General features: G+C 41.6%; 1 protein-coding gene and 1 non-coding gene across 2 annotated transcripts; one reads left to right on the top strand and one right to left on the bottom strand.

The window, feature by feature from the left end:
- The first annotated feature begins 3,114 nt into the window (after positions 1–3,114).
- LOC136121723 (U6 spliceosomal RNA) lies at positions 3,115–3,222 on the top strand. Its single transcript, XR_010655746.1, has one exon. It is a non-coding gene; the product is annotated as a U6 spliceosomal RNA (small nuclear RNA).
- A 19,116-nt stretch (positions 3,223–22,338) lies between these two features.
- Positions 22,339–42,483, bottom strand: SUB1 (SUB1 regulator of transcription). The gene is made up of 5 exons (XM_065874656.1): positions 42,446–42,483; positions 39,890–39,962; positions 37,653–37,775; positions 27,583–27,691; positions 22,339–25,397 (listed from the first exon to the last, which is right to left on the bottom strand). The coding sequence occupies exons 2-5, from the start codon at positions 39,959–39,961 to the stop codon at positions 25,318–25,320; spliced, it is 384 nt and encodes a 127-aa protein (XP_065730728.1). The 5' UTR covers position 39,962; positions 42,446–42,483; the 3' UTR covers positions 22,339–25,317.
- Between the last annotated feature and the right edge of the window lie 29,606 nt (positions 42,484–72,089).

Below are 72,089 nucleotides of genomic sequence, written 5' to 3'. Positions count from 1 at the left end.
CTCACTAGAACTTATCTGCCCAACACAAAGGCCACATTTCAAGTGTTCAGTGGCCACATGTGGCCAGCTGCTGTGATGGACGCACAGAGAACGTTACCCGCACCACAGGAAACTGTTGGGCAGCGCTGCACTAGACTGAAAGCGCCATCAAAGCAGGGTCCTTATTTTCTTTGTCACTGAGACTTCTCTAGCATCTAGAAGACTGCCTACCATATAGTAAACTCGATAAAGAATAAGTGGGACTTCCCTGGTGTTGCAGTGGTTAAGAATCTACCTACCAATGCAGGGGACATGGGTTGATCCCTGGTCCAGGAAGATCCCACATGCCGCGGAGCAACTGAGCCCGCGAGCCACAACTACTGAGCCTGCATGCCACAACTACTGAAGCCCGTGCACCTAGAGCTCGTGCTCCGCAACAAGAGAAGCCACTGAAATGAGAAGCCCGCGCACACAGCAACAAAGAGTAGCCCCCGCTCGCTGTAACTAGAGAAAGCCCGTGCACAGCAACAAAGACCCAACACAACCAAAAATAAATAAATAAAAATAAAATTTTTTAAAAAATTAAAAAAAAAATAATTTTTAAATAAAGGATAAGTAATGACTGGTTTGAATGAATGAATGATTCATCAGTGGGCAACAGTGGAAAAGGAAATAAGGGAATGCTTAAAATAGCCTGAACTGGACAGAAAATAGGAGCAAGAAAACAACATATTTGTTTAGGTTCTTCTCAACATTCTCTACTCCAATATTTCATAAATTAATTATGATAGTCTCCATAGAGAACATTTTAATTACTAGATCTTAATTTCTTTCCCAACATTTTCCTGTTGCAGAACATGTTCAATATTATAATCTGACACCAAATAGCATACCATTGTGAAAATGTATAGAATGCAATGAATTTTATGGGTTTACTATTAAGTTCATTTTCATATCCAACCTCTTAATTCAGTGGAGAGTACTACCGACAAAGTAGAAATTTAGTTTGAGGGAATTCCTGGGCAGTCCAGTGGTTAGGACTCGGCGCTTTCACTGCTGTGGCTTGGATTCAGTCCCTGGTCGAGGAACTAAGATCCTGCAAACCACATGGCACAACCAAAAAAAAAAGAAAGAAAATTTAGTTTGATAAAGATCCTCTGACTCCTGAAGAATTTTTAAATAATCATTTGTTTCATCAAACTTACAATGTAAGAATTGTATTTACTATATAACATTTTCTCTTTTAATAATACTGAGTTCTACAACAGGACTATAAGATAAAAATCAAATATTAAATAAGTAGGTGACATTTCATTGTTTGCCCAGTTTGTTCTTGTTGTTTGTTTTCATTTGGTTTGGTTTTTTGTTGAGTGTTGACAGTTTGAAAATTTTTACCCGAGGTCTGATTGTAACTTTGCTACCACCTTCTGGCAAAATAATGAACATCTTATGATCTTTGATTAGAATGAGTGTCCGTAGTTTTGTTTACTGTACGTTGTATATTTATTTCACCCACATCTATCATAACAACAACAACAGACCAAAAAAAAAGCTGTTAGAAGGCAAAGATAGAAGAGGAATGCAAGATCACAGACTCTCTCTTCTCCAATACCTAAAGAAATGAATTTTTTAAAATGTCTTTAGCACACAATGTTCAACAGTGGCAATAAAAGAACAAAATGGTGGCCAAGAAAACAAGCAGAAAATCTGGGAGGAATCATTTTAAGTGAGAATGTGGTGCCCCCCTGAGGACAATGACCTTGCAGCCGTCCTCACTGATGCTGGGGTTTTCCCTCACTTGCCAGGTAGCTTGGGGGCAAGAGGCTGGGGAGAGGTCCTCCTTCCTCCTTCCAAAGTATGCCCCTTGTCACACCACATTTCCTTCCTCGCCCCTTGAAAAACTAACCTGGCAGTATCTAGCAGACACCACTTTAACCAAGCTGTCAAATTTGGTACCAGTAATGGGACAAATAAACATCATGTACCTCCTGATAAAATGTACCGAGAAAGCTACATCCCTACTGTGGTATTCTTGCCAAAAATGCAGAACTTGAACTTATCATCAGCATACATCGGACAACCCAAATTGAGTGACATTCTGCACAAAATAACTGGCCATTACGTTTCAAAATTTCAAGGTCAAGAAGGATTGTTTCAAATTAGAGGAGACCAAGAAGGCATGACAAAAAATGTAATGTGTGATCCTGGATTGGATCCTGGACCAAAAATAAGGATACTGGTGGGACAATGGTGCAATTTGAATAATGTCTGTAAGATTACATAATTGTATCAATGTTAGTTTCCTGATTTTTATAATCATACGGTTGTATCAGATATTAACGCTGTAAGAATCTGAGTGGAGTGCTTACAGAAATCCTTAGTGTTGTTTTTGTACCTTTTTAAAGTCTGAAATTATTTCAGAAAGAATTAAAAGGTTTTTAAGCTACAGATTGCAGTCTGCAAGGCCCTCACCAAGCCTCCATGTTACTGTCAGTTACAGACTTCTTGGTCACTATCAAAGATGACTTCATCCACTCGATATCCTAGTCTCTCCTTTCCCTGACTATCTAGAGCAACTTTTCTGCGTCTCCTCAGCCACCTCTGAAATCTTGAATTCAAGTACCCAAATTACAGCTTATTTACCCAAAGTCCCAGCCTAAAAATTCTTTTTTTTTTTCCTAGAAAACCAAACGATTAATTCCAACAAGTACTGCTCCCAATTAGACCAACTGAAAGCGGCTCTTGACGAAAAGCGTCCAGAATTAGTCAACAGAAAATGCATAATCTCCCATCAAGATAAGACCACATGTTTCTTTGATGACCAGGCAAAAACTGTTACAGCTTGGCTGGGAAGTTCTGATTCACCTGCTGTATTCACCAGACATTGCACCTTCCGATTACCACTTATTTTGGTCTTCATAAAATTCTCTTAGTGGAAAAAACTTCAATTCCCTGGAAGACTGTAAAAGGCACCTGGGACAGTTCTTACCTGGCAAGATAAAAAGTTTTGGAAAGATGGAATTATGAAGTTGCCTGGAAAATGGCCGAAGGTAGTGAACAAAAGGGTATGTCGTTGTTCAAAAAAGTTCTTCGGAAAATGAAAAACGTGGCTTTTACTTTAAAAACTGAAGGCATGTGCTCACTTCAGCAGTACATATACTAAAATCGGAACGATACAGAGATTGTGCAGCGTGGCCCCTGCACAAGGATGACACACAAATTCGTGAAGCATTCCATATTTTTAGAGGGAGGAGATATGGGGATATATGTATATGTATAGCTGATTCACTCTGTTAATAAAGCAGAAACTAACACACCATTGTAAACCAGTTATACTCCAATAAAGATGTTTAAAAAAAAAACCCAAAAAACTGAAGGCACTTTTTGGCCCACCCAATACGATTCTAAAAAATGTAAGCACTTCTTTTTATAACTGTAATTTTTACAATAATGTTCATTTATAATCAGGTTTTTTTCAATTTATGGTTTTACATTACCACCTAAACTAGTGAAGCAATTTATGTTATTAGCTTGTACCATTTTAAAGGATTTACTATTTTAAAGGATTTAATAATGTTTACAGTCATGATAGTAGACAAAATTTTGGCAGTCTGGTTACTCTCCAATCAAATAATCATTTATTTTTACTTTTTTTTAGTTTGAAATAATTTCAAACTTTCAGAAGAGTTGCAAGAATAGTGCAAAGAATTCCCATAAACCCTTTAACCTAGATTCACCAATTTTTAATATTTCACCAGTTTACTTTATAAATTTGTGTGTATACATATATAAAGTCAGATGTTCTTAGTATGTTTATTGACAGAGCAAAAATTGTGAATGACGTAAAAGCTAATGCTTTGACATCAAGAATATTACCTTTAGTATGTTGTAATATAGAAGCTGATCATAAACAACTATATCTGTTTGCTGAAGTATGGTGGTTACTGAAATAGGAATGTTTGAACTCAGGAACAAACTCTTAATTTTAAAAGTTGGTTTCTACTTTTTAAAGATACAATTTTTTTAAATTAATTACTTTATTTTTATTTTTGGCCGCACTGGGTCTTCGTTGCTAAACGCGGCTTTCTCTAGTTGCAGTGAGCCAGGGCTACTCTTTGTTGCAGTGCACGGGCTTCTCATTGTGGTGGCTTCTCATGTTGCAGAGCACGGGCTCTAGGCGTTTGGGCTTCAGTAGCTGCGGCACGTGGGCTCAGTAGCTGTGGCTCGTGGGCTCTAGAGCACAGGCTCAGTAGTTGTGGCGCGTGGGCTTAGTTGCTCCACAGCATGTGGGATCTTTCTGGACCAGGGCCCGAACCTGTGTCCCCTGCATTGGCAGGCGGATTCTTAACGACTGCACCACCAGGGAAGCCCTTAATGATACAATTTGAACAGCCATGTTTACTTATTTGCCTGATAGCTTCAGTACTTTTAATGATTTTAATACTTTCACGCAACATGTTTTTCAATGGCAAATAAGATCTAAGGGTTATAATTTGGGAAAACAAAATTTATATAGACTGTAATAACATTACCATAATTTAACAACAATTATCAATCAATAGTTTAGATACAGTATAGAATGTTTTTAATTATGTTTTTCATCAAAAGATGGAAATGTAGCTTGAATTCATCTCTTTCGTGTCAATATACAATTTAACTGCAACAATACAGAATAAATTGTTAGAATTGACTACTTATGAAGAATTAAAGATCAATTTTGGAAATATAGCCTCACTTGCTTCATTATACATAAAAGTCAAAAATTAGTATCTTGAACCTGTTCCTGTGAACTGGTTTCTCTACTACATATGTTATTAAAACAAAACACAGAAACAGTTTATATATACATTACCCCCATCAGTAACACTGTCATCAATGCAATCTAGATTAGATAAATTTTAAGGAGAAACAAGTTCATTTAACACATTAAAAACCTATTCTTTCTACATAACAGATGTTGATACATATTTACATCAAATACTTGGTAGAAAACTTGAACATTGGTACATATGGTGTTTGTTCAAAACTGCATTTAGGCATTTAACATGGGGAAAGAGCTGTTTCACTCTGTTTAGTTTTGTTTACACTTGCAATGAACTATGTGTAGAGTTTTTATTTTCATTTCCCTGTGTTTTGTTTGTTCTGATTACATTTATTAAAATGTTGTGTTGAATTGAATAAAAAATTGCAATTTGCATTTTGTATTTTTTACATAACTTTCGTAACAATTTTTTGTTGTATTTTACAAAAGTATTGGTCCACAACCAGTTGGAAATGACGTCTTTCACCGCAGATAATTTGAGCATTACTGCTATCACCCTCGACATTCCCTAGATGGCCACTAGGTGGTGACCAAGGATCTCCTCCCTGACTGCTTGCGTGACCTTTGGAACGGCACCTCCAATGGAGAAGTAAAAAGGCACTTCATATGCTACAAACGTTTCCAGTGTAGCCTGGCACAATTGTCAGAACCCTCCTATTTGTCAAGCCCATAGAGAAGGCAATTCAGTCACCCTTGCATGGGACATTTGTAAATATTGAGATTGACTGATACAAAGGAAGATGTGGATGTTCATATAGATATGTTTCGCCAGTTGTTGATAGGCCTCCCGCATGCCCAGGAACATCTCTATACACTAAAGCTGTTAAAACAGCTGTCATCATGGCTCCCCGTGACACTTACTGCCACTCCCTCAGAAGCCACTCACAGAATATTCCTGTATTTAAAAATACAGGGCTGTAGGAATCCCCTGGTGGCCTAATGGTTAGGATGCTGGGCTTTATAAACTGCCAAAGCCTTTGGCTTTCAGTACATTCCTCCCCTGTAAAAAGACTTGTACCCATGTGGCAGACAAGGAGAATGAAAACCCATCTGCGGCCAAAAGTTGACATCACCTCATGTAATAAATTATCCAGGCTTCCAGGTCTGCCACTTGAGACTGGGATTCTGATGTCCGACTTGGGTGCCCGCCTTGGGGATTTACTCTGGCCATGCTTCAAGATGGCCAACATCTCCCATACCTTTCAAGCACTCAGAAACGTCCTCGTCTCCCTATCTAACTCTGACCACATCTGCTTGAGCCACTTGGCAACCAACCTTGGGGGCTGAACATGCTGGGAACCGCTTCTCCGTCAAGGGACGTGTGCAGTGGAGTGGCAGCCCCTGGCATTTATCCCTGCACAGCAGCAGGCAGTCACCCTAGTGATTGCCAGTAATCTCGTGTTCCCCCTGACAGCTGTGATTCTCTCTGGTACTGAGATGGACCAAAGAGAGTATGTAGCTTTGGAGTAGAGAGGAGTTCGCCTAATTCAATTAGGGGACTAGACTTTGAAAAACTCTTCTTTCTTGGATTGATTTCTGGTTGATGATTTTAGGAGATGTTTATGGTCATGTATATAACTGTTTTTAGATGCCACATAGCACGAGAGGAACAAACACTCTAAAAATCAGTGAACAAAGTTTTTTTGCTTTAAGACCAGAGATTTGAAGACACACTCAGAGGGCCAGGCAACAGAGATTCTTCCCCAAAACAGTTCTCTATGCTCACCAGTTCTCTAAACTGGTAATTTGCCAATTACCAGTTTCCCAATTTGAAAAGATATACTCAAATTAAGCTAATTCAAGGAGTATGTTTATTAAAATAGATTATTGACAAAAGTGTGGGTAAAAGTCAGGAAAACCAAAGGGTAACCATGCTATAACCCTGGACTACTAATAATGGAGGAACTGTCACCATTCCACAGCCGAAAGGTGAAGGACAGGAGCAGGTACTGGAGCCCAACACAAGATACTCACATAGGAGGAGCCTGGGGTGACCCAAACTCCACCTCAGTCTCCTTTCACCACGGACCAATCCCAACCAGAAAAGAGAGGGCACAGGCCACTGATGTAATCTATACATAGCAGCCTCCCAGGACATAGAACAGGTACAATGGATCTGGAGAGATAGAACATATCTATATATACATATATGTGTGTGTGCTGTGTGTATGTATGTATACACTTCACAGTATAGATAGATGATTGGTAGATAGATAGATACGAGATACAGAGCTAGAGATACCACCCATGCCTTTTTGCCCTCAGCATCCTTTCTGGTCCTTCATCTAATGGAAAGATTGAGCCCCCATCACAGAGTGGGCATGAAGTTCTATCAGCTACCATGTCACATACCAAATTGGTATCAATTTTCTTATACTCCCATCTAAACCTAAAACCTGGGACTTCCCTGGTGGTCCAGTGGGTGAGACTCCGCGCTCCCAATGCACAGAGCATGGGTTAGATCCCTGGTCGGGGAACTAGATCCCTCACGCATGCAGCAGCTAAGAAGCCTGCATGCCTCAACTGAAGATCCCGTGTGCCACAACTAAGACCCAGTGCAGCCTAAATAAATACATAACAAAACCCTAAAACTTTGCCAGCATTGTTGTTATCCATATAACTTATTTCAGAGGAAAGGGAGGGAGACAAGAAACAATTAAGTTACATAAAACATTGTTGTGACACTCCTGACATCAAAAGGTCTGTGTTGGTCATTGTTGCTGGCTTTTCCCACTGCCCATTCCATCTGCCCCTTAACCTCTCCCAGCATCTTGACTGTACCAGGGTTCTTTACCAGATGGGGAGTCCAAACTCTTCATTGCTACAGTGTCTGTGTTCTTGGAATTCTTTTCTCTGTGAGTCATTGCAGTCTTTTACTCACCAGGACAACTGGTCAAGGGAGTATAAAATAAAAGATCAATAAATCCCTGGTTTCCAAACATAGTTCTCCACAGCCTAGTTTCCTCGAGACAATCAAGATCAATCAATTCAATTTATACAAAACCTCCCTATTCTGCCTATTATTAGTCAGTGGCATGAGAAGCACAAGATAGCCAGCAGGTAATCTCCACTGCCAATTCATTGGAACCATTCCTCCCCTCCACACTAAGTCCCCAAAACTCACATGTTCTTCAAAGAATTTAATAAAAAGGATGAAGGAAGAAGGTATCTTAATTTAAAATGGAGAGATCTGGCAATCCCCACCTTAACTAGCCTAGTGATCAAACAGAGTGAAGCAACCTGGCCTGATGTGCCTTCTGGTGTGAGGCAAGAAGTGCAGAACCTCACCTCTGTAGTATTCTTGCAAAAGACATTTAACCTGACTTGAGTCATGAGGAAATAGACAAATCCAGAATGTGGGCTATCCTACCAGATACTTGGCTTGGACTCTAAAAAGTCATGTTACGGAAAACATAAATAGTAGGTAATTATTCTAGATTAAAAGAGACTAATAACCAAATGAATGGCATGAACCTTGATTAGATACTGCATCGGGGAAGAAACAACATTTGGGGGAACAACTGGGGAAATTTAAATACAAACTGATTATTAGATAAAATTACTGAATTTTTCCAAGTTGTGCTAATAGATTAAGTAGAAGAATGTCTTGATTCTTGGGAAAGACACTGAAGTTCAATGGCTGAAAGCCTAAGCACAGGAAAAGAAAACACAGCTGCCTGGAACACGAACTGAACTACTGTTGATTTCTACGGAGCACCACTTTTATTTGCAAGAACAATTGACAAACTATGATTACTCTGACTTGTGGAATTAGCACACATTTCTCAAAAAGGAACAAACTGAACTCCTCACTTCAAGGAAAACAACTGACAGCATTTGTTGCCAATGGTGTAATTCAAGCTTTGGAGCAAAAATTATATAGTGCAACTGACCTTTGAGAAACTACCACTTGTCAAGTTCTGTGGTTGTTATCAAAGAGTATCCACAATTATCTGAAAAGTCTATTAAAATACTCCTCCCTTTTCCAACTACATATTTCTGGGAGGCTGAATTTTCTTCACATACTGCAACCCAAACATCATTACAAACGGTTCAGCAAAAAGGGAAACAGAATGTTGCCAATTAATACTTGAAGGATATAAGGGTGTTCCTTTTACTATTCTTTGACTTCTCTGTAGGTTTGAAAACCTTCAAAATAAAATATGTGGAGGGAGATATTCAAGTCTAAGGTCACTGGGATGGAACAAACACTCTTCAAGTGGTCACTAGATGTAAGGAGCCACTCCCACCTATGACCCCCCTGATCTCACACACTTAGCAGCTACTCCGACAAAGGCTCTCTAGGCTCCTCCAGTAGACGAGAAATCTTCAAATGGCCTCCTCTGTTTATAGGTTCTCCTCCGGGAGCAGGCCCTGTAAGTCTAACCGGGACATGTTGGGAGTTATGGAACTAGAGGCAGTAGGGGTAGTGTGGCCTGCCTCTGCAGGCAATAGAGGCCCAGGGAGATTTGGAGCCCAAATGCCACCTCCTTTCCCAGCTAGCACACTTAGGTCTCACAGGACTGAGCATTTAATTGGTGCTACAGCTACGCAGCCCTTGCTACCAAGCCTGGGCTTGTCCCCGAACTGCCGTGACCACGTATGAGGGACCCCTTCAAAGCTGCCATAGGGGCTCTCTAGCTCCTCATGTGTCTTACTTCTTCTATGTTCACAGCTTTTACTTCTTCTTTCCCCAGGTGCCTTCTCAGGACTGTCAAAAGCGAGGTGTCTGCAAAATCTTTATAGTCACAACTAGCCATCGTGATGAGGTGCCACAGCCATTTGGTCTATCGAAGTCTTGCCCTCCAACTGGAAGCCTTCCACGCTACCACACTAATTAGCTTAAGTGGTTGTGACACCACCATATACCACAGTTTACTAGTGTCCCATTGGCCCCCTCTGACGTTTCCTGGGGCCATCTCTGGTGCTATTACTGTAGCAGTCACAATATCAACAGGAAGCAGATGGCACACAAATCGCGACTTGAGGAGACTTTTTTTTTTTTTTTTGCGTTACGCCGGCCTCTCACTGTTGAGGCCTCTCCCGTTGCGGAGCACAGGCTCCGGACGCGCAGGCTCAGCGGCCACGGCTCACGGGCCCAGCCGCTCCGCGGCATGTGGGATCCTCCCGGACCAGGGCACGAACCTATGTCCCCTGCATCGGCAGGCGGACTCTCAACCACTGCACCACCAGGGAAGCCCTTGAGGAGACTTTATGAGACCAATTACAAATATGAGCATAGGAAAACCAAAGGGATAGTTAATACATTAGGCTCAAAGGGACAGGGAAGGGTGTGACTACTGGAAATCAGAAGAGAATTGGGTAGAGGCCCCCTTAAGAGGCCATATTTAGTTGAGGGACACAGCCAGCCTAAGGTGACCTTGAAGGGAGAGAGCCAGAGGAATAAATATCTGACCTCCGTTCCTCCATCTCTCCAATTTCCTAGTGGGGCTCTGCACTGGCCAAAGCCAGCCAGGAGCCAGAAAGCAGGGGAGCCTGTTGCCATGTCCATCCAGGCCAGCCAACCAGAGCGGGAGGGTGGAGAGTGGATCTGAAGGTGCCCAGAAGACAGCCCACATACGGTATACAAAGCCTCTAGGCTCCAATTTCATTATAACCATTAAAAAGTTGGGAGGAAAGAGAATCAAGTCTGATTTTACATAATTCTCTTCTCTTTCCCAGTGTCTTCATAAAAGTTAAGCTTTTCCTACACAATCACAAGGCCTGTGGTACCTTAAGTTGGTGGCCAAAAGGAAATCCTAGTCACTATACTCAAGAAGAATTCAACCTGTTTCAGGAGTTGTGGCTAGTGGCAAAATCTAACTGTAGCAAACCATCACCAACTTTCTTGGTGTTTAGCCTTGATCAAAGGGTTCAGCAAATTAACCTACCCTGACACGCTACCAGGTGCTGAGGATGCAGGTGTGGACAACAGCCCCTTCTGCTGCTGCTGGGAATGTGGGGAAATGGTTTTGAGAAGCTCAACAAGAAGTGCTGGGTCAGGCACTAATTCTAGCTTATGAGCACCGGGGAAATCAGGGTGAGGGTTACTTCCAATAGGGTCCATTGCTGAATCAGTTAACCACGAGAGAATTCTGCCACTGTCCAAGGTATATACCATAGGAACACAGTGAGGTAAACACAGCCTCAGGTTTTGGAATCAGCCAGATGTGGATTCCAATCCTGCTTCTTCAACTCACTGTGTCGCTTTGACAAATCAACTATTCCCTGGAAACCTCCATTTCCACCTGTAAAATGTGAGTAATGAGAGTACCTCCTCATAGGATGAATATTAAATGGAAAAATAAATAAAATTCCCAATATCTGCCGCCGTCGACACTTCTCCACCTCAGCACTCAACAAATGGGAGTTATTATTCCACTGGGTAGTTTACGATAAGGGATGGTTTAAATAAACCTACAGTACAGTAAGATAAAAAAGATAAAAAATTTTCAAACATGGGAGGGTCTAACCTAAATCCTTTCCAATTATAGGAAAGAGTTGTAAGCACTCTAGTTTTTCCCCCCTTAGAGATTGCTAGAGTTTAAAAGGTTGCAAAACCCAGGTCTTCCCTGGTGGCTCAGTAGTTAAGAATCCACCTGCCAACGCAGGGCACATGGGTTCGAGCCCTGGTCCAGGAAGATCCCACATGCCGTGGAGCAACTAAGCCCGTGCGCCACAACTACTGAGTCTGTGCTCTAGAGCCCACGAGCCACAACTACTGAGCCCGCATTCCACAACTACTGAAGCCCGCATGCCTAGAGCCCATGCTCCACAACAAGAGAAGCACCGCAATGAGAAGCCCGTGCACTGCAACGAAGAGTTGCCCCCGCTCGCCGCAACCAGATAAAGCCTGCGTGCAGCAACAAAGACCCAACGCAGCCAAAAATTTAAAAAATTAAAAATTTAATTTAATTTAAATTAAAAAAAAAAAAAGGTTGAGGACTTCCCTGGTGGCGCAGTGGTTGAGAGTCCACCTGCCGATGCAGGGGGACACGGGTTCGTGCCCCAGTTCGGGAGGATCCCACATGCCGTGGAGCGGCTTGGCCTGTGAGCCATGGCCGCTGATCCTACAAGTCCGGAGCCTGTGCTCCGCAACGGGAGAGGCCTCAGCAGTGAGAGGCCCGCGTACCGCAAAAAAAAAAAAGGCTGCAAAACACAGACTATAAAGTATTTTTTAATTTCTTTTAAAGTTATCACACCCATTAACCTTCTGGAGGCAGTTTTCTAATGGAAGTGGCTTGCTGACAACACTGTTTTGAATACTTCTTTACAGCACGTAATAGCTTTCTTTCAACTTAAAAATTCAAGAACCATTGTTACAGGACTCCAAAGTGTTGGAAATGTTCTCAATTGTTTCTAAGAGCTTTCTCTGCCTACCAGTTAACTACTCTGCAGTGAGCAAGAAGCATTTCTCCATATTCAGGAAAAAAAGTTACAGATCAAAAAAGAACCTATTTAGGGGCTTCCCTGGTGGCGCAGTGGTTGAGAGTCTGCCTGCCGATGCAGGGGACACGGGTTCGTGCCCCGGTCTGGGAGGATCCCACATGCCGCAGAGCGGCTGAGCCTGCGCGTCCGGAGCCTGTGCTCCACAACAGTGAGAGGCCCGCGTACCACAAAAAAAAAAGAACCTATTTATGAGTGCTTGGATACCAAAAGACCTTTGTTTCTGAACCAAGAATTTTAAGGAAAACCATAGGGCTTCTAAAATTATTTTTCAATTAATAATTTTAAAAGGGACTTCCCTGGTGGTCCAGTGAGTAAGACTACGCTCCCAATGAAGGGGGCCTGGCTTCAATCCCAGGTCAGAGAACTAGTTACCACATTCATGCCGCAACTAAGAGTCCACATGCCGCAACTAAGACCCGGCACTGCCAAAATAAATAAATAAATATTTACAAAAAAAAATAAAAGAGTTAGTCTTCAAACCTCACCACCACGATCCTAGATCGAGGGCTGAAATTCTTAAACTCTTCAAAATCCTCAGATTTCTGCTATATATATTCTCACTACCCTTTCATCTTTTTGGATCACTCAGGTGTGAATAAATGAAAATGTTTTCTTTCTATCTTCCAAGGCCAATAGTGAATAGAGGCAACAGAGCTTATGCTTTAAAAAACAATAAACTGGGGAGGCTCATGACTGGCTCACACACCAAACATGACCACACAGCTGCCCACGGTGTTGGGCAAGTCCATGGTCTAAAATTAAGAAGTGCAGGTGTGTGTGTGTGTGTGTGTGTGTGTGTGTGTGTGTGTGTTGGGGAGTAGCAGGGAGTGGTTTGAGAACCAAAATGATCAGATTGCTGATGTTAAAAAAGGGTAAAGTAGGTAATAAATTTTTCCTTAAAATTATTAAAAGTAGGGGACCAAAAAAAAAAAAAGTAGGGGACCTTCAAGATGCTGGAGGAGTAAGAGGTGGAGATCACCCTCCTCCCCACAAATATGTCTACATGTGGAACAGCTCCTACAGAACACCTACTGAACGCTGGCAGAAGACCTCAGACCTCCCAAAAGGCAAGAAACTCCCCACGTACCAGAGTAGGGCAAAAGAAAAAGGAAAAAAGAGACAAATGAATAGGGAGGAGACCTGCACCTCCGGGAGGGAGCTGTGAAGGACGAAACGTTTCCACACACTAGGAAGCCCCTTCGCGGGTGGAGACTGTGGGTGGCGGAGGGGGAAGCTTCGGAGCCGCGAGGAGAGCGCAGCCACAGGGGTGAGGAGGGCAAAGAGGAGAGATTCCCGCACAGAGGATCTCTGTGCCAACCGGCACTCACCAGCCCGAGAGGCTTGTCTGCTCACCCACCGGGGCGGGCGGGGCTGGCAGCTGAGGCTCGGGCTTTGGAGGTCAGATCCCAGGGAGAGGACTGGGGTTGGCTGTGTGAACACAGCCTGAATGGGGCTAGTGCGCCATAGCTAGCCTGCAGGGAGTCCGGGAAAAAGTCTGGACCTGCCTGAGAGGCAAGAGACCATTGTTTCCGGGTGCGCGAGGAGAGGGGACTCAGAGGACCGACTAAACGAGCTCGAGACAGGCGTGAGCCGTGGCTATCACCGCGAACACCAGAGATGGGCATGAGACGCTAAGGCTGCTGCTGCCGCCACCAAGAAGCCTGTGTGCAAGCACAGGTCACTATCCACACCTCCCCTCCTGGGAGCCTGTGCGGCCCGCCAACTGCCAGGGTCCCGTGATCCAGGGACAACTTCCCCGGGAGAACACACGGCACGCCTCAGGCTGTTGCAACATCACGCGGGCCTCTGCCGCTGCAGGCTTGCCCATCATTCCAATTTTAACTACCATATCCCTCCCTCCCCCGCCCCCAACCCGGGCCGGAGTGAGCCAGAGCCCCCATAATCAGCCGCTGCTTTTAAACCCGTCCCGTCTGGGCAGGAAAACATGCCTGAGGGTGACCTACACACAGAGGAGGGGCCAAAACCAAAGCTGAACCCCAGGAGCTGTGCGAACAAAGAAGAGAAAGGGAAATTTCTCTGTGCAGCCTCATGAGCAGTAGATTAAATCCCCACAATCAACTTGATGGATCCCGCATCTGTGGAATACCTGAGTAGACAAGGAATCATTCCCAAAATTGAGGCAGTGGACTTTGGGAGAAATTATACACTTGGGGTTTGCTGTCTGTGACTGATTTGTTTCTGATTCTTATGTTTATCTTAGTATAGTTATCAACGCTTGTTATCATTGGTGGATTTCCTTATTGGTTTCATTGCTCTCGTTTTTATTCTTATTATTTTCTATTTGAATAATTTTTTTTATTCATTTTTTTTCTTTCCTTTTCTTTCTCCCATTTCTTCTGAGCAGTGTGCCTGACAAGATCTTGGTGATCTGGCCTGCTACCAGGCCTGAGCCTCTGAGATAGGAGGGCTGAGTTCAGGACATTGGATCACCAGAGACCTCCAGGTCCCACGTAATATCAATCAGTGAGAGCTCCATCTCAATGCTAAGACTCAGCTCCACCCAACGGCCAGCAAGCTCCAGTGCTGGACACACCATGCCAAACAAACAGCAAGACAGGAACACAACTTCACCCATTAGCAGACAGGCGGCCTAAGTTCACAGACACCCCAAAACACACCACGGGACGTGACCCTGCCCACCAGAAAGACAAGATCCAGCCCCATCCACCGGAACACAGGCACCAGTCCACTCCACCAGGAAGCCTACACAAGCCACTAAACCAACTTCACACACTGGGGGAAGACACCAAAAACAACGGGAACTACAATCCTGCAGCCTGCGAAAAGGAGACTCAAGACACAGTTAGTTAAACAAAATGTGAAGATGGAGAAATATGCAGCAGATTAAAAAGCAAGGTAAAAACCCACCAGACCAAACAAATGAAGAGGAAATAGGCAATCTACCTGAGACAGAATTCAGAGTAATGGTAGTAAAGATGATCCAAAATCTTGGAAACAGAATGTAGAAAATACAAGAAACATTTAACAAGGACCTAGAAGAACTAAAGAGCAAACCAACAATGATGAACAACACAATAAATGAAATTAAAAATTCTCTAGAAGGAATCAATAGCAGAATAACTGAGGCAGAAGAACGGCTGTGACCTGGAAAATAAAATAGTGGAAATAACTAACACAGAGCAGAATAAAGAAAAAAGAATGAAAAGAATTGACAACAGTCTCAAAGACCTCTGGGACAACATTAAACGCACCAACGTTCGAATTACAGGGGTCCCAGAAAAACAAGAGAAAAAGAAAGGGTCTCAGAAAATATCTGAAGAGATTACAGTTGAAAATGTCCCTAATATGGGAAAGGAAATAGTCAAGTCCAGGAAGCACAGAGAGTCCCATACAGGATAAATCCAAGGAGAAACACGCCAAGACACATATTAATCAAACTATCAAAAATTAAATACAAAGAAGAAACATTAAAAGCAGCAAGCAACAAATAACTCACAAGGGAATCCCCATAAGGTTAACAGCTGATCTTTCAGCAGGAACTCTGCAAGCCAGAAGGGAGTGGCAGGACATATTTAAAGTGATGAAAGGGAAAAACCTACAACCAAGATTACTCTAACCAGCAAGGATCTCATTCAGATTTGACGGAGAAATTAAAACCTTTACAGACAAGCAAAAGTTAAGAGAATTCAGCACCACGAAACCAGCTTTACAACAAATGCTAAAGGAACTTCTCTAGGCAGAAAACACAAGAGAAGGAAAAGATGTACAATAACAAACCCAAAACAATTAAGAAAATGGTAATAGAAACATACATATTGATAATTACCTTAAATGTAAATGGATTAAATGCTCCAACCAAAAGACATAGAGTGGCTGAATGGATACAAAAACAAGACCCATGTATATGTTGTCTACAAGAGACCCACTTCAGACTTAGGGACACATACAGACTGAAAGTAAGGGGATGGAAAAGGATATTCCATGCAAATGGAAAACAAAAGAAAGCTGGAGTAGCAATTCTCATATCAGACAAAATAGACTTTAAAATAAAGACTATTACAAGAGACAAAGAGGGACACTACATAATGATCAAGGGATCAATCCAAGAAGAAGATAAAACAATTGTAAATATTTATGCACCCAACATAGGAGCACCTCAATGCATAAGGCAAATACTAACAGCCATAAAAGGGGAATCCACAGTAACACAATTATAGTAGGGGACTTTTAACACACCACTTTCACCTATGGACAGATCATCCAAAATGAAAATAAATGAGCAAACACAAGCTTTAAATGACACATTAAAAAGGACAGACTTAACTGAGATCTGTAAGACATTCCATCCAAAAACAACAGAATACACTTTCTTCTCAAGTGCTCATGGAACATTCTCCAGGATAGATCATATCTTGGGTCACAAATCAAGCCTTGGTAAATTTAAGAAAACTGAAATCATATCAAGTATCCTCTCCGACCACAATGCTATGAGACTAGCTATTACAGGAAGAAAACTGTAAAAAATACAAACACATGGTGGCTAAACAATATGCTACTAAATAATCAAGAGATCACTGAAGAAATCAAAAAGGAAATCAAGCAATACGTAGAGACAAATGACAATAAAAACACGATGACCCCAAAACCTATGTCATGCAGCAAAAGCAGTTCTAAGAGGGAAGTTTATAGCAATACAATCCTACCTTAAGAAACAAGAAACATCTCAAATAAACCACCTAACCTTACACCTAAAGCAATTAGTGAAAGAACAAAAAAAACCCCAAAGTTAGCAGAAGGAAAGAAATCATAAAGATGAGATCAGAAATAAATGAAGGAAAAAGCAGCAGAGCAATAAAACTAAAAGCTGGTTCTTTGAGAAGATAAACTAAATTGATAAACCATTAGCCAGACTCATCAAGAAAAAAAGGGACAAGACTCAAATCAACAGAATTAGAAATGAAAAAGAAGTAACAACTGACACATCAGAAATACAAAGGATCATGAGAGATTACTACAAGCAACTATATGCCAATTAAATGGACAACCTGGAAGAAATGGACAAATTCTTAGAAAAGCACAACCTTCCAAGACTGAACCAGGAAGAAATAGAAAATATAAAGACTAATCACAAGCACTGAAATTGAAACTGTGATTAAAAATCTGCAACAAACAAAAGCCCAGGACCAGATGGCTTCAAAGGTGAATTCTATCAACCATTTAGAGAAGAGCGAATACCTTCTCAGACTCTTTCAAAATACAGCAGAGGGAGGAAGACTCTCAAACTCATTCTACGAGGTCACCAACACCCTGATACCAAGACCAGACAAAGATGTCACAAAAAAAGAAAACTATAGGCCAGTAACACTGATGAACATAGTTGCAAAAATCCTCAACAGGGCTTCCCTGGGGGCGCAGTGGTTGAGAGTCCACCTGCCGATGCAGGGGACGCGGGTTCGTGCCCTGGTCCGGGAAGATCCCACATGCTGCAGAGCAGCTGGGCCCGTGAGCCATGGCCACCGAGCCTGCGCGTCCGGAGCCTGTGCTCCGCAACGCGAGAGGCCACAACAGTGAGAGGCCCGCGTACCGCAAAAAAAAAATCCTCAACAAAATACTAGCAAGCAGAATCCAACAGCACATTAAAAGGATCATACACCCTGATCAAGTGGGGTTTATCCCAGGAATGCAAGGTTTCTTCAATATACGCAAATCAATGTGATACACCATATTAACAAACTGAAGGATAAAAATCATATGATCTCAATAGATGCAGAAAAAGCTTTCAACAAAATTCAACACCCATTTATGATAAAAACTCCAGAAAGTGGGCACAGAAGGAACCTATCTCAACATAATAAAGGCCACATAAGAGAAACCAGCAGCCAACACCATTCTCAATGGTGAAAAACTGAAACCATTTCCTCTAAGATCAGGAACAAGACAAGGGTGCCCACTCATCACTATTATTCAACATAGCTTTGGAAGTTTTAGCCACAGCAATCAGAGAAGAAAAAGAAATAAAAGGAATCCAAATCAGAAAAGAAGTAAAACTATCACTGTTTGCAGATGACATTAGAGAATCCTAAAGATCCTACCAGAAAACTACTAAAGCTAATCAATGAATCTGGTAAAGTAGCAGGATAAAAAATTAATACACAGAAATCTCTTGCATTCCTATACACTGATGACGAAAAATCTGAAAAAGAAATTAAGGAAACACTCCCATTTACCATTGCAACAAAAAGAATAATAAAATACTTAGGAATAAACCTACCTATGGAGACAAAAGACCTGTATGCAGAAAAGTATAAGACACTGATGAAAGAAATTAAAGACAATACTATTTAGATGGAGAAATATACCATGTTCTTGAACTGGAAAAATCAACATTGTGAAAATGACTATACTACCCAAAGCAATCTACAGATTCAATGCAATCCCTATCAAACTACCGATGGCATTTTTCACAGAACTAGAAAAAAAAATTTTACAATTTGTATGGAAACACAAAAGACCCCAAATAGCCAAAGCAATCTTGAGAAAGAAAAACGGAACTGAAGGAAACAGGCTCCCTGACCTCAGACTATACTACAAAACTACATTAATCAAGACAGTATGGTACTGGCACAAAAACAGAAATACAGATCAATGGAACAAGATAGAAAGCCCAGAGAAAAGGTGAACATATGTGTGTGGGTTTACCTTTGATAAAGGAGGCAAGAATATACAATGGAGAGAAGACAGCCTCTTCAGTAAGTGGTGCTGGGGGCTTCCCTGGTGGTGCAGTGGATAAGAATCTGCCTGCCACTACAGGGGACACGGGTTTGATCCCTGGTCAGGGAAGATCCCACATGCCGCGGAGCAACTAAGTTCGTGCACCACAACTACTGAGCCTGTGCTCTAGAGCCCATGAGCCACAACTACTGAAGCCTGTGTGCCTAGAGCCCGTGCTCTGCAACAAGAATGGCCACTGCAATGAGAAGTCCGCGCACCACACGAAGAGTAGCCCCCAGTCACCACAAGTAGAGAAAACCCGCACGCAGCAACAAAGACCCAACGCAGCTAAAAATAAATAAATAAAATTTTAAAATAAACAAGCTTTACAAACATTAAAAATAAAAAAAAGTGGTGCTGGGAAAACCGGACAGCTACATGTAAAAGAATGAAATTAGAACACTCCCTAACACCATACACAAAAATAAACTTAAAATGGATTAAAGACCTAAATGTTAAGGCCAGACACTATAAAACTCTTAAAGGAAAACACAGGAAGAACACTCTGACATAAATCACAGCAATATCATTTTTCACCCACCTCCTAGAAAAATGGAAATAAAAACAAAAATAAACAAACGGGACCTAATGAAACTTGAAAGCTTTTGCACAGCAAAGGAAACCATGAACATGATGAAAAGACAACGCTCAGAAGGGGAGAAAGTATTTGCGAATGAAGCAACTGACAAAGGATTAATGTCTAAAATACACAAGCAGCTCATGCAGCTCAATATCAGTAAAACAAGCCAATCCAAAAATGGGCTGAAGACCTAAACAGACATATCTCCAAAGAAGATATAGATTGCCAACAAACACATGAAAGGATGCTCAACATCACTAATCATTAGAGAAATGCCAATCAAAACTACAATGAGGTATCACCTCACACCAGTCAGAATGGCCATCATCAAAAAATCTACAAACAATAAATGCTGGAGAGGGTATGGAGAAAAGGGAACCCTGTTGCACTGTTGGTGGGAATGTAAATTGATACAGCCACTATGGAGAACAGTATGGAGGTTCCTTAAAAAACTAAAAATAGAACTACCACATGACCCAGCAATCCCACTACTGGGCATATGCCCTGAGAAAAGCATAATTCAAGAAGAGTCATGTACCACAATGTCCTTTGCAGCACTATTTACAATACCCAGGACATGGAAGCAACCTAAGTGTCCATCGACAGATGAATGGATAAAGAAGATGTGGCATATATATACAATGGAATATTACTCAGCCATAAAAAGAAAAGAAACTGAATTATTTGTAGTGAGGTGGATGGACCCAGAGTCTGTCATACAGAGTGAAATATGTCAGAAAGAAAAACAAATACCGTATGCTAATACATATATGGCATCTAAAAAAGCTTCTCATGAACCCAGGGGCAGGACAGGAATAAAGACGCAGATGTAGAGAGTGGACTTGAGGGCACGGGGAGGGGGAAGGGTAAGCTGGGACGAAGTGAGAGAGTAGCACTGACATATATAGCTAGCGGAAAGCAGCTGCGTAACACAGGGAGATCTGCTCGGTCCTTTATGACCACCTAGAGGGGTGGGACAGGGAGGGTGGGAGGGAGATGCAAGAGGGACGGGATATGGGGATATATGCATACATATAACTGATTCACTTTGTTATAAAGAAGAAACTAACACAACATTGTAAAGCAATTATACTCCAATTAAATGTTGAAAAAAAATTATTAAAAGTACTCACAGTTCAGGTGGCACTTAGAAAAAGTCACCAGAAAACAAAAGTGGGAAGTGATTGAAATTGTAGCTGACATCAAAGGTCAATTTAAACATGTACTGAACGCAGCCAACTCTGCATGTCACAGATGTTGCACACACTGTGTTTCTTTCAATCAGACACCCGCCCTTGATCCTACATGCTTCCACAGCTGCCATCCCACTTTTCATTCACAACCCAGCTAAGTTTCCAACTCCACAGTCAACCAGCTTCTAGGCCTTGTCCACCCTTGTCAGCATCACTCATGACCTTCGAACCTCCAAGACACCAGAAACAAACGTCAGTGTTGTAAAAGCAAGGGAAAAAGTGAAGAACTGTGTCAGAGTGAAGACTAACAACGAAATTGGTTGGAAGCTTTTCATTATAAAGACATTACTGGAACAATTGGCAAAATCTGAATGGAATCTCTGGGTGAAGGGATATATGGGAATTCTCTGTATCATTCTTGCAATAACTCATTTGAGAAACAAAGCCAGAGCGGGAGCTATCAGTACACTGGGCTTAATTAGAAGAGGGCCAAACTGGAACTTCACACCACTTTTTCCAAAACACACACAATTTTAGTTAAGTTCTGGCTTGGCTGGTAGGAGAAGCCCCTTGCATAAAGCATTCTGTTACCAAGGTAGGTTTTAGGATCCAACTGTTGAGATTCAAGATAAGTGCTTTTTTTTTCTAGCAGAGTTTAGAAAAAGGAAGCGGCCTATATCACTTCCATGCTAAAATAAGTTATCTAGCAGAAAGATATACTATTTAAACTCTATCAAGAGCCAAAAAGTGAAATAAGAGCAGTGCTTCACTTTAGGCAGAAACATTAGGTCATTGTTAGTCCAGGACTAAATGGCTGTAAAAGGAGGTCTGGGAAGGTCTGAACTCTGTGATGAATTTACACGAAGTGAGTGGGGGAAGAGGGGAATGTCTGTGTAGCAAGATCTTTGACACAGATGGCCGTAAGTCTTGAATAAAATGTTATATAGTAAATAATTTCACATCATTTTTTTAATGTTTCACACTTTTCAAACTCCTTTTCCATCCCGTACCGTAACTCCTTTGAACCATACAACAAAATTGGAACGTCAGTGGTTAACTGTATAAATTCCAGTACTATTTTCTTCTTGACTAGATTTTTAAGTCAATATGTTTCACTAAAATTCAAAGTGAAACAAAACAAGAGTTATAAGTAACCTTCCATGGATCTCTCTATCCCTGTGTAAATTTCCCTAAATAGAAATTTAAACAATGAGAGATCTCAATATTAACTAATAAGCAAAACTACTAATCAAGAAGGGAAAAATAGAGACTTTATACATTAATTTTAACAAGGAATAATCAGACCACAAAGCACTCATACAGGTAAAGTAAAAGAGGCCACGTACAGCTTAATATTTGCATTTTTTCATTTGGATCAAGTAGATGAAAAAAGTGAGGCCACAGCACCCAGTCCCAGAGGTCCTCAGAAGATTTAACACTCAAAGGCTAATTCACATTCCAAAGCATTCACAAAGAAAGGTATCCTATTTGTTAATAAAACCCATTCAAGAGATAACTTAGCGATTCATCTTTGGGTTTGTGAAACTGGGATGACACACAGGGCACATTTCTTGTTTTTATTTCAACATTTAAAATATTCACAGATGCAGTATATTCATTGACATCTCCATGGAAGATGTACCAAACAAAGCAGACAGGTATTCCACAATTACAGAATTACATATTTGTTACTATGTGAATGTTTACCCCTAGAGTTTATCTGGAAAAACACCACTTTAAAGAAAAAAAGCAAAAACTTTTGAGTGTTTCACTGGATTTTCCATAAAAAGTGAGTTGCAAAGAATTTAAGGAGAGATACCTAAATATTAGCACTTCTTTAAAATTTCAAACTTTTATAGTTCTAACATACCGCCATCAGGAACATTTAAATAATTAATACTCAGTTCTTTCTCTTTTCCCCTCAATAGCCAAGCCAGAACGTACTTACTTTTCCTGTCTTTTTCCCTAAACACATTATGAAGAATAGGCTGACCATCACAGCATCTTGACTAGCTAATGAGGTAGGAATATTCTTCTTTCAAAAGAAGTTCTTAAGCATTTATGAAGCAAAATAAAAAAGAATAAAATTATGAGTTTTTCTTTAGTGGTTGTTCTTTAAACGCCAAGAGCATTAGAAATTGGTCAAATGCTGCTTGTACTTTAAAAAGACAAAGACAAAAATCCACTAGAAAGGCCCTGCTACTGCACAGATTCGTGGGCTGGCGTGAATTAAATTCATTTTGGCATTACCAGGCTAAGAAACCAGTGCCTGAAAATGTCACACTTTCTTCCTGGAAGAAATCTTACCAAGAAGGTAAAGTTTAAATAGAAAACAATATACCCTATCTTTTCTTTCCAGCACAAGTTATTTTAAAAAGTCTCTTCTTTTAACCCAGTTCTCATCCTTTTCTACACACACACACGATTAATAATTTCTGTATATTACATATCCAGTAATGTACTGAAATGAATTAACCAAGAACATTACCAAAGTCTGCCAGAGAAACACTCCTTATTTCAAAGTTTGAATGACATAATACTAAACAGCTAGAAAATGCCTAGCTAGGTAACAGATTGCAGCACATCTCTGTATTAGCATATTGTTTCAAAATGCATACACCTTGTAATTTCACATAAACCTAGGAAATTTACCCATTACTCCCTCTTCATCTACACCAAAATCAGAGTTCTGTGTTCCAACTACCCTTTCTGTACATACAATAAGGAATACTTTACAAATCTACCCAATTCAGTTAATATGTTCCCAAATAAGGGGAAAGTTTTCAAACAAGTATGATTTGTCTAAAATACGTATTCTGAATACTTTAATATCTATTATGTGATGAAGGCTAAAATACCAGAAAAGAGGATTTATTTCCCCAATTATGCACATATTAGGGTTACTGCTAAAAAAACACTTCTTAAAAATCTTAAAAATGTAAAAGAAACACTTAGAACAGCTGCCAGAAAAAAAACTGATAACTCTGTGACCTGGCAGATGGTTTTGAAATCAAGCCCTTGACAACTCTGCTATAAAATGTTTTAGACATAGTAATCAAACTTGTTATAATAGTGCAACTCTCTGATATGGTAGGAACCATTTGAGATTAGCTACCAAATGTCAGCAAGAATTTTTTACATGTCTTTAAACCTTTCTTTTTACTATTCTATCTAGAACTGTGTCCTATCAATGTGATCAAGGTATCATGTGTTACCATTTAGTGTGAAGAGAACTCCTTCCTCTTCACGGCCACCTTCTGTAATTTCAGTTATAGTTTCTTTACATTCTTCTCCTAAGGCACACCATGTCCTATTTATTGCTGCAAAGCCCCTGAAATCTGTGCCTCAACCTATGTCTGCTTCATCATTATGGTTCAATGAAAATCACTTCAGAGTGCCTGCTAAAACTTAGTAACGTTAAGTCTAGAATGCCATTGTCCCATACATGAACTGCAAAAGAACCAAGTCTACTGAAGCAAAGGCTAAAAAACACAACTATGTGCTCTTTGTGCTCTTTCCCCTAAAAATTGACCACATTATCTACTATGACAGTTAAGCTCAGTGACATCTCTGGCTATATATAATCCATACTCAATGTCATAAAATAAAATGTTAGGCCAGTAAGCTTTCACAATTTTTATTAAATCCTAGTCTAATTTAACAATATCTGATTTTATAGACATCATCCCATGGTGAATATGTTTAATAAGTGAAAGCAAATCAGACATCTAAGTCATTATTTTCTGCAGACTAAGCAATAAGATAACAACTACACAGAACACTACATGTAATGACATACATACATTTACTTGCTCGGAGTTTTCGTACAAGCCACGTTGTTTATCAAACTATATCTCCTAATATTTAATACAGTAGAATTAGTGATTGTAGTTCTCATATAATATTTTACTTACAAGTACCTTATTGAGATAAGTAACATTTTGACAGTTTCAGACTTTCCAAATTAGCATAATATACTCAAGAAAAAGAGCAAAAAGCGAAACGAAAACTGAACATAACAAGTTATTAAAAGGAAAATGAAGTGAAGAAAAAAAGGGGAAAGTGAAATATCATTGGGGTGGGGGGAAAAGAAAAAAATCAAACAAGTCCAGATATTTGACTAGAAGGAAACAGATTAACCATGAATTTCACAAACCAAAATTTTCTAAATTCAATGTGATGCTAATCCTTTTGAACGTAAAAGCTGAGTTGAAACTAAAAGGTCGATAAACTGTTACTTTCGGCCTTAAATAGTACCAACTTTTCTGATCAAAGAAGGCCACAACAGTTAAGATTGTATTACTTGATTTTATTTTACACTACATGATGGACACAAAAGCAATCCTCCTTAATAAAACTGACAATTAGCTTCACTCAGAACATTTTTAATAATGCGCATTTAAAAAGAAGTATTCATCTTACAAATTGTTCTGCAATCCAAATATACAATAGCTTGGAAAACAATGTTTAGAAAACAAAAGCCAATGTAAAAAGACAGATTAAAACAACTAAAACAGTACAGGTTTTACGTTGCTCTGATTTTACAGTTTTCTTACTGCATCATCAATGTCAGAAATCTGTTCCTTCAGCTGGCTCCACTGCTCAGGATTTAAAGAAATACCTAAAAAAAAGTTTAAAAATCAAAAATTGAATATCTACTTAAGCTCTCTTGAGGATTTTCATACTTCCAACTAAAATACTGTTTTATCTAAATTGCCATTTTGAATGGCACAATAGTACATTAAAAATCAAATCCCTTACGTTTGTTAATTACACATTCATCACAATTACCTTAGCAGGTAAATCTTATACCCAGTTTTACTTTCAACACTGCATCCTGCATAATGCCTATTATACCCAGTGAGCGCAAATGATGATTTGAAGATTTATGTCACAAGTGCTTGCAAACTGGCAGGCTATGTGGCCAGACCCAGATTCGGTATGTGACACCCCACTTCTACAACCAGTTGTTTCCAACATTTGCTCAAAATTTCCACAGGAACTCAGCATGAATGACTGTGCTGAGCTCTTCCAGAAGCACTCACTTCACTTTGGAAAAATCCCCGAGACACGATCCAAACAGGACTTCTTAGACTGTGCATACTGGTTAAGAGTGCACTCTGGGGCTTCCCTGGTGGCGCAGTGGTTGAGAGTCTGCCTGCCAATGCCCTGGTCTGGGAAGATCTCACATGCGGCGGAGCAACTGGGCCTGTGAGCCACAGTTACCAAGCCTAGGCATCTGGAGCCTGTGCTCCGCGACAAGAGAGGCCGCGATAGTGAGAGGCCCGTGCACCGCGATGAAGAGTGGCCCCCGCTTGCCACAACTAGAGAAAGCCCTCGCACAGAAAGGAAGACCCAACACAGCCATAAATAAATAAAGAAATAAATTTAAATCATATGGGCTTCTAAGACCTCTGCTTAAAAAAAAAAAAAAAAAAGAGTGCACTCTGGAGTCATGCTGCCAGGGTTCAAATCCCAGCCTCACTGTCACTAACTCTATGGTCTTTAAAAAATTAATTACCTCTAAACCTCAGTTTCCTCATCAGTAAAATGCTGCTTATAACTCAAAGGGTTGTTGTGAATAATTAAATTAGCTAATGTGAATAAAATCTCAGCCTATCACCAGACACATAAACATTTAAAACATTAGCTAATGACATGTTCCTATTTAAGACATAAAAGTATGAACAGAAAGTACTTTGTGCTTTAAATTTACAATGTTCTAATGCCTGACCCTTATAAGCACAGAAATAAACTAGAATTGGAAGATTAATGAATTTCTCAGAAAACTGCTGGAAGGCCATGAAGTTGAGAGGAAAGAGGAGAATATATTAGGGCAATACTTAGGAAGGGCTAATCAAATCATTTTAGTAAACGTTTGCAGGAAAAAGAAAAGAAATCTGGCATTGGCTACACTGGGACAACTTGAATGATCACTCCAGAAGTAGCCTGAAGAAGAAAAGGGCACGAAAGCATATAAATGTTAAGTTTAATACAGTCAAAAATTACATGAAGCAAACAAGTGGTACTTTTCAAAATGACATGCAGGCAGAGTAGAAGAAAATAAGGCATTTTTTTCATTAACTAAGGATCCATCTAAAGCAGCTAACCAGCCAAATATACGAATTTCTGTTGGTACACAAATGTTCTGTAGCTATTTGGTGAATGAATAAAGCATGCTTCTGTGATGATGACATGCTTGGGACTGGATGAAGCAAAAATGGAAGGAGGACAAAGACCCACTTAAAGGATACCACCCTAAAGAATATCTGTTTGGAGATGAACCAAAAGGAAACGCTGTAAACCAGAATTTTCCATTCCTGATTTTACACCTTCCCAGTGCCCCCATTCTACTTCAGAATTGATGTAATCTTTTTAAAGGTATATTCAAGTAAATTAGTAGCCAACTGAAGTGATATTAGGGGTATTATTGGGGGGAGGGAGGGAGATATTTCAACAAGCTTTTATTTAAGACATTTCATTAAAATAAGTTAAGTGTCTTGTCCAAAAAGGCTACAGGGACTTCCCTGGTGGTCCAGTGGTTAAGACTCCGCACTTCCACTGTAGGGGGCACAGGTTCCATCCCTGGTCAGGGAACTAAGATTCTGTATGCCGCACAGTGAAGCCAAAAAACAAAAACAAAAAAGGCTACAGAAGATAAAGAGAATCAACTCAAGGAGGATCTCCCATGCCCTATGCACCATCAACATTATTTCAATTTCAAATAAAGTCCAAACAATTTCAAGCTTAGATAATCTTAAATTTAGTCCCAACATCAGGACCAAATTCAGGAAATTAAATCTTACCTTTCCTTCCTGGTTTCATTTCACCTTCCGGATCCATCCAGTATTCTCTAATATCAATTAAGACTTTCCCTTTAAAGTCCCGAACACTGACATACCTCATTTTCCCAATCTGCAAAAGAAACAAAACATAAAATGGTGTTCAACAATGGCATCCATATTTATATTCACACTTGCTGCACACTCACTCTACTTTTAATCACAAAAATAATTACTATTCTCAATATCAAAACTACACCAAAGGAACTATCACTGTTAGAATGTTTCTAAAAAGATGAAAAAAGCCCATCTCACGTTTCCAATCACTTTTACGTTAAATTGGGACATATATAACAAAGTATTATTCAGCTTTAAAAAAGAAGGAAATTCTGTCACGTGCTATTCACAACAAGGATGAACCTTGAGGACATTACGCTACGTGAAATAAGCTCATCACAAAAAGATACATACTGGATGATTCCAGTACTTAATATGAGGTACCTAGGGACTTCCCTGGTGGCCCAGTGGTCAAGAATCCACCTGCCAATGCAGGGGACATGGGTTTGATCCCTGGTCCAGGAAGATTCCACATGCCACGGAGCAACTAAGCCCTTGCGCCACAACTACTGAGCCCACACACTACAACTACTGAAGCCCATGTGTTCTAGGGCCCACGTGCTGCAACTACTGAAGCCTGTGTGCCTAGATCCTGTGCTCTGCACCAAGAGAAGCCAACGCAGTGAGAAGCCCACGCACCGCAACAAAGAGTAGCCCCCGCTCACCACAACTAGAGAAAGCCCCCGCTCAGCAACAAAGACCCAATGCAGCCAAAAAATAGATAAATTTTTTTAAATTTCGTATGCTTTAAAAAAAAAAATACAAGGTACCTAGAATAGTCAGATTAAGATAGAAAGTAGGATGGTGATTACCAGGGGCTGGGGGGAGATCGGGAAAAAAGGGGAGTTGTTATGTACAAGATGAAAATAGTCTGGAGCTCTGTTTCACAATAAAGTGAACATACTTAACATTACTGTATGCTTAAAAATGGTTAAGATGATAAGTTTTATGTTAAGTGTTTTTTTTTTTACCATAAAGATCATTACAAAGCAAAATCTTGCACAAACCACACCGTAGGAATCCATAGACTCAGCTAGCTACATTGCTTTAGCAACCATTCTGAATATAAGAATCCAAAGTTCCAGTCAACAGTAACATGAGATGGCTTTTCCTTTTAGACATTCATTTCAAATAACATCTTTAACACACTGCACTTACAGTCGCAAACTGAGAACTTAAAACTGTCCACAGAAAACTATTTTTCAAAAACCTCCTACTGCTGCTTAACACAAACTACAGATTGCACAGGGAAGGAAAAGGCTTACTCAACCAAGTGTCTGTAAGCACTTTCCAGTATATCTGATCAAAACCTCTACCTCTACCTATCTGACTCACTTTAAACCTACTCTTCAATCTTCCTGACTTAAATACTAGCTGTGATCTTGTGCTTGAAACACATCATCATGTAAAAGTTGCTTTCCCTATAAACCTGGGTCCCTTAATGATTAAATAATCCCTTTTATTGGGATATCAAGTATTGCTATAGTAGAAGGACAGTTGTGCTGATACAAGTACACATTTACGGCTTCCATCTTGCCTATGTCCTCTCAGGCTGCTTTTTCTTGTCTCAGGTCTTGTTCATTTTCGTTCTCAAATTTCTCATCCCACTAGTGTGCCCCCTATTTGCTGGGTATGCCTCATGCTTTATGGAGAAAATACAGTCCATCAGGTATGGTTAAGTGCCTTCAAATCTCTCTTCTCAGTACTTACCCACATCTTCATCAATTCTTAAGTTCTTTACCTTTTGTATCCCATTTCTTGCGTATACAGCTGACCCCTGAACAACTCAGAGGTTAATTCAAGTATAGTTTATACCTCGGCCCTCCACATCCAAGGATTAAACCAACCACAAACCATGCAGTATTTAGTATTGAAAAATATCTGTGTATAAGTGGACCCAGGCAGTTCAAACCTGCATTATTTGAGGGTCGACTGTACATTCTTTCCCTTCCTGTTGGTTCTTATCTACCATTTCCAAACATGCTCATTCTCCTCTTTCTATAAGGCATCTTCCCTAATCTGCATTGTATAACTTTCCTCATGTTTCCTTCCTCCCTTTATTGCTAATCTTTGAAAGGCAAGAATAGCTGTTTCCATTGATTAAACTCCCAATGCCTATGCTAAAGTCACCAGTGATCTTACTGTCATTTTTAACGGCTTATTTTTTACAGTCCTTTGTGTCCCCTAGTGCCTGTCATACCGGGTTCCGAGCAAACTGTTTTAATGGATGAACTAAATAAATAAGACCAAAATAATTATCACAGTGAAACTCCCAATAGTGATTTATAACACTGATTTAATACCTAACAAATTTTTAAGTATCTTAGGCACCTATAGCACTGAACTGAACATTGTTTCATTTTGGTTTTTAAGGTAAGCCCATGTGACAGATGAATAGATAAAATTAAAATACACTGAAAACCTACTAGAGTAATACTGATTAGGTAAGTCAAGTAAGCATTCAGTGTGGGCTTGAGTAGTGCAAGAGACTTCGGGTGGTGGAATTTGACCTTGAAAAATGACAGGCCATTAATTAAGCAAAAGGGAGAAAAAAGTGATGAGGACATAGACCAAGGAAAGCAGAAAGATACAATACTGATGAGATTCAAAAGGCTGAATAGATGGAGCTATACTGAAAAGGACTTGAAAAGCCAGGAAGAGAATTCTGAAGCCTTTATAGGTCCCTGAACTATGGACAAAAAAGAAAAAAAAACCAGAAGCAGAAAAACAGGGTTACAACTTTAAAATTTCACTAGAAAAAAAGTTAAAGATCAAGACTGAAAGCAACCTTTTTTTTAAAAACAGTGTAAGTACATGAACAGCATTTTATCAGTCTTAAAGTAGTAATAACAAGTACTCAGTTATTTTATGTAAAAAGCATGGTACAATACAGTTAACACAACACATTGTTAGCTAGCTTCACTTCTACCCTCGATCCCTAGAAACTTCTAACAAGCTTCCTCACCCACAATTTCAATGAGGTGTGTATAAATGTTTGTTTGCTACAGATGAACTTAAAAAGAGGCATGTTCTTTCTCCCAAACGTAACTGACCATCCACATACTTAAAACTTTGTGAATTTACAATTTGAAGTCCCGAATCACTCTTCAAATAACTTGTGTTTGACTATTATAAATAAGAAATTATACAAAGTAGGGAAAAGTTATAGGTCAATTAACTGACTCTCTTAAAATCTGGCAATAATGATTCAGGGAACACCAGCACCAAAGAACTGTGGGGGTGAAAGGAGGGGAAGCCTGAGGACGCAGACCGATGCTGCTCTACCAACATCTGAACCCCTTATTGTAACCAAAAACTTACTGTGCGTTTTCTTTTGTATACTGCCCCTTAATATATTCAGTGTTCACTTTATTTTTTTTTATTTTTTTCTCCAGTGTTCATTTTAGCATAAAAAGCTTTAACGTGAATTTTCAAATAAAGATGGGCCCTACAGAAAACGGCACCACGTTTATCCCATGACTTTTCATTCTCCCAGCCCAAAGCACCAAATCCACAGTATGCACATTCATTCCAGAGTTTAAGCAATAGAGGCACTAGAGGAAAAAGAAGAGTCAGAAGGACACTTTGCCCCTAACATCAGGAATAAAGCAAGGATGTCTGCTCTCACCACTTCTTTTCAATATTGTACTGGAAATACTAGCAATAAAGCAAGAAAAAGAATGAAAAGGATGATGTAAAAGCAAAAATCGTCATCAACAGAGAAATCTAAGAAGTCCAAAAAAATACATATATAACATGTAAATATATAAAATATAGAATATATATGTATACTTACATATATCATGTAATATCGTACATATTGTTTAGCAATGAACAACTGGAAAACGAAGTTAAGAAACAACACATTTTTAAAAAGTGGTTCTGAAGAACCTAGGGGCAGGACAGGAATAAAGACAGAGAATGGACTTGAGGACACAGGGAGGGGGAAGGGTAAGCCGGGACGAAGTGAGAGAGTGGCATGGACTTATATATACTACCAAATGTAAAACAGATAGCTAGTGGAAAGCACCTCAGTGCTCTGTAACCACCTAGAGGGATGGGATTGGGAGGGTGGGAGGGAGGGAGACGCAAGGGGGAGGAGATATGGGGATATATGTATAGCTGGTTGACTTTATTATACAGCAGAAACTCACACACCATTGTAAAGCAACTATACTCCAATAAAGATGTTAAAAAAAAATAAAATAAGTCAAAAAAAAAAGAAACAATACATTTGCGATAGAATCAAAACACAAAATACTTAGGAATAAATTTAGCAAAAGATATACCAGAATAACCACAAAACAGAGAAATCAAAAAAGATCTAAATAAATGGACAGAGATACCATATTCATGAACAGGAACTTCAATATTGTCAAGTTCTGACTCTTCCCAAATTGATCTTCAGATTTACCCAATCCCAATCAAAATCCCAGTAGACTTTTTGATAAAAACTGACAAGCTGATTATAAAATGTGTATGAAAATACAAAATACATAGAATAGCAAAAATAATTCTGAAAGTGAAGAACAGTGTTAAAGGGCTTACACTACCTGATTTCAAGACTCACCATAAAATCATAATTAAGAAAGTGTGGTACTAAAGACAGACATAGAGATCAATGGACTACAACAGAGTTTAGAAATAGATAAATATTTTGTATATTTACTGATTTTCTTTAAAGATCCAAGGTGATTCAACAGTAAAAGAATAGTCTTTTGAACAAATGGTACTGGAATAATTCGATTATCTGTACAGGGGTGAAAAATGAGTCTCAACCCCTATCTCACATTATACACAGAAAAAACTAATTCTATATGGATTAGAGACCTAAACATGAAAGTTAAAACTATAAAAAGTGTAGCAAAAAAAACACTGGCAAAATTTTTGTTTTTGGCATTGGGGTAGAGAACTGTATCTTAAACAGGAAACAAAAAGCAATAACCAAAAAAGCGAAAAATTGATGAAAATGGACATTTTCAAAATCAAAGCTTTTTAAAGATACTTAAATAAAAAAAGTAAACCACAGACTCAGAAAATATTCACAATACTTGTATCTGACAAAGGACTTTTATTTAAAATATTTTTTTAAATCCCTCAAATTCAATAAATCAAATGACCTTTTAATAGGCAAAAGATCTGAACAGAATCTTCAAACAAAAATATCAGACATTAGGGAAATACAAAGTAGAACTACACATCCATTAATTAAAGTGGATAAAATTTTTAAGACTGGTAATACCCAGTGACGATGTGCAGCAACTGGAATCTCATACACTGCTGGTGGGTCTGTAAAATGGTACAGCTACTTTGGAAAAGTCTGACAGCTTCTTAAAGTTAAACATACACTTGGCCTATGACCCAGCAAATACATCTGGTGTTTACCCAAAAGGCGAAAATGTCCACAAAAAGACTTGTACAAGAATATTCACAGCAGCTTCATTCCTAATATCCCCAAACTAGAAACAACCCAAATGTCCACCCAAAATGAATGGATAAACGAACTGTAGTACAATCATACAATGGAATACCAATCAGCAATAAAAAAGAACAAACCACTGATACTTGAAACAAGGAATGATCTCAAAACATTATGGTGAGCAAAGGATGCCAGACACAAAACAATACAGACTGTATGATTCCATTTATATGAGGCTCTAGAACAGGCAAAATAAATCTCTAGGGACAGAAATTACATCAGTGCTTACCTGGGGAAAGGGAATGGACTATAAAGGGAGGTCTGGAGGGAACTTTCCAAGGTGATGGAAACGGCCTCACTACAAAAGCATGTACGTTTAGAGAAAGACAAATATCATATGATACTGCTTATATGTGGAATCTAAAAAAATGGTACGAATGAACATATTTACGAAACAGAAATAGAGTCACAGATGTAGAGAACAAACTTATGGTTACCAAGTGGGGGGGAGGGAGGAAAGGGATAAACTGGGAGATTGGGATTGAGATATACACACTACTATATATAAAATAGATAACTAGTAAGACCCTACTGTATAGCACAGGGAACTCTACTCAGTACTCTGTAATGACCTATAGGGGAACAGAATCTACTTGGGCTGGCCAAAAAGTTCGTTCGGGTTTTTCTGTAAGCTGTTAGGAAAACCCCGAAAGAACTTTTTGGCCAACCCAATAAAAAGAGTGGATATATGTATATGTACAACTGATCCACTTTGCTGTACAGCAGAAACTAACACAACACTGTAAATCAACCATATTCCAATAAAAATTAAAACAAAAATAAAATTTTAAAAAGCATGTACGTTTTTTACAGCTCACCAAATTATGCTTTAAATGTGTGCATTTTATTGTATATGGATTATATCTCAATAAAGTTTATTTTTAAAAAAAGAAAAGAACTTGCCCAATAGTCACCTCTTCCTTGAGGAGACATAAAGCTGACAAATTCTTACCAAAAAAAAAAAAAAAAAAAAAAAAAAAAAAAAAAAAGGCAAAAAAACTACCACAGAAAAATGAGGAGGTAGTAGTATAGATATAATTAAAAGTAGAAAAAATAAAGATCACTGCACTTACATGTCATAGGAGAAAACAATGACACAACAGAATGCATGTATTTTCACACACACATAATCTGGAGATTAACAAGAGAAAAATAATATGTACGTCATACAGAAGAGTGATTCTTAAATTTTTTTGATTTCCTGTCCCCTTTGGGGTACTGATGGTTATAAATAATCCCTTCAATACAAAAAAATCCAAAAAAAAATTAATTTCATGGACTCCCAAAATAAACCCCCAGGTTAAGAACACCTGACTCAGTAGTAACATAATTTAAAAGTAACAGGCTTATCCTTAAAATCATCAAATCAACTAAAGCAGTATTACTGATCCTTTGTGCTGAATTTTGAAGACGAACAGGGATCCCTCTGAAGAAGAATAGGGATCAAAGTCCCCCGCCTCAATCATTCTGAACTTTTAAGACACAGGTACTAAGTAATTACAAGATAGTTCTCCAATCCACATCACATAAGTCATCTCAGGTAAATTATATCCCTTCGGAACCAAATTCTCAAAATTCAGAGCTGAAGAAACCAGACAAAAGCAAGCATCTAGTAGTATCCCCTCTCTACTCAGGATCTGCCCAAATCATTCCACAGCTTAAAAGATTAGCATAGTGACTTTCCTTGGGCACAATTCTCTTCAAATATTACATTTAGAGAGCCGCTTATGTTTGATGCACACTGCTTTACCAAAATTTAAGATCATTTCCTCCAGTTCTATTCTCAAGAGATGGGTATTTAGGTTAAAGAAAAAAAAAAAAAAACCCTGTCTTATGGCTGCTAAGCAATACTCAAACAACTTTAATTTAGATTTTAGACTTGTCTTTGGTAAAGTATACCTGATAACCCAGGTCCTTAAAGATACTAGCAATGTCTAAAAAAGTTCCACTCTGGGAGCTGTCTTCAAGGCATTTTCTTGGTAAATGAAAAATATAGGAAATATATATCTCTATTTTTTAAATTAAATAAATAGATTTTTTTAAAACTTTACAGAACACAACGAGCGTAACTGATTTTCCTTCCAAAAACCCCATCCTTCACCTGTCTTTCCTAAATTATCAAACCATTATTACTAATAAAAATGAAATCCTCATTTTAAATTACATAACCAATGTATTCACTAGGTCCGTGAAAAGTCACTCTGAAAATCAGGCCTATATGATCCTCCTAAAGGCACTTTCAAAAGGGTGAGGGGTCTAACAGCCTTTGAGGCTTGGGAACCTCCCAAATGAGGGCTTAAGAACTGAACTCACTTCTTTTGGTGAGATAACCTCCCTATAAAAAAAGAACTGGTTTCCCAAAACTGCTCTAATAGAATAAAATCTCTAAATGTGGGCCCTAGTTTCTTTATCTGTACAATCAGGAGTAAAGGAGACAAGATGAAATCCATTAATAGACCACAGATGCTCTATTATCCAAGTACAAGCAGGCATACAGTGAACAGAATTGATCAGAGAAAAGCCCAAGATAACTGCCAAGCAAATACTTGAAAGTTTTTACCTTTAGTACAAACATTAAGTTGAAATATTCCAAAGCAGTCCTTCATTCTATATAGGAGGAAAGTCTATGAAAGGAAGGGATACTTTCTTGCAGATTTTACATTTCATTCTGCCCCTTAAAATAGCTTCCCACTGCACTTAGAATGAAACTAAAACTCCTAAAACTGGTCTCCCAACAGGAAAGCCCTGAAAGATCTGGCCTTCACCTTCCTCATCAACTAGACCTCCTACCTACACTCTCAGCCAACTTTCTAGGCTCCAGGCACAAGGGCTTCATAATTCCTACACAATCCAAGCTCTTTAGCACTTCAAGGCATCTGCAAATTCTCTGTCAAATTAATCTAATCTGCTCCTAGTTCCTCTAAAATATTCAGAAGACTAAAACCCATAAAAATCCATCTGCATTTTGTCACCTTTTTTACATAATTTTTAATTAAAAAATGTATGTATTTAAGATTTATAACATGATTCAATGTACATATTCCGAGTGAAAGACTACTACACTCAAGCTAACATATCATCTCCTTATCCTTACCATTTTTTGTATGATCAGTGCGCCTGAAAATCTACTTAGTACATCTCCAACGTTCAATACAGTATTAAGCACAGCTAGCATGTGTCTATTTCTTTATCTAGAGCTATAACAAGACAAAATTGAGTAAAACTTCTATTTTCCCATTCTCACATTAATCCTGGTACTGTCTTTCAAGGACATCAGTAAGCTTTAAAAAAAAAAAAATAAGTGCACACACACAAGCCTTACTTTCTAGTCAAGTAAATGTTTGCAGTTTCCTTTTGTCCAACCTTCTGACTTCGACTAATACTAATGTCTCCTTGAAACGCTTATCTTGTTTATGCTCCCACAAAGCACTTATTTTTTTCTTGCTCCCATTACTGTACTCTTCCTATTTTCCTTCACCTTCTCTAACCTATATCCTTTTTTCCTTCCATCCTGAATATCACAAGGCATGTCCTCAGTCACCTCCTCTTCTACCTCTGTCTATACTTACTTCAGTGGAAGGTTTCAGTCAACCATACTAATGACCCACATGAACAGTTCCCAACTAAGCCTTCTAGGTTCTAAAGCAGAGACATTTTATCACACTTACAATCAGATCCAAAAGGCCAAACTTAACCACCTCTGCCATTAAAACTAACTTATTTTCCTCTTATCTATCAATGAAACCTTCATCTCTATTGTCTCTCAAATTTAAAACCAGTCTTCATTGATTGCTTCATTCCTCTAGTCCATTCTTCCTCACCAGCGATCTTAATCATCACTATTTCATCTTCCGGGAAAACCACCTAAGCTTACCACCTCACATAATTTATCCCCACTGCCTCTCCCATAAATCCTTCTTGTACCATGATGCCAATAACAAGTCTCCCTAAAACAAGATAAGAAACCCAAGGAAAGAAGCTATGCCAGTCCTGAGTAATTTCATCAAAGCCCTCTGATGAACTTCCCTCACTTTACCTCACTACTCAACCTTAATCCCCACAACAAATAAACTGAGGGCCCATTTTAGTAAACCCATTCACCCTTTCTGTTATCAAGCCAAAACTGGGCAGGTCATACTGCTGTTTCCCCTCCAGTAACATCCTATCCATACTTCACAGCCCAATACTAGACCTATCTCCTCCAAGCTGCTCTCTAAACGTGCAGTTCTCAATCTTTTTTTGCATTTCTCTAACTTTTAAATTCCCATTGCTTTAAATACAGCAAAACTACAGAATTCTAGATTTTAACAATCTAGCATCATATAAATTGCTTTCATTTCTACTAACTTCTTCTTATATTTCAAGGAATATCCTCAGTCAAGAGAATTGTAACATACATAAAAGATTATTATGCATTACCAGATTAAGGTACTTTTAACATTCTTTAGATCAAGCCAGGAAATACTTCCTCTGGAACTAAGGAAATAACCCACTTTACCTGAAACATGTTATCATCTCTGCTGCTGCTGCTCTGCTTAGAAGATGATAGGGCTCTTGAAGTTTCACCAGTCTTTTGCTTTTTTACAGGTTTTTCTGGAGCAACTTGCTTTTTCCTCTTTAACTTGAAAGAAAAACAAGAATATGGTTAAAATCTGCATAAGAACAAAACATATCTCAGGTTCAAAATATTCCATTACTTTTCAAGACTTAAAGGATCAAAACACTCCATTTATTAATAAAAAAAATCATAAATATATACACAAGCAAGTTTCACTTGACAACAGAACTATGAAACTAACCTAGCACTGCTATCTAGTGCAGTGTTTTCAAACTGCTCTCAGAAACCCAGAAGATACTTCAGGCATTAGAGTGATATTCACCAGAGAAAGTTATTTTATAGACTGGGATCCCTCATAAAATTTCTTTGGGAGAGAAAAAAGATGGAGGTATGGGGGCTGCTGCTTTTGAATAAACTTAAACTTTTGGAAACCACTCTAGTAAATTAGTCAGTTACTTATTTTTACAAAGAAAATGTACTAATTAGGAAGAATACCACCAACTTATGATTATTTATGCCTGCCTATTCCAAAAAGGACTTAAATTGTCTTAGCAAGTTTATGAGTAGGCAAAGCTAAGAAAGGTATTTTGTACTGGGCACCAGAGGTCAACAACTCATCACAAAAAAATCACTTAAGATAAACAGTAATGTGTTACACTAGCATTCAAAATCAAAACAATGTTTTAAAAGCAGCATTACTCTAAAAGTTTTTCATATAGCTTCATTCTCAAAATGAGCTAACAGGGACTTCTCTGGTGGCGCAGTGGATAAGACTCTGAGCTCCCAAGGCAGGGGGCCTGGGTTTCATCCCTGGTCAGGGAACCAGATCCCGCATGCATGCTGCAACTAAGAAGCCCTGGAACCACAACTAAGGAGCCCACCTGCCACAACTAACTAAGACCCGGTGCAACCAAATTAATTAATTACTTTTATTTATTTAAAAAATGAGCCAACAGTCCATGAAATCCAGTAGAGTTCCCAATCCAAACAGTAGAGGGCAGTCATGTTCCTTAGTGGACGGTATATAAACTATTAATGTTTTACCAAATTATGTGATGCTAGGTAAAATACTGATATAATGTATGTATTTATGTACACAAACTGAAAGACTGGATTCATTTAACATAAGTCCTTACAGGATTAACAGTATTATTTGGGATAAATAGCAAAAATTACCTCAGCTCAATAAGCAGAAAGCAATTATTCTTTTTATCAGGGTCTATATAGTCCTTGTGGAATGGCACATACCTGGCACATAAAAGCTCAATAAAAAACTTGTTAAATCAATGTATTCAAATGCTATACTATGTGCAAGTTAAAGAACTAAGAGACATTCCCTTCTTGAATATAGCCATGCATGCTCTTTGAAGTTTTTTTTCAACCTTCCAGGTGATATTACACTATGTACTTTCCTATAAAAGTCCATCTCCTCCAAGACTCTCATATAAGCTCTCTTTTCTTTTAACTAACACTGCTAACTGAGCTCAGAGACACAACTATGTAAGGTTTTAGGAGATAAAGGACAATTCTGCGTGGAAGAAGCCCTGACTACAGTGTGAGATGCTCAGTTAAGCAGAATGCACAGTTAAGCTTATAGCACAATTATCACCTAATGCAGAAAAAGCCTCTTCTATCAAAATGGGTACTTTCATGTTAGCTTTGCTGGGTGCTGATTTAATTAAAAGGAGGGAACCAGAGTAAGTAACATTCTAATTTAAAATGTACCAAGCCAAATTTTATGTAATCCTTGAAGGCTAGATAAACAACAAGGCTGAGAAGACTGTCAAACTGACATCTGCTTTCAAGGAGTTCAGATAATTTGGCTCAACAACTACACAGAATACCTACAGATTAGGAAGATTACTAAATAATGGCAAATAGTGGCTTTGGTCTAAATCTAGTGCTATTCCCCTAGGAAGCCTTACGAGTCCTAAAAAGCCACAACAGGAAGCTTGTTAATGTCAGAAGACTTGCTCAAGTCTGACATCGGGGCTTGGCGTGTGCGTGTACACCAAGCACCCTAGGCACTTTAGTCAAGTGGTTCAGGGGCCATCTGCACTTTCAGAAACACCCATCCAGGCTCTCATTTTAAGATTCTGATATGCTGTGCAGTCCTTCAGAACTGGATGTGGGCAATACTGAATTAAGTATCACAAAAGTCACATGGTGTATATCACCTTTTTGTCAACTTCACTGTCAGAATCACTGCCAGAAGAGCTTGAAGAAACAAGTTCCTTTGACTTCGGCATTCTGAAAGAAAAATACATTATGTAAATAATTCATAATCTGCTCTACTACCTTCAAATTAACTCTCCCCCAATCAAAGATTCAAGAAGTTCCACAGTTCTTTCTACCATTTTTGGTACTGGAGTTGTTACACTGAGCACAGAAGTTATGCTCTTAATCTATGCTCTTTAACATGCAAAGTGAAGAGTTCTGAACCCAGCAAGAAGAACTAAATGTCATACACATCTCATACTCCTACACCTCTCTCTTTCTCAAAGTCAATGGGGTTTTTTATACTTCATTTTAGCAGGGTTAGATGTTTATGTTTAGGGTAAACTGCAAAAAGGCATCTGACAGCAATCCCTATTAAAACCAAGAAGAAATATGAATTAATTCTCAGTACTACTTTATACTTGCCACTGAGGAGACTTATGTACAATTACTCACTGCCGGAACTGATACCAACTTACACACAGCATGGTGAACAACTGTACTACATAGATGTCGGTATTTAATTAATTTTACCATTCTAACCCTATTTTTCATATTTTGTATATGTTCTTAATTTTTTTGGCTTTTTGACCATGCCAATCAAAGGAGCAAGTACTGAATCAAAGTTATACATAATTCACAGTTCATTTACATTTTACACTGATTTTCTACTCTGGAATACAACTAAAATTTGAAGAATCTGCTTATGGGAGGGGCAAAACCTTTCCTCCAACTCCTACTATGACCCTAGTTCCCCAGGTCCCCCCAGACAGAGGCACATAGGCCAGTACCTTGCTTTCCCTGTGGATGTTTACAGAGTGCCTGAGGGCAAGGCAGAGTCTTGTGCTTCTATGTTTCCCAAAATTCAAGGACTTTCACGCTGTACCTCTTTTCAAAGCACTTATAATACCAAGTGGTAAAATGCTTATTTTCAAAACAAGTATCTTTTGCTCTCTCCACCTCCATCTCAGAAGAGACTTGAGTCCTATTAACTTCTGTATGCCCTAAAGGATCCAATATACACAACATACACTATAATGTTTGCTGAAATAAGCGGAAAAAAAGACTTCAAAAAACCCATAAATAATCCAGATCTCGACTAAACTTGTCATTAGCAAGGGCACTGAATGCATCCCGAAACAGGAAGTCAAGGTAAAAGAAATGGGCCATCCCTAGCCTAGCCACTAAATTCAAAAAGCTCAAACCATGCCCAAGCCAGCCATGTTGATTTTATCTGGCACTTTCTTGATGCCAAGAGTAGTAAATTCAGAGGGGAGCAAGCAACATTTATAGCCACGTTTTATACATTAATCCTGTTACTGCTCCGCTTTCCAACCTTATCTCCAAAATCAATTTAGTTGTTTTTCATGCTAGCTAATAATGCCAAGAAGCATTTTTTCTTTTAAAGGTAATCCAACTGAACGTACCCTGTTTTTCACTTTGAAACGGTCAGGCATAACTATACCATCTGTTCATGAAAGGTTCCTGGGGGCCTAAGATCATTTCAAAGAACCACCTCCTGTTTAACCCAAATAAGTCCATCCGACACGAAAACAAGGTAACGGTAACTAAAGCCAGCATGTTTGAACTTGTAACAAAATATATTTTCACTTTTACTTAATGAGCCTTTACCGTTCAAGGGGAAAAAAGCGGGGGGGGGGGGGAGGGCGGCAGGCTCGCAATTCTGGCGAGGCGCTACTAACAGCGCTGGTGTGGAATATATATACAAAACACAACTTAAAAATCTCCGATCTCTGATGAAGGCATGGGGAAGGAGGGATTAGAAAACAAGAGGTGAAAATAAACTAGGACTAAAAGGCACGCGAATTCGGTACAACACGAGGGTGATAAGCAACAAAACGGAGGAAGGGGGCCGGGCGACGCCAGGCAGCCGCCAGAACCCCGGGGCTGACAACGCCTTGGGCGGTGGGAGACAGGTCGGTCGGAGGGGGCGTGGGAGGCGGCGAAATGCGGAGGAGACGGCGTGGGAGAGGAGGGACTTGCACCAAGCGCCATTTTCTTCCCTCGAAGAGCTCACTGCCCCCCAGCAAAGCAGCCGTTCACTCCCCCAGCGCCAGTCGCCCCCGCCGCACCGCCTGCCTTCCTCCGACCGGGTCCCCGTTCCTGGGGGAAGGGATGAGGACCCCGGAGAGACCTTGGGTAGACGCAGGCCCCGCACGCGCCCCCGCCCGGGCCGCCACTGCATTGTCCCGGGGGCGCCCCGGCCCCCTTCCCACGGCTCCTCGCCCCCGCCCGGCGCCGCCTCCCCCGCCGCCCCTGGGCCGTTCCCGGGGGCCAGCTTCGGGGGCCCGAGAGGCCTGAAGCGCGTGGGGCGCGGATGAGGAGGGGTCCGGGAAGGCCGAGGAAGCACGGGGGAGATCAGGCAGCGCCGCCATTTCCCGCGGCCGTCGTCGATGAGAGGGACCGGGGTTGCAGGCGCGCAGCGGCCAGGCTGGCAAGGTGAGGGCCGACCGAGGGCGGTTTCGAGGGGGTGGGGGCGGGGTCCGCGCACTCACGCTCCGCTCCGATAGCCGAACTGCCTCCAGCTCGCCCGCTCGCTACTGACAGAGAAACGGAAGTGACGGCAGCAAAGAGACGCCTGCCCCGCCCCGCTGAGACCACGCGCACGTGATGGGGCGTGGCCTCCCCGCAGAAACCAACACCGAGACCCTTTCCAGGGCCTTAAAGGGGCCGCCCCTCATCCTTAACCGATGCCACGAAAGTGAGATGCAGCGAAGATTGGATTTGACTTGTGAATGAGTGAGGGAACGAATAAAACATGAATGGCAAGCACCGAGCTTTGCACTTGCTCCATAAATGTTTCTTGTAATAAAGTGAAATGTCTGAAAAAGATCAACACTTCTGGCCCATTTTCCGAGAAAGGATCCTTGCCCGCCACCCCCTACTCTGGTATTTGACCCTGGCTAACAAAATCCGAAGGAAGGAAGCCAAAGTCATAACGTTTAATGCCAGAAAGTGCGAAGAAAAGTATTTGCAGAAGTCCCTGGCCACACACCCACACACATTCCTAAACTGAAGTCCTGGGAAATTCCCTGGCGGTCCAGTGGTTAAGACTCGGCACTTTCTCTGCCAGGGCTGGGTTCAATCCCTGGTCAGGGAACAAAGATCCGGAAAGCCGCTGGGCAAAAAAAAAAAAAAAAAAAAAGGTACCTAAACTGAAGTCCTGGAGGTGTAAGGTAGTTCACAGAAGGCAGGAGAAATCCATACTACAAGCAGGAGTATGGCTAATAGAGTCTTTGAATCTATATTTAATGAATGCCGACTATAGCCAAGAATATATATTCAACACACATTTATCAGGCACTCACTATGTTCCAGGTACTGCAGTGAGGCACTTTACATATAATTATCAACCTAACGAGCACTTTCCAACGTAGGAATGATTATTCTCTCCATTTTCTAGATGAAGAAACCAAGGGTCACAAAGTTTAAATAAGCTCTGCTCTAGGTTATACAGGGAGTGAATCATGATTCAAACCCCGCACTGCCTGAGTCACACTGCTGCAGACTGAGGCAGATTGCAAATACTCTAGGCCACTTCTATTCATTCAGTGTCAGGTTAGATGACCACTTTTTAAAAATGAAACACTTGCTGTTTAATTCCTTTTATACAACATTCCCAAAAAAGGCAAAAATAATCCATGGGGATCTAGGTCAGGTTACCCTTGGGAGATATCACTTGGAGTGAGTATGACAGAACCTGTGGGGATGCTGAATAAATCTTGGTCTGGGTGGTGGTTAGGCATGTACGGATGTAAAAATTTCACTTAGTATTTGTGCATTTTACATTATACAAGATACACTTCAATGAGAAAGATGAAAGAGTCAAAAATAAAAATATGAAAATTAGACTGTAAAAAGATGAAACTCACTCAGGAACCACTGTTCCAGCATGGTAGCTTGCCAGCCTGGAGTTTACACACCCAAATGCAGTTAAGGAAGCACCTTCAATGACTATGGCCAGCTGACCTAAGTTCCCTTGGACTTTGTAGGGGGTGTCTGATTGGATGAGCTCATGCAGTGGGGTAACTAGAAGATCAGCAGGTGGCCTGGGCCCTGGTAGCCATGGATATGGTTCTCTCTCGAAATCTGGATGCTGGATGAGAAAAGACAGAGTTCAGGGCACTGGTTGGAGTCATGTGACTCACAACCTCCTCTCCCTGTCTTCCAAGAAAGAGCTACAACTCTCTTCACTCAAGTGTAGGAAACTGCCCAAAGGTCCTTCCCCAGTTTATTCACTCATTTCATAAACAATGTATTCAGCACCTACTCTGTGCCAGTGCCGTTCTAAGTGCTGGGAATTCAGGAATTAACAAGACTGACAGGGTCACTGTAAACTCATGGAGCAGACAATAAGCAAGTAAAGAATTAAATAGAGTTGGTAATTTCAGATAAGTGCTATAAGAAATAAAAGAAAAACAGGATGATGCAGTAAAGAGTATTGGGATGAGGTTAATTGAGATCTGAAAGGGATGAAGTGGGAGTATTCGGGCAGGGACCCTAATGAAAAGAGCAGCCAGGGTAAAATTTGGGTGCTGGGGGTTCCAAGCAGAGAAAGCAGCAGCTGTGCAAAGACCCCAGGGTTAAGGTGAGTCTAAAGAACGGAAAATTCTCTTGATGTAGAACTCCACTGGAGACCACGGGCTGTACAGAGGTGGAGCCCACACAGCAACTCCCTAGGCTCAGTGCCAGGGCTGCCCAGGCTCCAGGAAGCGCTGGCTCTGCAGAGTTACAGGAGCCCAGTTCTGGCCTTTCTCCAAGATCCAAGACAGCGCCTCCTCACCTATCACTACCTGTTCCTCCTCACCTATTACTACTACTAATTAGCAGCAAGGAATCCCGCAGCTTCCCTCTAGCTGGATCTGTGCTCAGAAGAATAGATCTATGTCAGCCGAGAATTTGTTTTTTGAGGTATCGCTATACATGAAATAGTGCAAGACTCCGTATAATTGTCAACTGAAAGCTACAACCATAAATGCTATCAAATGCTTCACAGAGAGCTGGACCTCTGAATTGGAATAGACTGAGGATGCTCTGAAGAGAACAGCCTTAAGCTTGACCTAGGGAGATGAGAGAGAACATTTGGAGTGGGAAAAGAGGAAAACTCTGAGCTAGGTATGACCACAAAATGAATAAGGCACATTGAGAGGCAGTCAATTCTGTCAGTGTAGAGTTCGCATAGAGGAAGAGTAGGAGATTCATCTGGAAAAGTGGGGTGAAGCCAGATGGCGAAGGGCCCTAAATGAAGTCCAAGGAGTTTGGATTTTATCCCATGTGAAAAAGAAGACAGTGAGTGTGGAATGTCTTGGGTGATATAAAGATTGCAGGCAGCCCTAAAATATGCCACTTTGGCCCATCGATTATTTTGAATTAAAATTACTTAGGAAACAGCAGATATAAGAAGGACATTCAGGGACTTCCCTGGTGGCACAGTGGTTAGGAATCCACCTGCCAATGCAGGGGACACGGGTTCGAGCCCCGGTCTGGGAAGATCCCACATGCCGCGGAGCGGCTGGGCCCGTGAGCCATGCAAAAAAAAAAAAAAAAAAAAAAGAAAGGCAAAGAAAGATCTGTTCTTCTAAACTTAAACCACTAGGTCCAAGTAAATCTGCTTTGAAACCCATTGGCCTGAATGCAGAGAGGAGCGAGGCAACCTTCCTTCTTTGCCACTGATTACTGCACAGCTGTAGAATTGCGTGGGCTCAAGGCGGCCACCGAAAATAAATTCCTAAGCCCCAGTGTGCAACAAGAGAGGACTCCATACCCAGGAGAGAGAGGAGGCCGTGGACCCCAGCAGGACAACACTTGGTCAAAACAGTGTTCAATGGTGACCACCACGCCCTGGATCAATCTCACTCCCAGCAGTGGGCGATACAAGAAGAGCCTTCTCATGGCCACTATAGCAGTAAATGTATGTAGTGCAGAAGCCCAAAATATGAAGAGAAACAGCAGGTAGAGGGATGGTTAGGGATTTGGCAAAGTAGAAGCAGAATCCTGAGAAGCTCAGAATACAAACACGAGATGCCGTGGAAGTCTGGGAGGTACAGGGGATGTGAGTAAATAAAGAGGTGAACAACTGAGTCTACGTATGGAGCAATTAGATCCATGGCGCCTATCCACCCCACCCGCATAGGAGAAAGGGAGTTGTATCTTTTCTGGAGAAGTCAGAGAGGGGATGGTATGTGTGAAGAGATAGAGGGGCAAATAGACTTGCAGGAGACTGAGTCGAAGTCTGAATATTAATGTGAAAACATCCCTCCCCAGACTCTTTCCCCTTCTAGAGCTATTTGACTTTTAAAAGAATAAATGCAGACAAAAATACAAATTAATTCCTTAAAAAACATATTTCGCGAAACGCTGAATCATAATGAAATAAAGTAACCATAAGCAGATGTAAACTCTTATATATCGGATGGATAAACAGCAAGGTTCTACTGTATAGCACAGGGAACTATATTCAATATCCTGTGATAAACCATAGTGGAAAAGCATATGAAAAAAAAGAATGTCTATATGTGTATAACTGAGTCATTTGCTGCTGTAGAGCAGAGACTGGCCCAATGTCGTAAATCAACTATACTTCAATTTAAAAAATGAAGGAAAGAAAGAAAGAAATAGGGAAGAAAAACGCCGTGAAAATAAACATTGAGCTGGTCTGCTGGCCTGCACACCTTCACCCCTCTCTCACACACGCACCTACCTAAAGAAACTGTAGGAGAGGCAAAAGTTTACCTCCACCCTCTTAGGATCTTCACTGGGCCTGAGAATTAAATAAAGATAAATAAACTGGAGGGAAGCATACACATTTATTTAGCATACGATTTACATGACACAGAACCCCTCAAAAGGAACTGAAGACCCAAGGAAGTGGCAAGATCTAGATGCTTTTATACGAGGTTGAATTAGGGGTAATTGTGGCAAAATAACTAAATTACGTGGAGAGGCTAAAGGAAGATAAGAATTATTTGAACAAGGTCTATTTGTACGAATTTTCTCAGTCTCAATTTCCAGGCTTGATGACAGGTAGGCTACTTTCCTTCTGGTATGGGAAAGACATCTTCCATATGAGGGTTTTATCCCCTGCATTTAGAAAGAAAAAGCGGAGGGAGGATCAGAGTATCCTTCTTGTACCTGCTGGTTTTTAAAGTGCCTTTAGCTCAAAATAACGTTGATATCAATGTTAAGGCATATTTTAGGGTGACATATCTGGCCCACTTCAAAATCAGGCTTAACATTCGAGGTAAACCAAGAACACGTAAATGAATATAGCGTCCTCGGCGCCTCCGTCTCTTGCCCCTTTAACAGCAGTTTTCATTCAGTTTCTGTGTCACTGAGGGAACTGGGCGGTGTGCCTGTGGTAGGTTTGGGTTTCAATTCTCTGAGCCCCAGGAGGTGGAGAACGGTTAAGGAAGTATGAATTTTTAGAAGCAGGGAGAGGTGATGCTTTGCATGCAAATTTAGTTGGCTCCGTTTTCCTGGGCTGTGGTTCTTGGTGAAACTATTAGCAAATCTTTGTTCAGAAGTGATTTCCATTACTTTTAAGTAAATATAATTCAAAAACTAAACAAAAATAAATGTTTACATTTGAGTGAAAGAGAAAGGGGAAATTTTATTTACAGCAAAATAGGACTGCAGTTGCTTTCAAATAAGAGGGAGGCGTAATTCACGTGCATTTGCAGAGGATGAGGGTGGGGAGTTGCTCGTTTTACAGAAAATTCCTAGAGGGAATCTTTGGATGTGAAAGGACTCCCCTCCATCCCCACCCCATCCAGGACTGGGTCTGGAAGCAGTGAATAATACAAAAAGGAGGCTAAGTAAATGAATTGAACCTGGAGTATCTGTAGGTAGACCAGAAAGGGAGGCGGCTTGGAGAGATGGGAGGAGAAGAAAAAGAGTGAGGGCAACAGCTCAGGAACTGTGAAAGAGCAGAACTTGAGGAAGAGACAGCTAGCGAGAAATTCCTGGAGACCTGGAAAGGTTGGGGGGACTTTTAAGTGGTTCCCTGCCCTTCACTGCGCCGTTAACACCCTCCATTACTCATTTCTCCCAAAAGTTCAGAAAAAGATTTATACAAGCAGCAGGATATTGTTTTGAAACCTTACCCATTGTGGCTCCATTTCCAGCACTTCCTCCTTTCTGACCTTCCTCCTCCCACATCCCCACATTCTCAGCTCCAGCATTACACAAAGAGAAGGATGTCGGAGCAGAGCAAAGGGGTCAGATTCTTGGCTTTTGGCGTTTAAAATCTTAGGATTCCAGGCATAAATTATAGATTTTAAATAACATGTAATTAGTCAAATTCTATTCCTTCTGCCCCTACTCCCACTTCGAGATTTTCCCTATTCTCTGGACTAGGGAAAGGGAAAGTCAGAGAGAAGAGAAATGAAACTTTTCTTTAGTGCCTTTGTAAAGCAGCTCTGGACTTCCCTGGTGACTCAGTGGTTAAGAATCCTCCTGCCAATGCAGAGGATACAGGTTCGAGCCCTGGTCCGGGAAGATCCCACATGCTGCGGAGCAAATAAGCCTGTGCACCACAACTACTGAGACTACGCTCTAGAGCCCACGTGCCACAGCTACTGAGACCACATGCTGCAACTACCAAAGGGCGTGCGCGTGGAGCCCGTGCTCCACAACAAGAGAAGCCACCGCAATGAGAAGCCCACACACTGCAATGAAGAGTAGCCCCTGCTCGCCGCAACTAGAGAAAGCCCACGCGCAGCAATGAAGACGCAATGCAGCTAAAAATAAATAAATATTTTAAAAAAGAAAAGAAAAACATCTCTGCTCCCTGTTTCCAGACCAGCTCTGGAGAAGATCCCCGCAGAGCTTGGGGATTGGGAGCAAAGCGAACCGGTGCCTTGCTTTCCAGATGGGCACCCACTTAGAGGTCCTCTGCATCCCCAGGGTGTGGGTAGAGATGTCTATGTGACACATCAAGGATGCCAAGCCTAAGGCAGCCTCACTGAATCCCGGGACTCCTCGTTGCAGGACTCAGCAGAATTATCTTCCTCACTGGCCAAGAGTAGCAAAGATGTGGCACCGACAAGCAGCAGACCTGGAAGCTTTGCAGTCAGGGCAAGGAGATCTCACCAGCTTTGATCTGAAGAGAGTGAACAGAACAAAGAACATCTCAGCGAACGCCAGGGTGAAGAAGTAAGGACAAAACCAGACAAGCTCAAGTGAAGACCAGTGTGAACAGATGGGGGAAGAAAGGCCACACCCCACCACCACCCTCGAAGCTCTGACACCATCTAAGCCCACTCCACCCCTGCCCAGAATTTAAAGGGGAGAAAGACAGAAGGGGATAAATCATGAGTTTAACCTGAAATGGGCTAAGATGAAGCTTCTGACTAGATAGAATGGTGATCACGAGACACAATCGTAGAAAAATTAAGAAAGTCACCTTTCTCTTCAGCCTGAGTTTGTACCATGAGAGCCACACCTGAAACCTACAAAGAGGAGAGAACAAGAAATAAAGGAGGAGGGGCAGTGTTGTGTGCGAGGGATGGTGTGGGCACAGGGGGAGGCCAGTAGCCCCTCACTTAGGCTTAAACAGGGAAGCAGACCATAGCACCAAATGACCAGATCTTAACTCTCTCCAAAAAGTTTTTGGAAAACTAAGGGAGAATGCTGGAGGTCCCATGGGACATGAGGTGGAAACAACAATCATTCCATTTGAATATTAAAGGATTGGTGGCTCTGGAAGTCTAGAGGTCTTGGGAACACCTAGGATGGGGCCAACTGGATCTTACATGCAAATGGGAAAACAAACGACGGGGAGCCCTGGGCATCCCTCCAGTGCAGTGATTCTCAAGAGTTGGGAAGGGAGAGGTACAATGTAAAGGGGTTGGTAAAAAGGAAGCATCTATCTTTGCAGGGTATGATTTACATTCCTCAGACACAGTGAAGTGAGCAAAAGCTAAGGGAAAAAAGTCATGTTTCACAGGCTTTAAAGGAGATGGGAGATCTCCCTTTCCTATCCTGCTAAAAGTCTGGAGAGTTAGGCCTAGAGACAGAATGGGAAGGAGGAACCAGCAAGAATATTTACCTGGTGTTATGTGGGCTTGGCTTCAATGGGACATAACAATTCAACTCAATGGGCCATAGCAATCAAAAGCAAAGAGAGCAAAATTCCTCTGTCAGCAGCTATAGGTAATGCTGGTCATCTGAAGATCAAAATGAACAAGATGATATGAATGAGACAGGAGAAGGAAGGGCTGTATTTGCTCCTGAACGGGCAAGGCTACGACCTACTCACTAAAATTCCCTTCTTATCAAACAAGCTGCTGCAGGCCTTCTATGTATCTGCTGAAATTAACTTTCATAATACACTATTAAAGTTAATAATTTGTAATTCCAAAAGTTTAATACTCCTTCTCACTCAAGTAATTATAAATAAACATGAATTATATGTAAGGTCATATGCAATGAGTAACAGGAATATATTTTAAAAAGCTATTTAAACACAAACTGCTAGGCATTTTTCCCCTAGGGTGACTTTTCTGAACTTGGTAGTAGAGCTATCCTTAATCCAACTTTCATTAGATCCAACTTTCATTGTCACCTTTCATAGAAGAATGCATTGTATAATGGCAAAAATAAACATACCAGTTTTACTAGGTGAATAGCATAACTCATCTTACTATCTATACCTGACTTCTTTAATGTTCAATAAAACAATATAATTAGTTTCTAGAACATATGCCATAACTTACATCCAGCTGAGTGTTTTCCTCTTCAAAAGTCATCTTCTTGGAAGCTATATAATCATCGCAATGACTCTGACATTGGTCAAAGTTAATTTCAGAACTCTGTTTTAAGAATAGCTGTCAGGGGGCTTCCCTGGCAGCGCAGTGGTTGAGAGTCCGCCTGCCGATGCAGGGGACATGGGTTTGTGCCCCGGTCCGGGAAGGTCCCACATGCTGCGGAGCGCTTGGGCCCGTGAGCCTTGGCCGCTGAGCCTGCGCTTCTGGAGCTGTGCTCCTGCATACCACAAAAAAAAAAAAAAAAAAAAGAATAGCTGTCAGAGCTTGAGGCATGGTTTTGTTTTTTTGTTGTTTTTTGTTTTGTTTTGTTTTTTTAAACATCTTTATTGGAGTATAATTGCTTTACAATGGTGTGTTAGTTTCTGCTTTATAACAAAGTGAATCATTTATACATATACATATGTTCCCACATGGTTTGTTTTGTTTTTTGGGGTTTTTTTGCGGTACGTGGGCCTCTCACTGCTGTGGTCTCTCCCGTTGCGGAGCACAGGCTCCGGACACGCAGGCTCAGTGGCCATGGCTCACGGGCCCAGCCGCTCCGCGGCATGTGGGATCTTCCCAGACCGGGGCACGAACCCGTGTCCCCTGCACTGGCAGGCGGACTCTCAACCACTGCACCACCAGGGAAGCCCCCCACATGGTTTTTTATATGTCACCTGTGACAGGAAATCTTTAGCTTTTGAGGTCAATTTATATTTGTAAAAAGCAAAAAAATTTCTCAGATCCATGATCAGTAATACAAGTAATTAAGACATTCATAAAATGATATTTTTATATGGATCATTAATGGCCCTGCTGGCAATTCAAAAAACAAATGGTGATTGTAAATGTGTTATCAGTGTTTCAACAACCTCCCAAGAGTCTACCGTGGAGGACAGTCCATTTAGATGTCATCTTGCTTAGGTAAGCTTTTTGGAGTGCTCAAAACTTAACATACATCCTATGTTGCTATGCCTGTGACAGTCAATGAAACCAATATGAAAATCGAATCCAAGCATTCTCCTCTTTAGCTGGGGCCCAATGCTAGGATTTACCTGGCTGGGTAACCATCATATCCCTAGGGAGACTGTCCAGAAGCACAGCATGAACTATATCAGCCAACAAGTTAGGCACAGTGATTAAAAAGACAATCAAATACTGTCGTGGTCTCTGCTGAAACAAGAACTCAATCTACCAACAGCCCTGCAAAGGCACGTAACCGGAGACCTCAGGGCTGAATGATGCCTGTGCTGAGAAAACTCAAAAAAGCCCAATCTGACAACACCTCAGAATACTGGAGTTCAGGATAGCTACATAGGATATCTGACTCTGGACCATCACAGACACCAACAGCCCAGGGTCAAGATGACAATGCCACTTTATCTCATTCAGAACTGTGGTCTTTTCACATCACTGTCTCTTTAGTAAACATGTGTTGTTCGAAAAAGTCAGCTTATTACTTTCAGTTTCAAAAATTTAGCTGTGTTTAATCAAGCAAGACAAGTGTACAGCTTCTCACGTCTGTTTTTTAAAAGGCCTACTTTTTAGTGGCACCTTACAGGGACATCCTTATCCCTCAGAGACTTCTGCTAGATTACCAGGCTTAGACTGCAAGACCTAAATAGTTTTGTTCTTCCACAGTAGGATCTAGGCTTTATATCCCCAATGATGCTGAATTTGGAAAGTCAAGTATAAGTATGTCTAAGTCAGACTGGGATATAGAACCAATTAGGAAAACATGGACCTACACACAGAGGGACATAGCAAGGTGAAGAAATCAACAGTCATCTCTGTTTTAATTATTTTTGATGAAAAACATGAATGATTTTTCTCACCCTATTTAAAAGGCTATTTTAGAAATAATGCCATCTACAGCAACATGGATGGACCTAGAGAGTATCATACTAAGTGAAGTAAGTCAGAAAGAGAAAGACAAATACCATAAGATATCACTTATATGTGGAATCTAAAATATGACACAAATGAACTTATCTACAAAACAGAAACAGACTCACAGACATAGAGAACAGACTTTTGTGGTTGCCAAGGGGGAGGAGGGGTGGGGGAGGGATGTATTGGGGGTTTGGGGTTAGCAGATGCAAACTATTATTTATAGAATGGATAAACAACAAGGTCCTACTGTATAGCACAAGGAACTATATTCAGTATCCTCGGATGAACCATGATGGAAAAGAATATGAAAAAGAATGTATATATGTATAACTGAGTCAGTTTACTGTGCAGTAGGAATTAACACAACACTGTAAATCAACTATACTTCAATAAAATAAATTTAAAATTTTTTTTAATTTTAGATAAATAATAAAAAGCTATTTTAAATGGTTTAGAAACATTGGTAAATAATTTCTCCCCAGATAATTTTTTAAATGTATTCTCTAAAAGAACATCAACTGTCATAACTATGAAACAAATTCCTCAACAATTCTCCTTTCTATTACTCCACTTTTACTTTTCTGCTTTTCCTTGTTTTTAGTTGCTGCTTAAAATTTGCCTCCAAACGAACTTTTAGAGACATCTTACAATATTAGATTCTGCTAAAATATTAGCAGATTACTCATTACTCAGACAACTAATTTCTTTGCTCTGAAGATCTAGATCATTTTTTAAAATGAGATATTTCATCTATGAATTTGAACAGTTCTTCTCCAGGACAGTTCTCTAATAAAATTTGCCCATTTTAAACACTATACTAATTCACATTTCTTTAGGTCATTTATGCAATTTTAAAATTTATGCAATTTAAATTAATTCTTTAGTATTCTGAACCTAGACTCACCTATAAAGCCAAATTAGGAGCCCTAACTCAATAGTGCAAATGTCTTTGTGTCAGCTCTACACAGAAAGTGGAGATTTCTTCCTCATAATATAATATCAAAGTGTTGCTGCCAAATCCAAGCAGAACCTTAGATTTGCAAAAAGGATCTTATTCCATTGTGATCTGATGTAGAAAGGATGTAGAACCAGAAAATGTGTCTCAACAGCAATTCTCCAAGAGGGACTAGGAGAGTCATGCTTTGTGAAGAGACACTTAGAGAATGAATGGCTGGTCCTTCTTCAGGCCCTCTGGTGCCTAGTCTACCAGGAATTAACCGTTCTGATCTGAAAAACCAAACGCTAGTAAACTTACTGAGTACCTTCTATGTGTTAGTCATGGAGCTTGACTTTAGGAACAAAGAGGCCTGATGGGAAGTTGGTGTCATTGATAAAGGACCTACTATGTGCCAGGCACATTACACATGTTATCTCATTGAGTGTTCACATCGGCCCCGGGAAGGATGGTATTTTATCCCCTTATACAAAGAAAGGAAAGGCAGCCAGGTTGGCAAAAGGAGTTACCCAAGTTTGTGGGTTGAGTTGTGTCCCAAAAAAGCACATGTTTAAGTCCTAACTCCCAGTACCTGTTAATGTGCCCTCATCTGGAAATAGGGTGTGTGCACATGTAACCAAGTTAAGATTAAATCATCCTAAATTAGGTAAGTCCAATGACTGGCACCTTTATAAGAAAAAGGGGAAGGAAATTTGTATATAGAGACATGGAGAAGAAAGCCTTGTGACAACCGAGGCAGAGATTGGAATAAAACATCTACAAGTCAAGGAACACCAAGGATTGCTAGAAGTAACCAGAAGCTGGAAGAGGCAAGGAATGATTCTTCCCTGAAGGTTTCAGAGGTAGCATGGCTCTGCCGACACCTTGATTTTGGCTTTCAGCCTTCTAGCCTCCAGAACTGTGAGAGAATAAATGTTTGTTATTTTAAGACACGCAGTTTGTGTAATTTGTTTTTGGCAACTCTAGGACACGTAAACACCAGCATCACGCAACTGGTGAGCAAAGGTGCTGGAGTTAGATCTCAATTGCCTCTACCCAAATATCAAGCATAACACATAGTCCATGATACCAAGGAGGGTTTTTATTGCCACCTGATTCCCAACCCTACTCAGGGCTGCTCCAGGCTTCATCAGCTGAATATAAGTACTAAGCTAGCTGAATTCAAGGTAAGAAGGGTTACAGGTACCCAAACTCTGTGTTATTGGCACTCAGAATTGATACATGGGGAGCTGTATAGAGTGACAGAAAAATGCTAAAGAGCCGAGTCCAGAGGCCAAAAGTGATATTGACCAGAAAAGGGAGAGGGCAAGTCATTTCACCCCTTTGAGCCTCAATTTCCTGCTCTGTCAACGGTCAGACGACATATTCCGTGTGATTCCAGACAACTGTGTAACCAGCTGGCTGGATCCACCATGGGCTGTTTTTATTTTCACTTTTGCTTCTTTGTTTGGTGTGTAAGTTTTACTTTGATTGTACCTTTTTTTTTTAATGTTTTGCCATTAGACTGGTCACATCCACAATTAAAGTTTTCTTTGTTGTATCTGTTCATTCTCAGGCACCAGGTGTTAAGATAATGGAACTACGGGCGTAACCAGTTTAATTGTACTTTGCTTTATTGTGCTTTGCACATATTGCATTTCTTACAAATTGAAGGTTTGTGGTAACCCTGCATTGAGCAAGTCTATTGGTGCCATGTTCTAGCAACATTTGCTCACTTTATGTCTTTGTGTCACATTTTGGTAATTCTCACAATATTTCAAACCCTCCAGCAGCAAAAAGATTACGACTTGCTCAAGGTTGAGATGGTTAGCGTTTTTTAGCAATAAAGTATTTTAGATGAAGGTATGTACATTGTTTTTTTAGACATAATGCTATTGCACACTTAATAGACTACAGTATAGTGTAAACATAACTTTTATATGCACTGGGAAACCAAAATATTCACATGACTCGCTTTATTGCTATGGTCTGGAACTGAACCCGAAATCTCTCTGAGGTATGCTTATATTTCAATTTTCATGCAGTGCACAGTATTTCCTGCTCCTTCTAAGGTGACAGCAGCTCGCACTTTTAAGGAAGGACCCAAGCCGGAACGATGCCCTGGTAGCCACAGCAGGTGCAAAAGAGAACTGGGCTGTTTTGAAATAAGAGCAATGAACCGTCTCCAAAATAAGTATAGGACAGTGATTAACCTTTTGGAACCATCACCAGAGCAGAGTAGCATAAATACTAAAGCGGGCTGTTTTCCAGGATGACCTTTCTTTAAGAATGTAAATTGGCAAAAATGCTTCTGCTTCTGCAGCTGTCACTCTGAACAGAATCAGGCAAACTCCCCCAGTGACACATCCTGTCCAGTCTGACAGGTGTGGAAAGTAAGCATTCTTAGCTAAGAAGAAGAAGTAGGCTATTTTCACTTTGACTTGCCCTTCTTTGTGTGTGCCCAAAACAGAGCTATTTATAAAATGTTCTGAAGTGAAAGATTAATACAGTTGAGGAGCTTTCGAGGTACCCTCCTGAATACTGGTTCCGTTTCTTCTCTTGCAGCCACAAGAGCTGCAGTGACTGCCAGCGGGAGAATAAGAAGGAGGTCAGTGCAGGTAAGAAGAATCTAGAAACTGGAGCTCTTCCTTCCAACCTCCCTGGGGAATTGTCTCCCCGACGTGGAGGAGGAGAGCCCCGAAGCCTCACAGCATCATGACAGCTTCCTCATGTAGTCTTCAATCCACAGCCAGGATTACTATCAATATTATTATGGCTGTTTTTACTATTTTGTCTTTTTATTATTCTGGTGTGGGAGAATCTGATTTCCTGAGCTTAAATGTGGCATGCTTGTGATTGTACACACACACACACACACACACACACACACACACACACTAAATTAGGTTATCGAATTGTTGAATAAACAAGGACTGTTCTTTAACTCTATAGTAGGTGCCAATAAAATCAATAAATATTGAGTGAGTCCTATGAGCCAGATATTCTCAGCCATTTTGAGACAAAGGTTATTCATTCAAGAGATAATTAAAGTGACTGCTAACTGGGTAAAATGTTTCTTTGGGGGATGATGAAAATGTCCTGGAGTTAGTGATGATTTCTGTATAACTTTATGAATATACTAAAAACCACTGAACTGTACACTTTGAAAGGGTGAATTTTATGGTATGTGAATTACATCTCAATTTTTTAAAAGGTAATTAAGGAGTAGCTAGTATGTGCCAGAGATCCTGTGCTAGGCACTGGGTAAAAAATAATTAATCCTTTGAGCCTCCTACTGTGTGTCCTTTGCATTCACCCTCTTATTTAATCTTTATAACCTCTCTAGAGGAAGGGAGTATTAGTGCCTCATTTTACAGCTAAAGAAATGGATGTAGAGAGTCTTTTGCTTAAAATCACACATGTAAAATTAGGTAGAATCATATGAAAATGCCATTTGTAGGCTACTTTTGTGTTCAACTGTCAGTTTCTTACAACTCAATCTAATAAGTAGCTCTATCTATCCAAGTTCTTAATCACACACATCAGAAAACCACTCTAACAAGATTAGGCATTTGTAAAGAGCTACAAGACAGTAAAAGGGCCTAGTTCCCTGAGTGACGGTGTGTACCACAAAGGGCTTCATAGGACCAAGAAGTGAGCTTCTATTGTTGAGGCCACAAAGACTTTGAGTTTCACCTGTTGTGGCACCTAGCACCACTCATCCTAACCGATACACCGGGTCTACAGGACCCCGGAGCCTGTGCTCCTACCCACTGGGAATTTGCCTCCTCCAAGTTGTTTAGAACCTGGTGAGAGACCCATGCACAATGTACTAGAATACTAGAATCAGAGATAGAAATGAATAAGTTCCACAAGAGTGGAAGAAATAATGAATCATAGAGTTAATGAAACAGAGAACACGGAAACAGGGGCTTAACCAAAGAAGGAGCTTATTCTTCTCACGAAGCAAGACGCCTGGAGGTAAGAAGACCAGGGCTGGAACACTGTCTCCATGATCCCATTCGGGACCCAAGATATGTCTACCTTTCCACTCCACCACTGGAAATGTCCACTTTAGCATGTGACATTCTAAGAAGGATAAGTCCAAGGACAAAGGAGCATGCCAGATACATCAACCCCCAGCCGCTCATTAAAGAGCTTTCTCTGAAATCCCTCCCAGAGATGACCATTGGCAAGAGGCTGCTTGTAGCCTCAGGGGAGACTGTGAAACGTGATTATTTTTAAGAGAGTCACAGTTACCACCATATACAAAATTAGAGCTCTGCTTGTAATGAAAAGTGGAAAATGAACAACTAACACTGTCTGCCTTATTTAGGAAGAAAGTTCAAAAGCCCGGTAGACCAAACATTGGCAAAAGCCAGAATTTAAACCCAGGTCTGATTGCCTCCAAACCAGTACTTTTAACCCTGGACTATGCTGATTCCTTCACTGAGTGCATGGTCTAGTAAAACTATTTACTAAAATACAAGGATAGCGTAGTAGTTTCCTGTTGCTGCTATAACAAATTACCGTAAACTTGGTGGCTTAAAACAACGCAGATTTATTCTCTTCCAGCTCTGCAGTCCAGAAGTCTGAAATCATTCTCACTGAGCTCAAGTCAAGGTGTTGGCAGGGCAGTTTCCTTCTGGAGGCTCTGAGGAGAGAATCTGTTTCCTCGTTTTCCTCACTTCTAGCTTCCGGAGGCTGCCCACATTCCTTGGCTCAAACCCCTTCCTCAAGTCACTCCAACCTCTGGCTTCTACCATCACATCTCCTACTTCTGCAGTCAAATTTCCCTCTGCCTTCCTTTTATATGGACACCTGTGATCATATTTAGAGCCCATCCGGATAATCCAGGATAACCTCCCATCTCAAGATCCATAACTTAATCACACCCACAAAGTCCCTTCCTTTGCTCCGTAAAGTAGAATGCACAGGTTCAAGGGATTAGGACACAGATTTTTTTGGTGGCCATTATTTAGCCTACTACAAACAGTAAGTTAGAAATTAATAAGTGCAAGAAAAAAAGGATGACAACATTGGCAAATGCCTTGAATAAGGAACAAACTGAGAACCACAGGGATTCAGAAGATCAAAAGAGAAATACTGCTTGGGTAGTCAGAAAGAGGAGTATAAACAATTTGGAAATGGAAAGATAATACAGACATCTTAGGGAACCAAGTAAAATAATCCTGGACAAAGAATAGGATGTGTCAGAGCTGGAAGGAAGAATTTGAGAGCCGTGTTAGGGTTTATCTCCAAAGCTGGACAAAAGGAATTTTGAGATCGCTCACAGTCCTGGGGAAGCCTGCTTATAAGCATCCTCTGATGTTCTGCCAATGGCATAAGGCAGCTCCAGCCCCTTGTGAAGGTTGAGGAACCTCAGGGTCAGGACTAGAATGAAACAAGAGAGGTGCCTGGGGCACTCTCAGGTTGGTGCTGCCCTGAACCTGAACTTGCAGGACCCTGAGACTGAGTGCCTCCATTAATTTTGTGCCCTAGACACCTCACTGTCTCTTACCCTGGTCCCAGCCCTGGGAACTTCTAGATAAGCAAGGCTTGCTTAGGCTTTGAGGAGTATACCCAGGCCTGAGCAATGTCAATAAAGATATGTTAAGCTGTATACTTTATCAACCTCCCCCCCATCATGACTCCTGACAGACACCTTTATTTCTGAGTCTAGACAATTTGATGAGGCAAGGCATCCCCTCACCCAGGGGAGCCCTCAAACAAAAGCTGGATGTCTCCTGCCATTTGCTTTAAGTTAACTTTCCTCAAAGTTCAAGTGCCTTCATAAAACATAAAAGGGGGACTTCCCTAGTGGCGCAGTGGTTGAGAATCTGCCTGCCAATGCAGGGCACATGGGTTCGATCCCTAGTCCGGGAAGATCCCACATACCGCGGAGCAACAGAGCCCGTGGGCCACAGCTACTGAGCCTGTGCTCTAGATCCCACAAGCCACAACTACTGAGCCCACGTGCTGCAACTACTGAAGTCCACGTGCCTAGAGCCCATGCTCCGCAACAAGAGAAACCACCGCGATGAGAAGCCAGAACAACGCAACGAAGAGTAGCCCCCGCTCACCGCAACTTGAGAAAGCCCGCGCGCAGCAACGAAGACCCAACGCAGCCCAAAAAAACGTAAAAGGAAGCCCCAGCCTGATGGATTCCTCCCTGCACTGGGGCCTGCAGGACCCTTGCACACTTCTCTTTGAGGACCCAGGGAGGCACGTAGGAAGCCTGGCTGCTCACACCCCCACGTGACCTTGATCCCGCGGACTGCCTGTGCGCGGCTCATTTGTTGATTCAGTGGCAAAACAAAGCAAGTTGAAAAAGACATAAGGGTTAAAGGTATCAAAGTCTAAATAGGAGTATTTGTTTATATTCCTTTTAAAAACTGGCAGTTTCTGCTAAGGAGGCTGTCCTGGAGAAAGGAGAAGAGAGGCCAAAAATGCAGGAGAAAGAGAGAAGCCAGGGAAGTTTGTAATTACACTTTACGTTCATGTTTCCCACAGGGACTGGGAAGAGGGGCCACTATGAAGGACTCATGATTTGTTCTTGGGAAGGTTTTCTCAGCCCCGGCAGTGTTGCATTTGGAGCGGGATGAATCTCTGCTATGGAGGCTGTCCTGTGCACTGCAGGATGTTCAGCAACATCCCGGGTCTCTACTCACTGGACGCTGATGGCTTCCCTCCCCAGTCACGACAACCAAAGTCTCCAAACATTGCCAAATATCCCCCCGCCAGGAGTGGTACGACAAAATAGTCCCTGCTTGAGAATTCCAGTTTTAGGGGGTTGTCAGGGCTTCAGCTGACTTAAGCAAAGTAACTTTCCCATTATAGGACGTTCCTGTGAATTCTGACTGCGAAGAAAGGAGATAGCGTTCTTTACGATGACATATCACTGAACAGTAACTCATCATTCTAGTCATCCTAAAATGATATCCAAAAGAGCATTACAAGTGTTTATTTTACATATTATATGGGATCTTTGACTGAGCGGAGGAGGAAAGAGTAAGGAGCCCTGATATCCCCTCAGAGAGACCTCCAAACACCACATACTGCTACATGCACAAAAACGCACCACAAACGTTCCCTCATCCTACACTTCTTGTCTGAAAAATGGTGTCAACAGCTACAACTAATAATCTTTCAAAATTTATAAATCAGAGAATTTCAGTGGAAATCATCAGCTAAGTGGTAATTTTTTAAAGTACTGAACTTTATAGATACATTAGTACATATCTATATTTATAGTATTAGATAGATAGATAGTATTGTTTGTATGTTGCTATAGCAATCCGGCGACAGGAGTTAGTTTTCCCCGGGGTACCAAAGGTAATAGTAAAATGGATGGCGTTGGTATGGCTTCGGGTGCTTTGACACAGTCATTTCACTAGATGCTCACAGTAAGGCAGGAAAGTGATTAGTGTCACTTCTGTGTATCTGGCATCCATGGTGGTACAGGGATAATGGCTCCTTAACCGCCTCTATCACCAGAAAGGATGCGCAGGGGGAGAGATTGCCTGTCAGACTTTCCCCCTCTGCAGCCCCTGTGTCCTGTCTCACGGCTTTCAACGTAATCACATTGCTCAAAAAGAGGCCCAGGCCCGCCAGGCCCATCTTCTCCCTCCCGCCCCCTGTGCCAGCCCAGTCTCCTCCCTCCCTGATTCTGCCTGCAGCTGCCACTCTGCAGCTCTCCTCTCAGGAACATCAATTTAAGTTGCTTTAAGCCAGGCCTCTGAGCATCCTTAAAGCACTTCCCCTGCTGCCTCCTATACAGCTGTCCTGGTGACGAGCTCTAGTATAGAACAGAGATGGACCGTTGTTGCCTTGACACTCTACCCCATGAATAAGCCTGGGAGGGGGGCTGTTATATGGTGGATTCCCCACAAGAGTGGGAAAAACAGCATCAGAAGGATGAATAGACAGAAAGCTATAATGGGGAAAGAGAACACGATTTTTAAAAAAAGGTTCTTTCAAAGCAGGCTGCTGCAGGCTGCTGTAAACATTCCTGGTACTGTTTAAATTGGGCTGTCAATGTGCATTGTATTTCTTTCCATGCCTCCCGTTGGTTTTTCCTGCAGGCTTGTCCCCAGTGAGACCAGGCCTGAGAGCTAAGCCACTCCCACCAGCTGTAAATATCCTCCCTAACACCGTGTTATTGGGAGCACAAAAGCCATATATCCTTGGACTTTAGGGTAGTTGTGTTAGTCAGCGTTCTCCAAAGGAAACAGAATCAATAGTGTGGGGGGGGGGGGTGGGGAGAGAGAGTGGGAGGGAAAGAGTAGTGCGAGAGAGACAGAGAGAGATTGATTTATTTTAAGGAGTTGGCGCATGCAATTCTGGGAGCTGGCAAGTCTGAAATCTGGAAGGCAGGCTGGAGACCCAGGGAAGAACCGATGCTGCAGTCTTGAGCACAAAGGCAGATTGCAGGCAGAATCCCCTCTTCCTTGGGGAATTTCTGTCTTTGCCCTTAAGGCCTTCAATTGATTGGGTGAGGCCCACCCACATTATGAAGGGTAATCTGCTGTACTCAAAGTCTACTGATTTAAATGTTAATCACATCTTAAAAAAGCCTTGGGACTTCCCTGGTGGCGCAGTGGTTGAGAGTCCGCCTGCCGATGCAGGGGACACGGGTTCGTGCCCCAGTCCGGGAAGATCCCACATGCCGCGGAGCGGCTGGGCCCGTGAGCCATGGCCGCTGAGCCTGCGCGTCCGGAGCCTGTGCTCCGCAGTGGGAGAGGCCACAACAGAGAGAGGCCCACATACTGCACACACACACAAAAAAAGCCTTGGGACTTCTCTGGTGGCGCAGTGGTTGAGAATCCGCCTGCCAATGCAGGGGACACAGGTTCGAACCCTGGTCCGGGAAGATCCCACATGCCGCAGAGCAACTAAGCCCATGGGCCACAACTACTGAGCCAGCACTCTAGAGCCCACGAGCCACAACTACTAAGCCTGAGTGCCACAACTACTGAAGCCTGCGTGCCTAGAGCCTGAGCTCTGCAACAAGAGAAGCCACCACGATGAGAAGCCTGCACACCACAACGAAGAGTAGACCCCACTCGCCACAACTAGAGAAAGCCTGTGTGCAGCAATGAAGACCCAACAACGAAGACCCAATGCAGCCAAAGATAAATAAATTCATTCATTCATTTAAAAAAAGCCTTTACAGCAACATCTAGACTGGTGTTTGACCTAGACATGGCCTAGTCAGGTTGACACATAAAACTGACCATCACGGCAGTGCTACAATCCTACCTAGTGGAATGAGACTAGATTCAATAGGACTTGAATCAGAGCTGAGGTACAGGCAACTGCCTCTAGGGAGCCTCTCTGTAATGGTCTGGGTTTGGGGAACCCATGGGTAAATGGGAGGTTCTGCCTTCCACATGCCTTCTCCATTGCCACCTTTTTAATTTCTTTTTATAAATTTATTTATTTATTTATTTTGGACTGCGTTGGATTTTTGTTGCCGCACATGGGTTTTCTCTAGTTGCCCCAAGCAGGTCTATTCTTTGTTGTGGTGCGCGAGCTTCTCATTACGGTGGCTTCTCTTGTTGCAGAGCACAGGCTCTAGGCGTGCGGGCTTCTGTAGTTGCAACACATGGGCTCAGTATTTGTGGCTCACAGGCTCTAGAGCGCAGGCTCAGTAGTTGTGGCGCATGGGCTTAGTTGCTGCATGGCATGTGGGATCTTCCCAGACCAGGGCTTGAACCCGTGTCCCCTGCATTGGCAGGCGGATTCTTAACCACTGTGCCATCAGGGAAGTCCCTCCACTGCCATTTTGTTCAAGCCTGCTCTACAACTACAAGTCCTACTGGAGCCCCCCATTTCCTTCCCAAGTGCTCACAAAGCCTGCATAAACCCCTCCTGCATGTGGGCTTGCTAGCCTTTGTCACTTGTTCAAAGTCAGCAGAGTCAGCTACAGCCTTCAAGTGATTCTAGGCCAAAAATTACTGCAGTGCCACTGTGAGGAGCCTGGAGTTATTCTGGGGTGAAGGGGCCTGGGTTGGGCTCACCAGCCAAGATAAGAAATACAATGGAACAGAAAGACCGCTATTCTGGGAGCAGGGCAACCTAGCCCCATATTTGTCACTGACAAATGTCAGTTAAGCATTTTACATCTTTAGGCCTCAGTTTCCTTGTTTGTAAAATGATAGGGGTAGGCCCAGTGATCTGTAGCTCTAAGATTCTTTGATTCCATTAGCGCGTTGGCACGTGGCCTCTGACTACAGGATGCCCCACCCAATCCGTGCCCAACTTGACCCATATTTCAGGAGGGAGCATTTTCGATAGCTATTATTTATTCTTCTGTCTATTCATGTATTAATTCAATACATTTGTGCCTACCCTATGGATGAAAACCTTCCATAGTATTATGACAGATACAAAGAAATTTAAAACAGTATCCCTGCTTCAAGGAACTTAAAACCCAGCTGGGGAATAATTCAGTTAGGATATATTTGGCTGCAAGTAACAGAATTCCTGAGCAACGGCGGCTTAAGCCTTGTAGACCTTGGTTTATCTGCAGTAACAAGAAGTCTGGAAGTCCGCAGTCCTGGAGCTGGTTTTGGGGCTCAGTGATATCTGCTGTCATCAAGACACATCCTCTTTCTAACATCCTTTAGGCTTCTTGTCCTTAGGTTTGTCACCTCATTGTCATGTAGTGGCTGCTACAACTCCAAGCTCTACATCTTCACACTAGTGCTCTGAGAAGGAAAGTAGAGGCATGAGGAAAAAAAAGAGTTTTGCAAGATAGGCTCCAATACTTTTCTTAAAGGAAAAATTATTTTTGCCAGGTGCCCATCAACAGACTTCCCCTTTATCTTCTCAGCTGGAATTGGGTCACACACCCAACCCTAGTCTAATCCTGAGAAAGGGAAATGGGTTCCATCATGATTCACCTCTGGGTACCTCTGTGGTAGCTGACCAAAGAAGGAAGGAAATGGCTCACAGGGTAAATACATATATATCAGTAGAAGCGTGAATCAACAATACAATCCTAGATTAAGCAAGAATCAGCCTTATCAATAGGCCAACGTTTAGGTCCTGGTTCCCCACCTCTCCTTGTGTATATCTATATGACATTGGTTAAGACACAAGCTAGAGACCTGGGGTCCTTTTCCCTCCTCTGCAAAAATAGCAATGGAGAGAATGGAGGGCATCTAGGTGAATTCTCCATCCCTACCTACTTACAAATAAATTCTGCTCTAGTTCTAGATAGTGGGATAAAAGTGTATTACAGCAGACAATTAATGTGTCAAATGTGGGCCCTGGCACTGTCTGTCCTTCACCTCTGAAGGCCAGGCCAGTCCCTCCAGCCCTGCAAGATCAGGCTAACCTCATCCTCTGGTTAACAAAGAGGCTCCAGAGTGAGAGGTAGCTCACCTAGGCTTTGAACTCTGGCCTGGAAACATTTGGCGAATCACTGGGGTGTCCCAGTTTCCTTCCCTCTTAGACGGCAGCAATCATATCTCCCTCACAGGGCTGTCGAAAGGACTAAATGAGAGAAAACACATTAAGAACTTAGCACAGTGTCTGGCACATAGTAAGTAATTTAAAATTGTTGAAGTTAAAATTATGATCTTACTTCCCTAAATGGATTCTAAGATTGAAGCAAGGACTATGTTTACTATCTTGTTCACATGTTTTCTTTACTGACAGCCCCCTTCCCACCCACCTTGCATGATATGTCAGATGTTCATTAAGAGTGAATGAATGCCACCTGACACCCATTAGGATGGCTACTACCAAAAAAATAGTAAGTGCTGGAGACATATAAGAGAAACTGGAACCCTTGTGCATATGGGCAGAAGAGTAAAATGGTGCAGCCAATATAGAAAACAGTATGGTGATTCCTCAAAAAATTAAAAATCTGATTCAGCAATTCCATTTCTGAGTATATACTCAAATTAATTGAAAGCAGGGGCTCAAACAGATATTTGTACACCCATATTCATAGCAACATTATTCACAATAGCCAAAAGATGGAAGCAACCCGAGTGTCCATCAATGCGGATGAATGTATAAACAAAATGTGGTATGTGCATACAATGGAATATTATCCAGCCCTAAAAAGGAATGAAATTCTGACACATGCTACAACATGGATGAACCTGGAGGACGCTATGCTAAGTGAAATAAGCTAGTCACAAAAAGATACATACTGGATGATTCCACTCATATAAGGTACCTAGAGTAGTCATTTTCATAGAGACAGAAAGCAGAATGGTTTCTGGTGGTCGGTTTCTTCTGGTGGTTACCAGGACCTGGGAGGAGGGCAGAATGAAGAGCTGCTTTTTAATGGGTGTAGATTTTCAATTTTGCAAGATGAAAAGGGCTCTGGAGGTTGGTTGCACAACAATGTGAATGTACTTAATAGTACTGAACAACACACTTAAAAATGGTTAAGATAGGGGGCTTCCCTGGAGGTCCAGTGGTAAAGAAACCGCCTTCCAATGCAGGGGACGCAGGTTCAATCCCTGGTCAGGCAACTAAGATCCCACATGGTGTGGGGCAACTTAGCCCGCGTGCCACAACTACTGAGCCCACGTGCCTCAACTAGAGAGCCCACGTGCTGCAAACTACAGAGCCCACGCGCTCTGGAGCCCGCACGCCACAACTAGAGAGAAGCCCGTGTGCCACAACAAAGAGCCCGCACACTGCAACGAATGATCCCACATGCCTCAACAAAGATCCTGCACGTCTCAAAGAAGACCTGACAAGCCAAAAAATAAATAAAATATATAAATAATAAATAAATCTAAAAAAACATGCAATCATTTTTAAAAAATGGTTAAGATAGTAAATTTTATGTTAAATGTATTTTACCACAATTTTTTTAAATGTTTAATGAATAAATGTATTGATACATGCTTCAGCATGAATGATCCTTAAAACATTAGACCAAGTGAAAGAAGCCAGTAACAAAGGCTACTTACTGCATGATTCTGTTTCTAAAATGTCCAGAAGAGGCAAATCCATAGAGACAAAAAGTAGATTCGTGGTTTCCAGGGGTTAGGAAAACTACTAAAACTAAAAACGACAACTACTAAAAACTACTGAATTGTACTCTTTAAAAGGGTGACTTTTATGGTATATGAATCATATCTTAATAAAGCTGTTTTTAAAAAATGAATGAGCAAATCAGATTCTAATTATATCCGTATCATTGGGATCATTTTAATTCAGTGTCAATTCCAGAAAGGAGGTTTATCTTGAATAATTTGGGTCAGAACTACGGGTAGCAAGACATTCAGGTGGGTCCTCTTGGCAAACCTCAGTCTGGCAGTCCCATCAGCCTTTGAGATTTGCTGCCTAATGGCCTGGTGAGGGTTTCTAGAATCCCCAGGCTTTAGCAATTGACCACAGGACCCTAGATTCCCCAGGCTTTAGCAATTGACCACAGGACCCTAGATTCCCCAGGCTTTAGCAATTGACCACAGGACCCTTATCTCCTTGAAGTCACTGGCTTGTCTAACTGTGGAGTCTCCTCAGGGCACTAGGACTAGAGAGAGAGTACATATCTTCCCCCACAAACACCCTGCTGGGTATTCAGTTTACTACTTGTCATTATAATGATGTAATTGCATGCTAGTCATTGATAATGTACAAAACAATCACTAGAGAGTATAAACAAGCAGATGGTGAGCAACCTCCTTGCAAAACACTGAAGGTAAACTTCAAAAGATTTTTTTGTTTAATCAGTTTTGCAAACCTGTGCAATAATCCCAGATGTGTAGCAGAGCATATGTGGCAGCTTGGAAGTGACAGTGACACATTCAGTAAAATGGCACATTGTCAGAACCAACCACAGGAGAAAACCCCAAGGCAATCAGGATCCAGAAAGTGGAATTACGACGACGCACTGGCAGGCCTTTATTCCCGTCAATGAGCCAAACGTTTCATGCTTAAAAACACCTTCTGTCCTCCTAATGCATTTTCATACAGCATGTAAATTTTAAGTTGCTTCTCCTGAAGATACTTTCCTCATCCACCCAACAGGAGCCTATGAGACTTGTTCTAGGAGCGCTCTCTACCATCAAGACCTGTATCCTGGTGTCTGGTGGGCTAGCATTGAAGGTTATGTCTAGTCCCCAAAACCACCAACCTGTACTGCACTAGACCCAGCATTCGACTCCTCTAACAACCTGAATGGGCTTCTAGAACCTACGGTAGTTGTTCAATAAGTACGTATCTAGTAAATGAATTTTTCTGCTAAGAATTTGGCAAATCGCGTGCTAAGGCACTGACTGACTGCATGTCAAAAATTGCCCAAACAGTATTTTTAAAAATATTCTTTGCTGGGCCCTGCTGAATCAGCCTCTCTAAGGTAGGCACTGAGGTCACTGTTATCAAATTCCCCCTGGTGATACTGATGGAGCTTTCTGAAGACCCTAGTCTGGGTGCCACGGCTCTGAGAAATGCTCTCTGTTTGTCTGGCCACAGGGCTGGTGACTTTAATGGTTACCCCACCCCTCAGGCCTTAGGGGTTCTCACTCTGGTTCTCACTGGGTCTTTGAAAAATTGAGTACTTGAAAGTTAACAAACCATTCCAAACACTGGAATATAAACATATGTAAACAATGTAGGCCCAGAAAAAAATGATTATTATAGTTTTGTGAATCACTGATCCCTCTTTTCTGAGAGATTGATAAGTTTTTCAAGCCCCAGCAAAGAAAGGCAATCACCAGTTTTGTCATCTGAACCCTGGGTCCCTTTCTGCAGCCTCTTGTGGGTTCTACCAGCGGTGCAAAAGGCTCTGAGCATCTTCTTAGTTCTTAGCCACAGAACATGGGTTGTCTTTGTTCTCTCTAGCTGCTCTTCTCTTTTTTTTAAATTGAGATATAATTTACACACCATAAAATTCACCCTTTTAAAGTGTACAGTTCAGGGGGGTTGAGTATATACACAAGGCAGTGCAGCCATTACCACTGCTAATTTCAGAATATTTTCATCACCCCAAAGGAAACCCCATGCCCAATACCAGTCATCCCACATCCCTTCCTTCCCCCAGTCCCTGGACTCCACTCATCTACTTTCTGTTTCTTTCAATTTTCTTATTCTGAACGTTTCATATAAATGGAATCATACAACATGTGGTCTTTAGCGACCAGCTTCTTTCACTTCCGGTAATGTTTTCAAGGTTCATCCATGCTGTTGCATATATGAGTATTTCATTCCTTTTATGGCTGAATAATATTCCACTATATGATATGTTATATTTCTCATCCATTCATCACTTGATAGACATTTAGGTTGTTTCTACTTTGGGGCTATTGTGAATACTGCTGCCGTGAACTTTGGTGTACGGGTTTTTGTGTGGATGTGTGTCTTCCTTTCTCTTGGATATATAACTAGGAATGGATTTGATGCGTCATTTGGTGACACTATGTTTCACTTTTCTGAGGAGCTCCCAGACTGTTTCCCACAGCAGCTGCGTCCTTTGGCTCTGTGGCTGCTCCTTGCTATGGCAGCACTTGGGGCCTTTCTTGGCCTCTGCATTTTGTGCCCCTCATCATCCCACTTGATCTGCAGATCTCTCTTGCAACACACTTCCAGGTGCTGTGCTCTTGTTTCCTCCTCCTAGTTTCCCTGTAGATCAGCTAACCTGCCCCCAAGCAAAGCGAAGGGAAAGAGAACAAAAACGCCACGAGGGCCCTCTGGAGGCTGTGTGCTGTATCCCAGGCTTTATGTGCACAGAATAAGACCATAGAGTGTCCCACCTAATCGGCCAAGAAACTGACACCTGGGCTAGTTTTATTGCTCCAACCTGCTTCCCGGGCCTCCGTGGCAATGTTATTCAGACTATGTGTCACAGAATCTGGCGGTGCTCCAGAGGCTCAGCAAAAAACCCGCATTTTCTGCCAAACGATGAATATTTCAAATTCCTGAAAAATCCACTCCTCATTTTTATTTGTTTCATATTTCGAAGCTCTAGGAATCTGTCTTATTCACAGCTTGCCCAGGACTTAGAACAATACACAGCTTACGGTAGTTGTTCAATAAGTACTTATCTAGTAAATGAATCTTTCTGCTAAGAATTTGGCAAATCGCGTGCTAAGGCACTGACTGACTGCATGTCAAAAATTGCCCAAACAGTATTTTTAAAAATATTCTTTACTGGACCCTGCTGAATCAGCCTCTCTAAGGTAGGCGCTGAGGTCACTGTTATCAAATTTCCCCTGGTGATACTGATGGAGCTTTCTGAAGACCCTAGTCTGGGTGCCACGGCTCTGAGAAATGCTCTCTTTGTTTGTCTGGCCACAGGGCTGGTGACTTTAATGGTTACCCCGCCCCTCAGGCCTTAGGGGTTCTCACTCTGGTCCAGGACCACAGTTCAGCAACCATATATCAGGGGTCTCTTTCTGGATCCACTGGGATTACAGTCCACTGGCCACTGCTGGCTTCACTCCAACCATTAGATCTTTCAATGCAATTGATGATTCTCCATGTCTGGAGAGCCCCACAAGTCAGTCTTTTCCTATCCCTCTACTTTAGACTTGCTTTCTTATTATTAAGTAACAGAGATTAAAGCCGTGCTACTTTGAACACCACAAGTTCCCCACGGCTGCAGAAAAGAATCTCACCACTTATATTCTATAACTCTCCCCACTACTCCCCAAGGACTTGAGGGACAAACAGGCCATGCAAGCATGTATGGGGTCAGTTCTCTTTTCCCTCCGCCTATCAGAAAGGGGCAGGAGTTCCTACAGGCTCAGTTCTTCTTTCAAAGCCAAGGCTAGCGTAGAAAGTTGTAATTTTTTTTCCACTGACAGTGGACCTAGAGAGAAAAAAAGAACTCCTGACTCACCTTTACTTGCGTGCTCAAGTTTCACTTCCCCTTTTCTCCCAGAAAGAAGAAGGACTTTATCGTGTTAGCACATTTAAAGATTCTCTGGAGCTGTTCAGTTATTTATCTACAGTCAGAAGAGGCCCACAGAGTGAGGAAGACCAGGGTGTAGCAGTAGAGTTGGCCCTGAAGGCAGTGCAGGGGTAGCAGTGAGGGTGGGAGTAGGGCGTGGGTGAGGGGAGGGGAGGGTGAAGCAAGGAGGCAGAGTGGGTCTAGATGACCAGTCGGTAAAGCCCAGTCCACAGAGCACAGTATCCATGAGGGTGTAGCCATGTCCAATCCCAGTGCAAGCAAACCACTGCCGCCAGGGACTTGAGGAGTGTCACAGAGGAGCCACACAGACCCACACACTAGCACTCCACCCTAGCACTTTGCCACTCAAAGTGTGGTCCTCCGACCACCAGCAGTATTTGTTAAAAATGCAGAATCTCGGGTCCCATCACCCAGCTGAACAAGACCCCCACGTGATTTGAACACATATTAAATGGTGCTCAGAACCAGCTTGAGAAAAAGTACAACTCAGGAATAGGTGATTCTGACTCCAGAGGTTCCAACTGGTTTAGTCCTGGGATGAGGACATGAGGTTCCCACCTCCACGTGTGCAGAATAATACTTTGAAGCCTTAACTAATTTTTCCACATATTTTTCTCTTTTGCCCCTTCCCCATTTCCGGCAGATAATCTATTTCATGCCCATGGCCATCTGGCAGGGATATGAGAGGATGGAAAGCTATAGAGAATGAGAGACAGACAGACTTCTTCCTGACAGTGGCTTCTGAAAGCCTAAAGCCCATGGTGGTACTGAATGTTTGGAAGTGGGTTTGGGGGAGAAGGGGACGCTCCACACCAGAAAAAATTTGCTTCATGCTGGGGGAAAGGAGGGACAAGCAGTTGTCACTGGACAGATGTCCCTGAGGCCCAGAGACTGAGGCTCTGTGTCCTGATTGCTGCAGAGAGGAAGCTCCTGTGTTGGGGGATTCCTATTCCTTCACAGAATAGCATAGGAAAGGCCCTGGGACTTGAAGGACCCAAGTGGACTGAAACGAGGAGCACCCCAGGGGCAACCTGCATGAACCTGCACGTTGGAGGGACAGTCCGGGCAGACACCTACCAGACAGAGGCCTTGAAGATCACACAGGCCTTCGCTGCCACCATCAAAAGTCCTGCAGGGGCTTCCCTGGTGGCGCAGTGGTTGAGAGTCCGCTTGCCGATGCAGGGAACACGGGTTCGTGCCCCGGTCCGGGAAGATCCCACATGCCGCGGAGCAGCTGGGCCCGTGAGCCATGGCCGCTGAGCCTGTGCGTCCGGAGCCTGTGCTCCGCAACGGGAGAGGCCGCAACGGTGAGAGGCCTGCCAACCGCAAAAACAAAACAAAACAAAAAAAGTCCTGCAGATGCAGATTTAAATAAATAATCAAAACAATGGCGGGCGCCAGTAGAAGCGGCGGGGTATTAAGTGTGAAGCCCCAGAGGATTAGGCACTTAGAATTAAGTTGTTATAGAAAATAAAGGAAGCCAGAATGTGTGGTGAAAACTGTATGAGCTACATGGAAGGCTGGCAAGACTTGAACTCAAGAACAGCCTCCAAATGGCCCTTTTCTGGGGGCCCCTCACGTGACACCTCTTGGCGGCCACTCCTCTCACCACTACCTCCAAATTTTCTCCTCCGAATCCCCAACTCTGCCCCCTGAACATCTTATTTTCTTTTTCCTTT

Source organism: Phocoena phocoena, chromosome 3 (genome assembly GCF_963924675.1).
Source record: "Phocoena phocoena chromosome 3, mPhoPho1.1, whole genome shotgun sequence".
In the NCBI taxonomy this organism is placed as follows: domain Eukaryota; kingdom Metazoa; phylum Chordata; class Mammalia; order Artiodactyla; family Phocoenidae; genus Phocoena; species Phocoena phocoena.
Note: the sequence above shows the minus strand (reverse complement) of the source record. Positions and strands in the feature narration are given on the sequence as shown.

Coding starts and splice junctions, on each gene's coding strand:
- SUB1 (XM_065874656.1), bottom strand. CDS start 39,961: ATGCCGAAGTCAAAGGAACTTGTTTCTTCAAGCTCTTCTGGCAGTGAT. Junction 37,776..39,889: donor ACAGTGAAGTTGACAAAAAG/GTGATATACACC, acceptor TTTTCTTTCAAG/TTAAAGAGGAAAAAGCAAGT. Junction 25,398..27,582: donor AATGAAACCAGGAAGGAAAG/GTAAGATTTAAT, acceptor ACTTTTTTTTAG/GTATTTCTTTAAATCCTGAG.